We start from the raw sequence: 72,089 nt of genomic DNA on the forward strand, positions 1-72,089 counted from the left end.
AGCAGAGCTGGTAACTTGGGACAAGATATTTGAACTAGTGGCTATGTCATATGCAAATGTGTCGGTTGACATTTGGGAACCTTGTGCAACAACCAAGGTAATACGTAAATGAAGAAAAATTGGTGTGCACTAAGGTTGGAATAAAACGAGGTGCAGGTGTAGAGGACTGGGGTGTCCTAACACACTATGACTAGATATAATACACCGCACACTCTAAGTATGTCACTTGTGAAAATTAGCAATTTATTGAGGTGCTATAGACATATCATTCAACAATGCAAGGTGCGACCAGAAGTCAAACTGACAACGTTTCGACTCTTCCCGAGTCTTTATCAAATTGGTCGCTGGAAAGAACAAACCAGTGTAAGTAAACATACATCAAATATATACATATTTTACATGCAAAATAATAGCACATAACAACCCAAAAGAAAAAGAGGATAACAATATAAACAAATACACATATGAGACATAGCATAACACAGGTATTCGATCCTGTCTCAGGTGAAAAGATCCCTCTCCTAAAGGTGAAGGTGCCAATCCGCGTGGTTTGGAAGTGATTTCCTATAGTTCAGAGGACGGAGAGTTCGAGAAGAGACCGAAGTGACGTTTACCTTAGCAAGGTAAAAAAAAAAGGCCACAGGGGAGGATATCAACACGGAGACCAATCCGACGGGCGCGCAGAAAAAATGACAACACGCAGCCAGACCCGCTGACCGTTGTCGTTTGTCCATTCACTATTGATATTCTTTATACCACGAGGACACTATTTTTGCTATACTACTATTCACCTTGCTAAGGTAAACGTCACTTCGGTCTCTTCTCGAACTCTCCGTCCTCTGAACTATAGGAAATCACTTCCAAACCACGCGGATTGGCACCTTCACCTTTAGGAGAGGGATCTTTTCACCTGAGACAGGATCGAATACCTGTGTTATGCTATGTCTCATATGTGTATTTGTTTATATTGTTATCCTCTTTTTCTTTTGGGTTGTTATGTGCTATTATTTTGCATGTAAAATATGTATATATTTGATGTATGTTTACTTACACTGGTTTGTTCTTTCCAGCGACCAATTTGATAAAGACTCGGGAAGAGTCGAAACGTTGTCAGTTTGACTTCTGGTCGCACCTTGCATTGTTGAATGATATGTCTATAGCACCTCAATAGAGCTGTGAGAATCGAACCTTCTTTGTGTAGGGCGTCGACGCCAAGGTGTAAATGTGGCGGAATCGCTCCATCTATAGACACGGTTGGACAGGTAGTCGTCGTTATCTCTCTGGAATTTCTGCCTTTTACGTTCTTGCAGGTTCTTTTGGTGCTCAGTGATGATTCTGTCTGTTTTCTCCTTAAGGGTGGACCACTCAGCAGGTGGGAGGGCGGCCGCTAGTTGGTGTTCCGTAGCCTGGATGCTTTTCTTAAGTTCAGATATTTCCTTCTGGAGGCACTCCACAGTTAAAATGATAATGTCTAATGAGCACTTGTTGAGAATTTTTTGATATTTGTCACAATACTCCTGATTATCCGCGAACAGGGTGGGTCGTAGATGACTCCTCAAACCCCTGGGGATTTTGTTTTGGCGGTGGTACTCTGCTAAGGTTGTACAGTGTAGGTCATAGGAGACTAATTTACGTTTGGTCTTCTCGTAATCTCTAGTCCTCAAGTCAGTTGCTGGTATTTTTAGGAATTCAGCAGAGCTGGTAACTTGGGACAAGATATTTGAACTAGTGGCTATGTCATATGCAAATGTGTCGGTTGACATTTGGGAACCTTGTGCAACAACCAAGGTAATACGTAAATGAAGAAAAAATTGGTGTGCACTAAGGTTGGAATAAAACGAGGTGCAGGTGTAGAGGACTGGGGTGTCCTAACACACTATGACTAGATATAATACACCGCACACTCTAAGTATGTCACTTGTGAAAATTAGCAATTTATTGAGGTGCTATAGACATATCATTCAACAATGCAAGGTGCGACCAGAAGTCAAACTGACAACGTTTCGACTCTTCCCGAGTCTTTATCAAATTGGTCGCTGGAAAGAACAAACCAGTGTAAGTAAACATACATCAAATATATACATATTTTACATGCAAAATAATAGCACATAACAACCCAAAAGAAAAAGAGGATAACAATATAAACAAATACACATATGAGACATAGCATAACACAGGTATTCGATCATTGTTGAATGATATGTCTATAGCACCTCAATAAATTGCTAATTTTCACAAGTGACATACTTAGAGTGTGCGGTGTATTATATCTAGTCATAGTGTGTTAGGACACCCCAGTCCTCTACACCTGCACCTCGTTTTATTCCAACCTTAGTGCACACCAATTTTTTCTTCATTTACGTATTACCTTGGTTGTTGCACAAGGTTCCCAAATGTCAACCGACACATTTGCATATGACATAGCCACTAGTTCAAATATCTTGTCCCAAGTTACCAGCTCTGCTGAATTCCTAAAAATACCAGCAACTGACTTGAGGACTAGAGATTACGAGAAGACCAAACGTAAATTGGTCTCCTATGACCTACACTGTACAACCTTAGCAGAGTACCACCGCCAAAACAAAATCCCCAGGGGTTTGAGGAGTCATCTACGACCCACCCTGTTCGCGGATAATCAGGAGTATTGTGACAAATATCAAAAAATTCTCAACAAGTGCTCATTAGACATTATCATTTTAACTGTGGAGTGCCTCCAGAAGGAAATATCTGAACTTAAGAAAAGCATCCAGGCTACGGAACACCAACTAGCGGCCGCCCTCCCACCTGCTGAGTGGTCCACCCTTAAGGAGAAAACAGACAGAATCATCACTGAGCACCAAAAGAACCTGCAAGAACGTAAAAGGCAGAAATTCCAGAGAGATAACGACGACTACCTGTCCAACCGTGTCTATAGATGGAGCGATTCCGCCACATTTACACCTTGGCGTCGACGCCCTACACAAAGAAGGTTCGATTCTCACAGCTCTGGCAGCGATTCGTCTGCAAATTCAACCAGACCGCCTTTTTTAGGGAGAGGCCGCAGGGGAGGATATCAACACGGAGACCAATCCGACGGGCGCGCAGAAAAAATGACAACACGCAGCCAGACCCGCTGACCGTTGTCGTTTGTCCATTCACTATTGATATTCTTTATACCACGAGGACACTATTTTTGCTATACTACTATTCACCTTGCTAAGGTAAACGTCACTTCGGTCTCTTCTCGACCTCTCCGTCCTCTGAACTATAGGAAATCACTTCCAAACCACGCGGATTGGCACCTTCACCTTTAGGAGAGGGATCTTTTCACCTGAGACAGGATCGAATACCTGTGTTATGCTATGTCTCATATGTGTATTTGTTTATATTGTTATCCTCTTTTTCTTTTGGGTTGTTATGTGCTATTATTTTGCATGTAAAATATGTATATATTTGATGTATGTTTACTTACACTGGTTTGTTCTTTCCAGCGACCAATTTGATAAAGACTCGGGAAGAGTCGAAACGTTGTCAGTTTGACTTCTGGTCGCACCTTGCATTGTTGAATGATATGTCTATAGCACCTCAATAAATTGCTAATTTTCACAAGTGACATACTTAGAGTGTGAGGTGTATTATATCTAGTCATAGTGTGTTAGGACACCCCAGTCCTCTACACCTGCACCTCGTTTTATTCCAACCTTAGTGCACACCAATTTTTTCTTCAAGGAGTAGGGTTAAGCAAGGGATGATGTTGGTTAGCAGTGTGGAAAGTTTCAAGGTCAGGAAATACCTCCAGTTGAATATCCAGTGCTTTGCACACTTCTCTGATGTCTGATGAAGATCTGGCTTGATTTTTTTTTATCTCCAGGCATTATGAAGATCCCGAATGGGAACAGCCATCGGAAACGGAATCCTTTTTGGATTAAAGCCTCTGTGAAAGGTTTTAGGAGTCTGCGTTTCTTAAGTGTTGTAGCCGATAGGTCCTGAAAGAGACTGATTTGAGACTCTTCATATTTAATGTCTTGTGTTTCATGGGCTCTGCGGAGGATCAAGTCTTTTGTTCTGTAATAAAGAAAGTGGCATAGCATGTCCCGCGGGGGATCACCTTGTTTAGGTTTGGGGCATAGGGATCTGTGGACTCTGACAAGTTCTATTTAGTTAGGGTCACTGCCTAATAGCAGTTTTTTGAAGATCTCTGTCGAGGCTTTGGTCAAGGCTTCAAATGCCACCGTTTCTGGGAGGCCTTTACAGTAATGTGGATATTGTTTCTTCGTTCACTATTTTCGTGGTCTTCTAATGTAGACTGAATCATTTGGATTTGGTTTTCATGTTCACTGAGACAACCAAGTGGAACGTTGGATTTTTGTGTCAATGTAGTTTGGAAGTTTTCAACTGTTTCAATTCTGTGACCCTGTTGCGTTAGGTCTTGTTTTATCTATGCTAGCTCTTTTCCTATAGGTTCCATGACATTTGAGAGTATTTTTCTGATGAATGATCGGGTTACTAAATAATTCTTACTAGCATTCCCTCTGTCTGAGTCACTCTCTAAGTCTGAGTCTGTGTCTTCTTCCATTTGTGAGTCAATATGTTTTGGAGATTTAGTATGGTCTGGAAAGGCTATTTGATTTTTGAGAAATTTGTCTACGTCTGATTGAGTGATGGATTTTGTTGTTTTAGAAGATCCTCTTAGGGTACCGTCACACAGTACCATTTTAATCGCTACGACGGCACGATCCGTGACGTCGCAGCGATCGTATGATTATCGCTCCAGCGTCGTAGACTGCGGTCACACGTTGCAATCACGGCGCTGGAGCGATGCCGAAGTCCCCGGTAACCAGGGTAAACATCGGGTAACTAAGCGCAGGGCCGCGCTTAGTAACCCGATGTTTACCCTGGTTACCAGCGTAAACGTAAAAAAAACAAACAGTACATACTCACATTCCGGTGTCTGTCCCCGGCGTTCTGCTTCTCTCCACTGTGTAAGCGCCATAGCCGGAAAGCACAGCGGTGACGTCACCGCTGTGCTCGCTTTCCGGCCGGCAGGCGCTCACAGTGCAGAGAAGCTGAGACGCCGGAGGACAGACACCGGAATGTGAGTATGTACTGTTTGTTTATTTTACGTTTACGGTGGTAACCACGGTAAACATCGGGTTACTAAGCGCGGCCCTGCGCTTAGTTACCCGATGTTTACCCTGGTTACAAGCGAACGCATCGCTGGATCGCTGTCACACACAACGATCCAGCGATGTCAGCGGGTGATCAAGCGACGAAAGAAAGTTCCATACGATCTGCTACGACGTACGATTCTCAGCAGGATCCCTGATCGCTGCTGCGTGTCAGACACTTCGATATCGTAACGATATCGCTAGAACGTCACGAATCGTACCGTCGTAGCGATCAAAATGGCACTGTGTGACGGTACCCTTAGAGTTTTTACTCCTGACTTCCCCATAGTCTTTTTTTTTTTTTTTTTTTTTTTTGTGGAGAAAAGCTACAGTTAGGTGTTGTCTATCTCCCACTGCTGGCAATCTGATGAATTAGTAGGTCATTGTTTGCATATAATACAAAAATGTGGAAGAGAAGTTGCGCTTTATCTTGTTGTGGTATGCAGATTTGGTGTATTCCTTCGTGCTTGTAGTGATTGCGCGGGGCAGGCCACTTGATACCTTTTGGTTGATAGTGCTTTTAATATTTAGACGAGTGTGATCACCTCTATTTGTTGATCACAGCTTAGTGCAATGGCTCTTGGTTCACCCCAAATCCTCCCAGCTACAGATTAGTATTGAGATCTAGGGTTGAGCGAAACGGATCGTTCATTTTCATAAATCGGCGACTTTTAGGCAAAGTCGGGTTTCACGAAACCCGAACCGATCCTAGTGTGGGATCGGCCATGCGGTACAAGATCAGAGCGCCAAAGTCGCATTTCATATGACGCTGTCACCGCTGTTTTTCATCCAATGAAGGAGGACGCAGAGTGTGGGCAGCGTGATGACATAGGTCTCGGTCCCCACCATCTTAGACAAGGGTATGGCAGTGATTGGCTTGTTGTCTGCAGCGTCACAGGGGGTATAAAGGGGCATGCACGCTGACTGCCATCTTACTTCTGCCGATGTGAGCATAGGGAGAGGTTGCTGCAGTTAGTTAGAAGCAGGGACAGAGATAGGGAGGAAATATAAACCCCCAAACCGCTTGTGCTGGAGCGATTTTCACTGTCCCACACCACCTTTTGGTGCAGTGACAGTGGAGGTTGTATCTTAGTGCAGCAGCTGCATAGCTGAGTGCACGGTGCTGTGCAAACCAATTGCTTTTTTAAAAGCAAAATTCCTGTGGCTCCTTTCTGCACAGTTACCTGTCTTGTTTATTTGTCCACATTTCTGTGTTCAGCAGTCCTTTTTATTGCTGCCATACTTGTCATGAGCTCATTGTAGGGAGCTTGTTATTTATTTATTTATTTTTTTTAAATAATAATTCCAGCCACTTTCTGGCACGTTCATAGTGTTGTGTTATACCACTGGGCCAGAGTTGTGGTTCTGTGTCTCCCCCCAAAAAAAAGTGAGATTAAAATTCGCACACAGTGTATATTCTGCTGTACTGCTAGTGTGTTGTATATATCAGGCAACCACTTTCTGCCATGTTCATAGTTTACAGTTATACCACTGGGCCACAGTTGTGGTTCTGTGTCTCCCCCCAAAAAAGGGAGATTAAAATTCGCACACAGTGTATATTCTGCTGTACTGCTAGTGTGTCGTACATATCAGGCAGCCACTTTCTGCCACGTTCATAGTTTACTGTTATACCACTGGGCCAGAGTTGTGGTTCTGTGTCTCCCCCCCAAAAAGAAAGGGAGAATAAAATTTGCACACAGTGTGTATTCTGCTGTACTGCTAGTGTGTCGAATATATCAGGCAGCCACTTTCTGCCACGTTCATAGTTTACTGTTATAACACTGGGCCAGAGTTGTGGTTCTGTGTCTCCCCCCCAAAAAAGGGAGAATAAAATTCGCACACAGTGTATGTTCTGCTGTACTGCTAGTGTGTCGTATATATCAGGCAGCCACTTTCTGCCACGTTCATAGTTTACTGTTATACCACTGGGCCAGAGTTGTGGTTCTGTGTCTCCTGTCATGAATCCCCAATGGCTAGGGATAGCACAGGACAAGCAAAGTACAAATAGATAACGGACGAGCTCTAGGGTGATGGAACCTGGGCTGACCGCTGCCCTACGCCTGACAAACGCAACTAGAGATAGCCAGGGAGCGTGCCTACGTTGGTTCTAGACGCCACGCACCAGCCTAAGAGCTAACTAGTACTGCAGAGAAAATAAAGACCTCACTTGCCTCCAGAGGAATGAACCCCAAAAGATATAGTTGCCCCCCTCACATGTATTGACGGTGAAATGAGAGGAAGGCACACACATAGAGATGATATATATAGTTTTAGCAAATTGAGGCCCGCTGTAAACTAGAAAGCAGAACGATACAAAAGGGGACTGAGCGGTCAGCAAAAAACCCTAATAAAAAAAAAACATCCTGAGATTTACAAGAACCCATGTGCCAACTCATGGCACATGGGGAGAACCTCAGTCCACTAGAGCTACCAGCTAGCATAGAGACATAATAAGCAAGCTGGACAAAAAACCAAACAACTGAAAATCAGCACTTAGCTTATCCTGAAAGATCTGGGAGCAGGTAGGCAGGAACCAAACAGAGCACATCTGAATACATTGATAGCCGGCAAGGGAATGACAGAAAGGCCAGGTAAAATAGGAAACACCCAGCCTCTGATGGACAGGTGGAAACCAAAGGCCGCAACCCACCAAAGTCACCCAGTACCAGCAGTAACCACCAGAGGGAGCCCACAAACAGAATCCACAACAGTACCCCCCCCTTGAGGAGGGGTCACCGAACCCTCACGAGAACCCCCAGGGCGATCAGGGTGAGCTCTATGGAAGGCGCGGACCAAATCAGTCGCATGAACATCGGAGGCGACCACCCAGGAATTATCCTCCTGACCATAACCCTTCCACTTAACCAAATACTGGAGTTTGCGTCTGGAAACACGAGAATCCAAGATCTTCTCAACAACATACTCCAATTCTCCCTCCACCAGCACCGGAGCAGGAGGCTCAACCGAAGGAACAACGGGCACCTCATACCTCCGCAACAATGACCGATGGAACACATTATGAATAGCAAACGATGCTGGGAGATCCAAACGAAGAGATACAGGGTTAAGAATCTCCGAGATCCTATAAGGACCGATGAACCGAGGCTTGAACTTAGGAGAAGAGACCTTCATAGGGACAAAACGAGAAGACAACCACACCAAATCCCCAACAAGAAGTCGGGGACCCACGCGGCGACGGCGATTAGCAAACTGCTGAGTCTTCTCCTGAGATTACTTCAAATTGTCCACCACCTGATTCCAAATCTGATGTAGCCTGTCCACCACCACGTCCACTCCAGGACAATCCGAAGACTCCACTTGACCAGAGGAAAAACGAGGATGAAACCCCGAATTACAAAAAAAAGGAGAGACCAACGTGGCAGAACTAGCCCGATTATTAAGAGCAAATTCGGCCAGTGGCAAAAAAGCAACCCAGTCATCTTGATCAGCAGAAACAAAACACCTCAAATAAGTTTCCAAGGTCTGATTAGTTCGCTCCGTCTGGCCATTCGTCTGAGGATGGAATGCAGACGAGAAAGACAAATCAATGCCCATCTTGGCACAAAACGTCCGCCAAAATCTAGACACAAACTGGGATCCCCTGTCAGAAACGATATTCTCCGGAATCCCATGCAAACGGACCACGTTCTGAAAAAATAAAGGGACCAACTCAGAGGAGGAGGGCAACTTAGGCAAAGGCACCAAATGAACCATCTTAGAAAAGCGGTCACACACAACCCAGATAACGGACATTTTCTGTGAAACCGGAAGATCAGAAATAAAATCCATGGAAATGTGCGTCCAAGGCCTCTTCGGGATGGGCAAGGATAACAACAACCCACTGGCCCGAGAACAGCAAGGCTTAGCTCGAGCACACACTTCACAAGACTGCACAAAGGTACGCACATCCCTAGACACGGAAGGCCACCAAAAAGACCTGGCCACCAAGTCTCTAGTACCAAATATTCCAGGATGACCAGCCAACACAGAAGAATGGACCTCGGAGATGACTCTACTGGTCCAATCATCCGGAACAAACAGTCTTTCTGGTGGACAACGATCCGGTTTATCCACCTGAAACTCCTGCAATGCACGTCGCAAGTCTGGGGATACGGCGGACAATATTACCCCATCCCTAAGGATACCAGTAGGCCCAGAGTCTCCAGGAGAGTCAGGCACAAAACTCCTGGAAAGAGCATCTGCCTTCACATTCTTTGAACCTGGCAGGTATGAAACCACGAAATTGAAACGAGAAAAAAACAACGACCAACGAGCCTGTCTAGGATTCAAACGCCTGGCAGACTCAAGGTAAATGAGATTCTTGTGATCAGTCAAGACCACCACACGATGTTTAGCACCCTCAAGCCAATGACGCCACTCCTCAAATGCCCACTTCATGGCCAAAAGCTCCCGATTACCCACATCATAATTGCGCTCGGCGGGCGAGAATTTTCTAGAGAAGAATGCACATGGCTTCATCACCGAGCCATTAGAACTTCTCTGTGACAAAATCGCCCCCGCTCCAATCTCGGAAGCATCAACCTCAACCTGAAAAGGAAGTGAAACATCTGGTTGACACAACACAGGAGCAGAAGAAAACCGGCGCTTAAGTTCCTGAAAGGCCTCCACGGCCGCAGGAGACCAATCAGCAACATCAGCACCCTTTTTAGTCAAATCAGTCAAAGGTTTGACAATACTGGAAAAATTAGCAATGAACCGACGATAAAAATTAGCAAACCCCAAGAACTTCTGAAGGCTCTTAACAGATGTAGGTTGTGTCCAGTCACAAATAGCCTGAACCTTGACGGGATCCATCTCAATAGTAGAAGGAGAAAAAATGTACCCCAAAAAAGAAATCTTCTGGACTCCGAAGAGACACTTTGAACCCTTCACAAACAGAGAATTGGCCCGCAGAACCTGAAACACCTTCCTGACCTGTAGAACATGAGACTCCCAGTCATCAGAAAACACCAAAATATCATCCAAATACACAATCATAAACTTATCCAGATATTCACGGAAAATATTGTGCATAAAGGACTGAAAGACTGACGGAGCATTGGAGAGTCCAAAAGGCATTACCAAATACTCAAAATGGCCCTCAGGCGTATTAAATGCGGTTTTCCACTCATCACCCTGTTTTATCCGCACCAGATTATACGCACCGCGAAGATCTATCTTAGTGAACCACCTAGCCCCCTTAATGCGAGCAAACAAATCAGTTAATAATGGCAATGGATACTGGTATTTGACTGTAATCTTATTCAGAAGGCGATAATCTATACAAGGCCTCAGGGAACCATCTTTTTTTGCCACGAAAATGAAACCTGCTCCCAGAGGGGATGAAGATGGACGAATATGTCCCTTTTCCAAGGACTCCTTAATATAATTCCGCATAGCAGTATGCTCTGGCAGTGACAGATTAAATAAACGACCCTTAGGGAACTTACTGCCAGGAATCAATTCTATAGCACAGTCACACTCTCTATGAGGAGGGAGCGAATTGAGCTTAGGCTCCTCAAAAACATCCCTATAGTCAGACAAAAACGCAGGGATCTCAGAAGGAGTAGATGAAGCGATTGAAATCGGAGGTGCATCATCATGAACCCCCTGACATCCCCAGCTTAACACAGACATTGTTTTCCAGTCCAGGACAGGATTATGAGTTTGTAACCATGGCAGACCAAGCACTAGTATATCATGTAAATTATACAGTACAAGGAAGCGAATCACCTCCTGATGAACGGGAGTCATGCGCATGGTCACTTGTGTCCAATACTGCGGTTTATTTATAGCCAATGGTGTAGAGTCAATTCCCTTCAGAGGAATAGGAACTTCCAGAGGCTCCAGACTAAAACCGCAGCGTTTAGCAAATGACCAATCCATAAGACTCAGGGCAGCGCCCGAATCCACATAGGCATCGACGGAAATGGAAGACAGTGAAAAAATCAGAGTCACAGACAAAATGAACTTAGGCTGCAGAGTACCAATGGCAAAAGATTTATCAACCCTTTTTGTGCGTTTAGAGCATGCTGATATAACATGAGCTGAATCACCACAATAAAAACACAATCCATTTTTCCGCCTATAATTTTGCCGTTCACTTCTGGACTGAATTCTATCACATTGCATAGTCTCAGGTGCCTGTTCAGAAGACACCGCCAACTGGTGCACGGGTTTGCGCTCCCGTAAACGCCGATCAATCTGAATGGCCATAGCCATAGACTCATTCAGACCTGTAGGCGTAGGGAACCCCACCATAATATCCTTAATGGCCTCAGAAAGACCATTTCTGAAGTTTGCAGCCGGGGCGCACTCATTCCACTGAGTAAGCACCGACCATTTCCGAAATTTTTGACAATATATTTCCGCTTCATCATGCCCCTGAGAGAGGGCTAATAAAGCCTTTTCAGCCTGAATCTCTAGGTTAGGTTCCTCATAGAGCAATCCCAATGCCAGAAAAAACGCATCCACACTGAGCAATGCAGGATCCCCTGGTGCCAATGCAAATGCCCAATTCTGAGGGTCGCCCCGCAGGAAAGATATTACAATCTTGACCTGTTGAGCAGGGTCTCCAGAGGAGCGAGATTTTAAAGAAAGAAACAATTTACAATTGTTCCTGAAATTCAGGAAGGTAGATCTATCTCCAGAAAAGAACTCTGGAATAGGAATTCTAGGTTCAGACATGGGAGTGTGAACAACAAAATCCTGTATGTTTTGAACTTTTGCCGCGAGATTACTCAGGCTGGAAGCCAAACTCTGGACATCCATGTTAAACAGCTAAGATCAGAGCCATTCAAGGGTTAAGAGGAGGTAAGAAGCAGCTAGACAGCAATTAAGGGCTAGGCAGCAAAACTCTGAAGGGAAAAAAAAAAATTTCCCTTAAACACTTCCTTTTCTCCTGCTTCAGCCCAAACAATTAACACTTTGTGGGCCGGCTATACTGTCATGAATCCCCAATGGCTAGGGATAGCACAGGACAAGCAAAGTACAAATAGATAACGGACGAGCTCTAGGGTGATGGAACCTGGGCTGACCGCTGCCCTACGCCTGACAAACGCAACTAGAGATAGCCAGGGAGCGTGCCTACGTTGGTTCTAGACGCCACGCACCAGCCTAAGAGCTAACTAGTACTGCAGAGAAAATAAAGACCTCACTTGCCTCCAGAGGAATGAACCCCAAAAGATATAGTTGCCTGTCATGATCTCCATGGCCAGAGAACTACCATAAGCCTCTATAGGAACAAGCTCTTGGAAGATGTAACTGTACTGACCATGAACTAAACCTACCGCATCATCTAGAAGTAGCCAGGTAGCATGTCCTACTTTTTATCCCTATATGCCCAGCGCCGGCCGGAGAACTAAATAATGCTAGCAGAGGGAAATATAAGACCTGACTCACCTCTAGAGAAATGCCCAAAAGGAGACAGAAGCCCCCCACATATATTGGCGGTGATATGAGATGAAACAACAAACGCAGCAGGAAAATAGTTTTAGCAAATTTGAGGTCCGCTTTCTAGATAGCAGAAGACAGAAAGCATACTTTCATGGTCAGTAGAAAACCCTAACAAAACACATCCAGAAATTACTTTAGGACTCTGGCATTAACTCATAATACCAGAGTGGCAATTCCTGATCAACAAGAGCTTTCCAGACACAGTAACGAAACTGCAGCTGTGAACTGGAACCAAAATACAAAAACAAAACATGGACGAATGTCCAACTTATCTAGTAGATGTCTGGGAGCAGGAACAAGCACAGAGAGGCTTCTGATAACATTGTTGACCGGCAAGCATCTAACAGAGAAGCCAGGTTATATAGCGACACCCAGATCTAATCAGAACAGGTGAACAGGGAAGATGATGTCACAAGTTCAATTCCACCAGTAGCCACCGGGGGAGCCCAGAATCCAAATTCACAACAGTACCCCCCCCTCAAGGAGGGGGCACCGAACCCTCACCAGAACCACCAGGGCGATCAGGATGGGCCCTATGAAAGGCACGAACCAGATCAGAGGCATGAACATCAGATGCAGTGACCCAAGAATTATCCTCCTGGCCGTATCCCTTCCACTTGACCAGATACTGGAGTTTCCGTCTGGAAACACGGGAGTCTAGGATTTTTTCCACAACGTACTCCAACTCACCCTCAACCAACACCGGAGCAGGAGGCTCAACGGAAGGCACAACCGGTGCCTCATACCTGCGCAATAACGACCGATGAAAAACGTTATGAATAGAAAAGGATGCAGGGAGGTCCAAACGGAAGGAAACAGGGTTAAGAATCTCCAATATTTTATACGGACCGATGAACCGAGGCTTAAACTTAGGAGATGAGACCCTCATAGGGACAAAACGAGAAGACAACCACACCAAATCTCCAACACAAAGCCGAGGACCAACACGACGGTGACGGTTGGCAAAAAGCTGAGTCTTCTCCTGGGACAACTTTAAATTGTCCATCACCTGCCCCCAGATATGATGCAATCTCTCCACCACCGCATCCACTCCAGGACAATCCGAGGATTCCATCTGACCGGAGGAAAATCGAGGATGGAACCCCGAATTACAGAAAAACGGGGAAACCAAGGTGGCAGAGCTGGCCCGATTATTGAGGGCGAACTCCGCCAATGGCAAAAAAGCAACCCAATCATCCTGGTCAGCAGACACAAAACACCTCAGATATGTCTCCAGGGTCTGATTAGTCCGCTCGGTCTGGCCATTAGTCTGAGGGTGAAAAGCAGACGAAAAAGACAAATCTATGCCCATCCTAGCACAAAATGCCCGCCAAAATCTAGACACAAATTGGGTTCCTCTGTCAGAAACGATATTCTCAGGAATACCATGCAAACGAACAACATTTTGAAAAAACAGGGGCACCAACTCGGAAGAAGAAGGCAATTTGGGCAGGGGAACCAAATGAACCATCTTAGAAAAACGGTCACACACCACCCAGATGACAGACATCTTCTGAGAAACAGGCAGATCTGAAATAAAATCCATCGAGATGTGTGTCCAAGGCCTCTTAGGAATAGGCAAGGGCAACAATAATCCACTAGCCCGAGAACAACAAGGCTTGGCCCGAGCACAAACGTCACAAGACTGCACAAAGCCTCGCACATCTCGTGACAGGGAAGGCCACCAGAAGGATCTTGCCACCAAATCCCTGGTACCAAAAATTCCAGGATGACCTGCCAACGCAGAAGAATGCACCTCAGAGATGACTTTACTGGTCCAATCATCAGGAACAAACAGCCCATCAGGCGGACAACGATCCGGTCTATCCGCCTGAAACTCCTGCAAGGCCCGCCGCAGGTCTGGAGAAACGGCTGACAAGATAACTCCCTCCTTAAGAATACCTGTGGGGTCAGAGTTGCCAGGTGAATCAGGCTCAAAACTCCTAGAAAGGGCATCCGCCTTAACATTCTTAGAACCTGGTAGGTACGATACCACAAAATTAAACCGAGAAAAAAATAATGACCAGCGCGCCTGTCTAGGATTCAGGCGCCTGGCGGTCTCAAGATAAATCAAATTTTTGTGGTCAGTCAATACCACCACCTGATGTCTGGCCCCCTCGAGCCAATGGCGCCACTCCTCAAACGCCCACTTCATGGCCAAAAGCTCCCGATTCCCAACACCACAACTCCGCTCAGCGGGCGAAAATTTACGGGAAAAGAAGGCACAAGGCCTCATCACGGCGCAGTCAGAACTTCTCTGCGACAACACTGCCCCAGCTCCGACCTCAGAAGCGTCGACCTCAACCTGAAAAGGAAGAGTCACATCAGGCTGACGCAACACAGGGGCAGAAGAAAAACGGCGCTTAAGCTCCTGAAAGGCCTCCACAGCATCAGGGGACCAATTAGCAACATCAGCACCCTGTCTAGTCAAATCGGTCAATGGCTCAACGACATCCGAAAAACCAGAAATAAATCGACGATAAAAGTTGGCAAAGCCCAAAAATTTCTGAAGACTTTTAAGAGAAGAGGGCTGCGTCCAATCACAAATAGCTTGAACCTTAACAGGATCCATCTCAATGGAAGAGGGAGAAAAAATATATCCCAAAAAGGAAATTCTCTGAACCCCAAAAACGCACTTAGAACCCTTGACACACAGAGAATTAGACCGCAAAACCTGAAAAACCCTCTTAACTTGCCGGACATGAGAGTCCCAGTCATCCGAAAAAATCAGAATATCATCCAGATACACTATCATAAATTTATCCAAAAAATCGCGGAAAATATCATGCATAAAGGACTGGAAGACTGAAGGGGCATTAGAAAGACCAAAAGGCATCACCAAATACTCAAAGTGGCCCTCGGGCGTATTAAATGCGGTTTTCCACTCATCCCCCTGCCTGATCCGCACCAAATTATACGCCCCACGGAGATCAATCTTAGAGAACCACTTGGCCCCCTTTATGCGAGCAAACAAATCAGTCAGCAACGGCAATGGGTATTGATATTTAACCGTGATTTTATTCAAAAGCCGATAATCAATACATGGTCTCAAAGAGCCGTCTTTTTTTGACACAAAGAAAAAAACGGCTCCTAAGGGAGATGACGATGGACGAATATGTCCCTTTTCCAAGGACTCCTTTATATATTCTCGCATAGCAGTATGTTCAGGCACAGACAGATTAAATAAACGACCCTTTGGGTATTTACTACCCGGAATTAAATCTATAGCACAATCGCACTCACGGTGCGGAGGTAGTGAACCCAGCTTGGGTTCTTCAAAGACGTCACGATAATCAGACAGGAACTCAGGGATTTCAGAGGGAATAGATGATGAAATGGACACCAAAGGTACGTCCCCATGAGTCCCCTTACATCCCCAGCTCAACACAGACATAGCTCTCCAGTCAAGGACTGGGTTGTGAGACTGCAGCCATGGCAATCCCAGCACCAAATCCTCATGTAGATTATACAGCACTAGAAAACGAATAGTCTCCTGGTGATCCGGATTAATACACATAGTCACTTGTGTCCAGTATTGTGGTTTATTATTAGCCAATGGGGTGGAGTCAATCCCCTTCAGAGGAATAAGAGTTTCCAAAGGCTCTAAATCATACCCACAACGATTGGCAAAGGACCAATCCATAAGACTCAAAGCGGCGCCAGAGTCGATATAGGCGTCAGTAGTAATAGATGACAAAGAGCAAATCAGGGTCACAGACAAAATAAATTTAGACTGTAAAGTGCCAATGGAAACGGATTTATCAAGCTTTTTAGTACGCTTAGAGCATGCTGATATAACATGAGTAGAATCCCCACAATAGAAACACAACCCATTTTTCCGTCTAAAATTCTGCCGCTCGCTTCTGGACAGAATTCTATCACACTGCATGCTTTCTGGCGTCTTCTCAGTGGACACAGCCAGATAGTGCACAGGTTTGCGCTCCCGCAGACGCCTATCGATCTGAATGGCCATTGTCATGGACTCATTCAGACCCGCAGGCACAGGGAACCCCACCATAACATCCTTAATGGCATCAGAGAGACCCTCTCTGAAAGTAGCCGCCAAGGCACACTCATTCCACTGAGTAAGCACAGACCATTTACGGAATCTTTGGCAGTAAATTTCAGCTTCATCTTGCCCCTGCGATAGGGACATCAAAGTTTTTTCTGCCTGAAGTTCCAAATGAGGTTCCTCATACAGCAAGCCCAAGGCCAAAAAAAACGCATCCACATTGCGCAACGCAGGATCCCCTGGTGCCAATGCAAAAGCCCAGTCTTGAGGGTCGCCGCGGAGCAAGGAAATCACAATCCCAACCTGCTGTGCAGGGTCTCCAGCAGAACGAGATTTCAGGGACAAAAATAGCTTACAATTATTTCTAAAATTCTGAAAGCTAGATCTATTCCCTGAGAAGAATTCCGGCAAAGGAATTCTCGGCTCAGATACCGGAGCATGAATAATAAAATCTTGCAAATTTTGTACTTTCGTGGTGAGATTATTCAAACCTGCAGTTACACTCTGAAGATCCATTATTAACAGGTGAACACAAAGCCATTCAAAGATTATAGGGAGAGAGAAAAAAAAGAAAGACTGCAGCAAAGACAGACTGGCAAGTGATCCAATTAAGAGCACAGAGAAAAAAAAAAAAAAAAAAAAAAAAAACTCTCAGCAGACTTCTTATTTCTCTCCTTTCTCAGCCAAGGATTTTAACCCTTTAGTGGGCCGGTCAAACTGTCATGATCTCCATGGCCAGAGAACTAGCATAAGCCTCTATAGGAACAAGCTCTTGGAAGATGTAACTGTACTGACCATGAACTAAACCTACCGCATCATCTAGAAGTAGCCAGGTAGCATGTCCTACTTTTTATCCCTATATGCCCAGCGCCGGCCGGAGAACTAAATAATGCTAGCAGAGGGAAATATAAGACCTGACTCACCTCTAGAGAAATGCCCAAAAGGAGACAGAAGCCCCCCACATATATTGGCGGTGATATGAGATGAAACAACAAACGCAGCAGGAAAATAGTTTTAGCAAATTTGAGGTCCGCTTTCTAGATAGCAGAAGACAGAAAGCATACTTTCATGGTCAGTAGAAAACCCTAACAAAACACATCCAGAAATTACTTTAGGACTCTGGCATTAACTCATAATACCAGAGTGGCAATTCCTGATCAACAAGAGCTTTCCAGACACAGTAACGAAACTGCAGCTGTGAACTGGAACCAAAATACAAAAACAAAACATGGACGAATGTCCAACTTATCTAGTAGATGTCTGGGAGCAGGAACAAGCACAGAGAGGCTTCTGATAACATTGTTGACCGGCAAGCATCTAACAGAGAAGCCAGGTTATATAGCGACACCCAGATCTAATCAGAACAGGTGAACAGGGAAGATGATGTCACAAGTTCAATTCCACCAGTAGCCACCGGGGGAGCCCAGAATCCAAATTCACAACAGTTGCCCCTGTTGTGAAATTGGATTCTGGGCTCCCCCGGTGGCCACTTGTGGAATTTAACTTGTGTGCATCATCCCCTCTGTTCACCTGCTCCTATCAGGATGTGGGAGTCGCTATATAACCTTGCTCCTCTGTCAGTTTCATGCCGGTCAACAATGTAATCAGTAGCCTTTCTGTGCATGTTCCTGCTACTAGACAACTCCCAGCTAAGTTGGACTTTTGTCCTTGTGTGTTTTTGCATTTTGTTCCTGTTCACAGCTGCTGTTTCGTTACTGTGTCTGGAAAGCTCTTGTGAGCGGAAATTGCCACTCTGGTGTTATGAGTTAATGCTAGAGTCTTAAAGTAATTTCTGGATGGTGTTTTGATAGGGTTTTCTGCTGACCATGAAAGTGCCCTTTCTGTCTTCATGCTATCTAGTAAGCGGACCTCGATTTTGCTAAACCTATTTTCATACTACGTTTGTCATTTCATCTAAAATCACCGCCAATATATGTGGGGGCCTCTGTCTGCCTTTTGGGAAAATTTCTCTAGAGGTGAGCCAGGACTGTCTTTTCCTCTGCTAGGATTAGGTAGTTCTCCGGCTGGCGCTGGGCATCTAGGGATAAAAAAACGTAGGCATGCTACCCGGCCACTTCTAGTTGTGCGGCAGGTTTAGTTCATGGTCAGTATAGTTTCCATCTTCCAAGAGCTAGTTCTCATATATGCTGGGCTATGTTCTCTCGCCATTGAGAATCATGACAGTTTGACCGGCCCAAAAAAGGGTTAAATTACTGGCTGAGAAAGGAGAGAAAAAAGAAGTCTGCTACAATTTTTTTTTTTTTTTTTCCCTCTAGTTCTGAGTGTGCTCTTAATTGAATCACTTGCTAGTCTGCCTATACTGCAGCCTTCCTCTCTTCCTCTCCTTCTAGTCCTTGAATGGCTCTGTGTTCACCTGTTTCAAATGGATCTTGAGAGTGTAGCTACAGGTTTGAATAATCTCGCCACAAAGGTACAAAATTTGCAAGATTTTGTTGTTCATGCACCTATGTCTGAGCCTAGAATTCCTTTGCCTGAATTCTTCTCGGAGAATAGATCTCACTTTCAAAATTTTAAAAATAATTGCAAATTGTTTTTGTCCCTGAAGTCTCGCTCTGCCGGAGACCCTGCACAGCAGGTCAGGATTGTAATTTCCTTGCTCCGGGGCGACCCTCAAGACTGGGCTTTTGCATTGGCACCAGGGGATCCTGCGTTGCTCAATGTGGATGCGTTTTTTCTGGCCTTGGGGTTGCTTTATGAGGAACCTCATTTAGAGCTTCAGGCGGAAAAGGCCTTGATGTCCTTGTCTCAGGGGCAAGATGAAGCTGAAATATACTGCCAAAAATTCCGCAAATGGTCTGTGCTTACTCAGTGGAATGAGTGCGCCCTGGCGGCGATTTTCAGAGAAGGTCTCTCTGATGCCATTAAGGATGTTATGGTGGGGTTCCCTGTGCCTGCGAGTCTGAATGAGTCCATGACGATGGCTATTCAGATCGATAGGCGTCTGCGGGAGCGCAAACCTGTGCACCATTTGGCGGTGTCTACTGAGAAAACGCCAGAAAATATGCAATGTGATAGAATTCTGTCCAGAAGCGAGCGGCAGAATTTTAGACGAAAAAATGGGTTGTGCTTCTATTGTGGTGATTCAACTCATGTTATATCAGCATGCTTTAAGCGTACTAAGAAGCCTAACAAGTCTGTTTCAATTAGCACTTTACAGTCTAAGTTTATTCTATCTGTGACCCTGATTTGTTCTTTGTCATCTATTACCGCGGACGCCTATGTCGACTCTGGCGCTGCTTTGAGTCTTATGGATTGGTCCTTTGCCAAACGCTGTGGGTATGATTTGGAGCCATTGGAGGCTCCGATACCTCTGAAAGGGATTGACTCCACCCCATTGGCTAGTAATAAACCACAATACTGGACACAAGTGACTATGCGTGTTAATCCGGATCACCAGGAGGTTATTCGCTTTCTGGTGCTGTATAATCTACATGATGTTTTGGTGCTGGGATTGCCATGGCTGCAATCTCATAACCCAGTCCTCGACTGGAGAGCTATGTCTGTGTTAAGCTGGGGATGTAAAGGAACTCATGGGGACGTACCTTTGGTTTCCATTTCATCATCTATTCCCTCTGAGATTCCTGAATTCTTGTCTGACTTTCGTGACGTTTTTGAAGAACCCAAGGTTGGTTCACTACCTCCGCACCGGGAGTGCGATTGTGCCATAGACTTGATCCCGGGTAGTAAATACCCTAAGGGTCGTTTATTTAATCTGTCTGTGCCTGAACACGCTGCTATGCGAGAATATATAAAGGAGTCCTTGGAAAAGGGACATATTCGTCCTTCGTCATCTCCCTTAGGAGCCGGTTTTTTCTTTGTGTCTAAGAAAGACGGCTCTTTGAGGCCGTGTATTGATTATCGACTTTTGAATAAAATCACGGTTAAATATCAATATCCGTTACCACTGCTTACTGATTTGTTTGCTCGTATAAAGGGGGCCAAGTGGTTCTCTAAGATTGATCTCCGTGGGGCGTATAATTTGGTGCGAATCAAGCAGGGGGATGAGTGGAAAACCGCATTTAATAGGCCCGAGGGCCATTTTGAGTATTTGGTGATGCCTTTTGGTCTTTCAAATGCCCCTTCAGTCTTCCAGTCCTTTATGCATGACATTTTCCGCGATTATTTGGATAAATTTATGATTGTGTATCTGGATGATATTCTGATTTTTTCGGATGACTGGGACTCTCATGTCCAGCAGGTCAGGAGGGTTTTTCAGGTTTTGCGGTCTAATTCCTTGTGTGTGAAGGGTTCTAAGTGTGTTTTTGGGGTTCAGAAGATTTCCTTCTTGGGATACATTTTTTCCCCCTCTTCCATCGAGATGGATCCTGTCAAGGTTCAGGCTATTGGTGATTGGACGCAACCCTCTTCTCTTAAGAGTCTTCAGAAATTTTTGGGCTTTGCTAACCTTTATCGTCGATTTATTGCTGGTTTTTCTGATGTTGTAAAACCATTGACTGATTTGACTAAGAAGGGTGCTGATGTTGCTGATTGGTCCCCTGATGCTGTGGAGGCCTTTCGGGAGCTCAAGCGCCGCTTTTCTTCCGCCCCAGTGTTGCGTCAGCCTGATGTTGCTCTTCCTTTTCAGGTTGAGGTCGACGCTTCTGAAATCGGAGCTGGGGCGGTGTTGTCGCAGAGAAGTTCCGACTGCTCCGTGATGAGACCTTGTGCTTTTTTTTCCCGTAAATTTTCGCCCGCCGAGCGGAATTATGATATTGGGAATCGGGAGCTTTTGGCCATGAAGTGGGCTTTTGAGGAGTGGCGTCACTGGCTTGAGGGGGCCAGACATCAGGTGGTGGTATTGACTGACCACAAAAATTTAATTTACCTTGAGTCTGCCAGGCGCCTGAATCCTAGACAAGCGCGCTGGTCGTTGTTTTTCTCTCGGTTTAATTTTGTGGTGTCTTACCTACCGGGTTCTAAGAATGTTAAGGCGGATGCCCTTTCTAGGAGTTTTGAGCCTGACTCCCCTGGTAATTCTGAGCCCACAGGTATCCTTAAAGATGGAGTGATATTGTCTGCCGTTTCTCCAGACCTGCGGCGGGCCTTGCAGGAGTTTCAGGCGGATAGACCTGATCGTTGCCCACCTGGTAGACTGTTTGTTCCTGATGATTGGACCAGTAGAGTCATCTCTGAGGTTCATTCTTCTGCGTTGGCAGGTCATCCTGGAATCTTTGGTACCAGGGATTTGGTGGCAAGGTCCTTCTGGTGGCCTTCCCTGTCACGAGATGTGCGAGGCTTTGTGCAGTCTTGTGACGTTTGTGCTCGGGCCAAGCCTTGTTGTTCTTGGGTTAGTGGATTGTTGTTACCCTTGCCTATCCCGAAGAGGCCTTGGATGCACATCTCGATGGATTTTATTTCGGATCTGCCTGTTTCTCAGAAGATGTCTGTCATCTGGGTGGTGTGTGACCGTTTCTCTAAGATGGTCCATCTGGTTCCCTTGCCTAAGTTGCCTTCTTCTTCCGAGTTGGTTCCTCTGTTTTTTCAAAATGTTGTTCATTTGCATGGTATTCCGGAGAATATCGTTTCTGACAGAGGGACCCAATTCGTGTCTAGATTTTGGCGGGCATTCTGTGCTAGGATGGGCATAGATTTGTCTTTTTCGTCTGCTTTCCATCCTCAGACTAATGGCCAGACCGAGCGGACTAATCAGACCTTGGAGACATATTTGAGGTGTTTTGTGTCTGCGGATCAGGATGATTGGGTTGCTTTTTTGCCTTTGGCGGAGTTCGCCCTCAATAATCGGGCCAGCTCTGCCACCTTGGTGTCCCCGTTTTTCTGTAATTCGGGGTTTCATCCTCAATTTTCCTCCGGTCAAGTGGAATCTTCGGATTGTCCTGGAGTGGATGCTGTGGTGGAGAGGTTGCATCGGATTTGGGGGCAGGTGGTGGACAATTTGAAGTTGTCCCAGGAGAAGACTCAGCTTTTTGCCAACCGCCGTCGTCGTGTTGGTCCTCGGCTTTGTGTTGGGGACTTGGTGTGGTTGTCTTCTCGTTTTGTCCCTATGAGGGTTTCTTCTCCTAAGTTTAAGCCTCGGTTCATCGGCCCGTACAAGATATTGGAGATTCTTAACCCTGTGTCCTTCCGTTTGGACCTCCCTGCATCCTTTTCGATTCATAATGTTTTTCATCGGTCATTGTTGCGCAGGTATGAGGTACCAGCTGTGCCTTCCGTTGAGCCTCCTGCTCCGGTGTTGGTTGAGGGTGAGTTGGAGTACGTTGTGGAAAAGATCTTGGACTCTCGTGTTTCCAGACGGAAACTCCAGTATCTGGTCAAATGGAAGGGATACGGTCAGGAGGATAATTCTTGGGTCACTGCCTCTGATGTTCATGCCTCCGATCTTGTCCGTGCCTTTCAAAGGGCTCATCCTGATCGCCCTGGTGGTTCTGGTGAGGGTTCGGTGCCCCCTCCTTGAGGGGGGGGTACTGTTGTGAAATTGGATTCTGGGCTCCCCCAGTGGCCACTTGTGGAATTTAACTTGTGTGCATCATCCCCTCTGTTCACCTGCTCCTATCAGGATGTGGGAGTCGCTATATAACCTTGCTCCTCTGTCAGTTTCATGCCGGTCAACAATGTAATCAGTAGCCTTTCTGTGCATGTTCCTGCTACTAGACAACTCCCAGCTAAGTTGGACTTTTGTCCTTGTGTGTTTTTGCATTTTGTTCCTGTTCACAGCTGCTGTTTCGTTACTGTGTCTGGAAAGCTCTTGTGAGCGGAAATTGCCACTCTGGTGTTATGAGTTAATGCTAGAGTCTTAAAGTAATTTCTGGATGGTGTTTTGATAGGGTTTTCTGCTGACCATGAAAGTGCCCTTTCTGTCTTCATGCTATCTAGTAAGCGGACCTCGATTTTGCTAAACCTATTTTCATACTACGTTTGTCATTTCATCTAAAATCACCGCCAATATATGTGGGGGCTAGTGTTGAGCGATACCGTCCGATACTTGAAAGTATCGGTATCGGAAAGTATCGGCCGATACCGGCAAAATATCGGATCCAATCCGATACCGATACCCGATACCAATACAAGTCAATGGGACTCAGGTATCGGACGGTATTCCTGATGGTTCCCAGGGTCTGAAGGAGAGGAAACTCTCCTTCAGGCCCTGGGAACCATATAAATGTGTAAAATAAAGAATTAAAATAAAAAATATCGCTATACTCACCTGTCCGACGCAGCCGGGACCTCGGCGATTGTAAGCGGCAGCGTTGTTTCTTTAAAATTCGCGCTTTTACTTGCTTACGTGAATTCCCGGCTTCTGATTGGTCAGGGCGGCCATGTTGCCGGGACTCGGACCAATCACAGCAAGCCGTGACGAAATTACGTCACGGCTTGCTGTGATTGGTCCGCGTCCCGGCAATATGGCGCCGTGACCAATCACAAGCCGTGACGTCACGGGAGGCTGGACACGCGCGCTTTTCAAAATAAGCGCGTGTCCAGCCTCCCGTGACGTCACGGCTTGTGATTGGTTAATGGCGGCCATGTTCCTGGGACGCGGACCAATCACAGCAAGCCGTGACGTAATTTCGTCACGGCTTGCTGTGATTGGTCCGCATCCCGGCAATATGGCGCCGTGACCAATCACAAGCCGTGACGTCACGGGAGGCTGGACACGCGCGCTTTTCAAAATAAGCGCGTGTCCAGCCTCCCGTGACGTCACGGCTTGTGATTGGTTAATGGCGGCCATGTTCCTGGGACGCGGACCAATCACAGCAAGCCGTGACGTAATTTCGTCACGGCTTGCTGTGATTGGTCCGCATCCCGGCAATATGGCGCCGTGACCAATCACAAGCCGTGACGTCACGGGAGGCTGGACACGCGCGCTTTTCAAAATAAGCGCGTGTCCAGCCTCCCGTGACGTCACGGCTTGTGATTGGTTAATGGCGGCCATGTTCCTGGGACGCGGACCAATCACAGCAAGCCGTGACGTAATTTCGTCACGGCTTGCTGTGATTGGTCCGCATCCCGGCAATATGGCGCCGTGACCAATCACAAGCCGTGACGTCACGGGAGGCTGGACACGCGCGCTTTTCAAAATAAGCGCGTGTCCAGCCTCCCGTGACGTCACGGCTTGTGATTGGTTAATGGCGGCCATGTTGCCGGGACGCGGACCAATCACAGCAAGCCGTGACGTAATTTCGTCACGGCTTGCTGTGATTGGTCCGAGTCCCGGCAACATGGCCGCCCTGACCAATCAGAAGCCGGGAATTCACGTAAGCAAGTAAAAGCGCGAATTTTAAAGAAACAACGCTGCCGCTTACAATCGCCGAGGTCCCGGCTGCGTCGGACAGGTGAGTATAGCGATTTTTTTTATTTTAATTCTTTCTTTTACACCTTTTTACATTAATGTTGTTTCGATACCGATATCCGATATTACAAAAATATCGGATCTCGGTATCGGAAATTCCGATACAGCAAGTATCGGCCGATACCCGATACTTGCAGCATCGGAATGCTCAACACTAGTGGGGGCCTCTGTCTGCCTTTTGGGAAAATTTCTCTAGAGGTGAGCCAGGACTGTCTTTTCCTCTGCTAGGATTAGGTAGTTCTCCGGCTGGCGCTGGGCATCTAGGGATAAAAAAACGTAGGCATGCTACCCGGCCACTTCTAGTTGTGCGGCAGGTTTAGTTCATGGTCAGTATAGTTTTCATCTTCCAAGAGCTAGTTCTCATATATGCTGGGCTATGTTCTCTCGCCATTGAGAATCATGACATGCCCCCTCACATGTATTGACGGTGAAATGAGAGGAAGGCACACACATAGAGATGATATATATAGTTTTAGCAAATTGAGGTCCGCTGTAAACTAGAAAGCAGAACGATACAAAAGGGGACTGAGTGGTCAGCAAAAAACCCTAATAAAAAAAAAACATCCTGAGATTTACAAGAACCCATGTGCCAACTCATGGCACATGGGGAGAACCTCAGTCCACTAGAGCTACCAGCTAGCATAGAGACATAATAAGCAAGCTGGACAAAAAACCAAACAACTGAAAATCAGCACTTAGCTTATCCTGAAAGATCTGGGAGCAGGTAGGCAGGAACCAAACAGAGCACATCTGAATACATTGATAGCCGGCAAGGGAATGACAGAAAGGCCAGGTAAAATAGGAAACACCCAGCCTCTGATGGACAGGTGGAAACCAAAGGCCGCAACCCACCAAAGTCACCCAGTACCAGCAGTAACCACCAGAGGGAGCCCACAAACAGAATCCACAACAGTCTCCCCCCCAAAAAGAAAGGGAGAATAAAATTCGCACACAGTGTGTATTCTGCTGTACTGCTAGTGTGTTGTATATATCAGGCAGCCACTTTCTGCCACGTTCATAGTTTACTGTTATACCACTGGGCCAGAGTTGTGGTTCTGTGTCCCCCCCCCAAACCTTACCTGGGAGTAGGAAAACAGCTTTTAAAGCCGGAGCAGCAGGAAAAAGTTTTGGCTTTCCTTGCTGACTCAGCCTCTAGCACTTTGGCCTCCTCTTCCCAAAGTTCAAAATGTCACAGCAGCCAGTCGTCAGTGGATGCTCCTGGTCAGGAACAAGATGTTTCCTTGTGTCCTTCTCCCAAACCAAAAGTGAAGGATGCGTCAGGCGACACAACAGGTTACTCCATGGAGCTCTTTACACATACCGTGCCTGGGTTAGAAAGGGAAATTGTACCCTGCCCATTACAAGAGGAATCGGACATGGAGTGCACAGATGCACAGCCACAGCTAGATTATGATGCTGTTCCATTAAGTCAGATCACTACATTGCCCTCGCAGTTTGCTGAGCCAGAATCTGACCCTGATGAGACTATGGTGCCCTGTCCCGAACGCTATAGCACCTTACACGGTGACACTGAGGAAGGTGTACATGACATTGAGGAGGAGGAGGTGATACATGACCCAGTTGTTGACCCAGATTGGCAGCCATTGGGGGAAGAGGGTGGCGCTGCCTGTTATGATCCTTATTGGTTGAGGATCACAAATTACTCCAGCTAAGTAACTAAACATAGGACAAGCTCTAGGGAGGTGGAAAACTGGACTGACCGCAAATCTGAACCTATCCAAACACACTAGAGGTAGCCCGTGAACGTGCCTAAAATCCTAGACATCTCGAGCCAGCCTGAGGAACTAACTACCCCTAGAGAGAAAGAAAGACCTCACTTGCCTCCAGAGAAATAATCCCCAAAGATATAGAAGCCCCCAACAAATAATAACGGTGAGGTAAGAGGAAGGCACATACACAGGGGTGAAAGCAGATTCAGCAAATGAGGCCCACTAATACTAGATAGCAGAAAATAGAAAAGGGATCTATGTGGTCAGTAAAAAACCCTTACAAAATATCCACACTGAGATTTCAAGAACCCCCGCACCAACTAACGGTGTGGGGGGAGAAACTCAGTCTCCTAGAGCAACCAGCAAGCAAAGAAATCACATTTTAGCAAGCTGGACAAAAAAAACATGATGAACGCTGATAATCAGAAAATGAACAAACAAGAACTTAGCTTGTCTTGGAGAGACTGGGAGCAATGTAGTCACAAGGAATCTGAAGAGCACTGAATACATTGATAGCAGGCAAGGAACTGAGTATCCAGGTGAGCTAAATAGGAAACCAACCAAGGATAACGAACCAGCTGATGCAGCCAACCTGCAGAAAGACAACACTACACAGTACCGCTTGTGACCACTAGAGGGAGCCCAAAAATAGAGTTCACAACAGTACCCCCCCTTGAGGAGGGGTCACCGAACCCTCATCAAGACCCCCAGGGTGATCAGGATGAGCCGCGTGGAAGGCACGAACCAAATCGGCCGCATGAACATCAGAGGCGACAACCCAGGAATTATCCTCCTGACCATAGCCCTTCCACTTAATCAAATACTGAAGCCTCCGTCTAGAGATACGAGAATCCAAAATCTTCTCCACCACGTACTCCAATTCGCCCTCGACCAGCACCGGAGCAGGAGGCTCAACAGAAGGAACCACAGGTACCACATACCTCCGCAACAAAGACCTATGGAACACATTATGAATGGCAAACGATGCTGGGAGATCCAAACGAAAAGACACCGGGTTAAGGATTTCCAAGATCTTATAAGGACCGATGAAACGAGGCTTGAATTTAGGAGAGGAGACCTTCATAGGAACATACCGAGAAGACAGCCACACCAAATCCCCAACACGAAGTCGGGAACCCACACCGCGGCGGCGGTTGGCAAAGCGCTGAGCCTTCTCCTGTGACAACTTCAGATTGTCCACCACATGGTTCCAAATCTGCTGCAACCTATCCATCACAGAATCCACCCCAGGACAGTCAGAAGACTCAACCTGACCCGAGGAAAAACGAGGATGGAAACCAGAATTGCAGAAAAAAGGCGAAACCAAGGTAGCAGAACTAGCCCGATTATTAAGGGCAAACTCGGCCAATGGCAAAAAAGTCACCCAATCATCCTGATCAGCAGAAACAAAACATCTCAAATAAGTTTCCAACGTCTGATTAGTTCGCTCGGTTTGGCCATTAGTCGGAGGATGGAAGGCCGACGAAAAAGACAAATCAATGCCCATCTTAGCACAAAAAGTTCGCCAAAACCTGGACACAAACTGGGATCCTCTATCAGACACAATATTTTCAGGAATGCCGTGCAAGCGAACCACATTCTGAAAAAATAGAGGAACCAAATCGGAGGAGGAAGGTAACTTAGGCAAGGGCACCAAATGGACCATCTTGGAAAAACGATCACACACCACCCAGATGACAGACATTTTCTGAGATACTGGAAGATCCAAAATAAAATCCATGGAAATGTGCGTCCAAAGCCTTTTCGCGACAGGCAAAGGCAAAAGCAAACCGCTGGCACGAGAAGAGCAAGGCTTAGCCCGAGCACAAATCCCACAAGACTGCACAAAGGAACGCACATCCCGCGACAAGGAAGGCCACCAGAAGGACCTAGCCACCAAATCTCTGGTACCAAAAATCCCAGGATGACCCGCCAACACCGAAGAATGAACCTCGGAAATAACTCTGCTGGTCCATCTATCCGGGACAAACAATCTGTCTGGTGGACAACGGTCAGGTCTATCCGCCTGAAATTTCTGCAGCACTCGTCGCAAATCTGGGGAAATGGCAGACAAAATCACTCCCTCTCTGAGAATACCAGCCGGCTCAGAAACTCCCGAAGAGTCAGGCACAAAACTCCTAGAAAGTGCATCAGCTTTCACGTTCTTCGAACCAGGCAGGTATGAGACCACGAAGTTGAAACAGGAGAAAAACAACGACCAACGAGCCTGTCTAGGATTCAGGCGCTTGGCAGATTCGAGGTAAATCAGATTTTTGTGATCAGTCAAGACCACCACACGATGTTTAGCTCCTTCAAGCCAATGTCGCCACTCCTCAAATGCCCACTTCATTGCCAACAACTCCCGATTACCAACATCATAATTCCGCTCGGCAGTAGTGTTGAGCGATACCGTCCGATACTTGAAAATATCGGTATCGTAAAGTATCGGCCGATACCGGCAAAGTATCGAATCTAATCCGATACCGATACCCGATACCAATACAAGTCAATGGGACTCAAGTATTGGAAGGTATTCCTGATGGTTCCCAGGGTCTGAAGGAGAGGAAACTCTCCTTCAGGCCCTGGGAACCATATTAATGTGTAAAATAAAGAATTAAAATAAAAAATATTGCTATACTCACCTCTCCGACGCAGCCTGGACCTCACCGAGGCACTCCCAATCATCAGAAAAGACCAAAATGTCATCCAGATAAACAATCATAAATTTATCCAGATATTCTCGGAAGATGTTATGCATGAAGGACTGAAACACAGAAGGAGCAATAGAGAGTCCAAAAGGCATCACCAAGTACTCAAAATGGCCTTCGGGAGTATTAAATGCTGTTTTCCATTCATCTCCCTGCTTAATGCGCACAAGGTTATACGCACCACAGAGATCTATCTTGGTGAACCAACTGGCACCCTTAATCCGAGCAAACAAATCAGACAATAGTGGCAAAGGATACTGAAATTTGACTGTGATTTTATTCAGAAGATGATAATCTATACAAGGTCTCAAAGAACCGTCCTTCTTGGCCACAAAAAAAAATCCTGAACCAAGAGGGGAAGAGGATGGGCGAATATGTCCCTTCTCCAAAGACTATTTTATATAACTCCGCATCGCGGCATGCTCTGGTATAGACAAATTAAAAAGTCGTCCCTTAGGGAATTTACTACCTGGAATTAAATTTATAGCACAGTCACAATCCTATGAGGGGGCAGGGCACTGGACCTGGGCTCATCAAATACATCCTGGTAGTCAGACAAAAACTCAGGGACCTCAGAAGGAGTGGAAGAAGCAATAGACACCAACGGAGTATCGCCATTAATTCCCTGACAACCCCAACTTGACACAGACATAGCTTTCCAATCTAAAACTGGATTATGAGCCTGCAGCCATGGCAGACCCAAAACGACAACATCATGCAAATTATGCAGAACAAGAAAGCGAATCACCTCCTGATGAACGGGAGTCATGCACATGGTCATTTGCATCCAATACTGAGGCTTATTCTCAGCATCAATTCCCCTCAGAGGAATAGGAAATTCCAAAGGCTCCAGGACAAAACCACAGCGCCTGGCAAACGACAAATCCATCAGATTCAGGGCAGCACCCGAATCCACAAAAGCCATAACCGAGTAGGACGACAAAGAACAAATCAAAGTAACAGACAAAATAAATTTAGGCTGTATATTACCAATGGTGACAGGTTTAGCGATTTTTTTTAGCGTTTAGAGCATGCTGAGATAACATGAGTAGAATCACCACAGTAAAAGCACAACCCATTTTGACGTCTATGACTTTGTCGCTCAATTCTGGTCAGAGTTCGGTCACATTGCATAGACTCAGGTCTCTGTTCAGATAATACCGCCAAAGGATGAGCAGATTTGCGCTCCCGCAAATGCCGATCAACCTGAATGGCTAAAGCCATAGAAACACTCGGACAAGGTCATCCTGACCTTGAGAGATAGCCAGCAACACTTTTTCTGCCTGATTCTCAAGAATAGGCTCCTCATAAAGCAGTCCAAGAGCCAGAAAAAATGCATCTACATTAAGCAATGCAGGATCTCCTGGCGCCAGAGAGAAAGCCCAATCCTGAGGGTCGCCACGCAACAAGGAGATAACAATTTTAACTTGCTGAGCGGAATCACCAGAGGAACGAGGTCTCAGAGATAGAAATAACTTACAATTATTCTTAAAATTCAGAAACCTAGATCTATCTCCAGAAAACAACTCAGGAATGGGTATCTTTGGTTCTGACATAGGGCTATGAATAACAAAATCCTGAATACTTTGCACCCGTGCAGTAAGATGATCCACACTAGAAGTCAGAGTCTGAATATTCATGTCTGCAGCTGATCTCAAAACCACCCAGAGTTCAAGGGGATGAAAGAAGCTAGACAGACTGCAGCAAAGGAAAAGCAGGAGGAAAAAAAAATGTACTCAGGTCTTCTTTTTATCCCACTTCTGCGATGCATTAAACACTTTTTGGCCTGCTATACTGTTATGATCCTTAGTGGTTGAGGATCACAAATTACTCCAGCTAAGTAACTAAACATAGGACAAGCTCTAGGGAGGTGGAAAACTGGACTGACCGCAAATCTGAACCTATCCAAACACACTAGAGGTAGCCGGTGAACGTGCCTAAAATCCTAGACGTCTCGAGCCAGCCTGAGGAACTAACTACCCCTAGAGAGAAAGAAAGACCTCACTTGCCTCCAGAGAAATAATCCCTAAAGATATAGAAGCCCCCAACAAATAATAACGGTGAGGTAAGAGGAAGGCACATACACAGGGGTGAAAGCAGATTCAGCAAATGAGGCCCACTAATACTAGATAGCAGAAAATAGAAAAGGGATCTATGCGGTCAGTAAAAAAACCTTACAAAATATCCACACTGAGATTTCAAGAACCCCAGCACCAACTAACGGTGTGGGGGGAGAAACTCAGTCCCCTAGAGCAACCAGCAAGCAAAGAAATCACATTTTAGCAAGCTGGACAAAAAAAACATGATGAACGCTGATAATCAGAAAATGAACAAACAAGAACTTAGCTTGTCTTGGAGAGACTAGGAGCAAGGTAGTCACAAGGAATCTGAAGAGCACTGAATACATTGATAGCAGGCAAGGAACTGAGTATCCAGGTGAGCTAAATAGGAAACCAACCAAGGATAACGAACCAGCTGATGCAGCCAACCTGCAGAAAGACAACACTACACAGTACCAGAACAAATAGAGGAGAAAATCCAGCTTCCAAAAATATCAAAATTTATTAAAGATAAAATCCAAAGTCCAAAAACATGGTTCACAGGAGAAGAAATAGCAGCTTGCTGCTATTTCTTCTCCTGTGAACCATGTTTTTGGACTTTGGATTTTATCTTTAATAAATTTTGATATTTTTGGAAGCTGGATTTTCTCCTCTATTTGTTCTATTGCCTCACGTGAAGACTGCACGTCATCCGGGCTTCCCCACAACAAATGCCTAGTAGGTGAGCTGGTTTTGTCTCATTTTTTTTTTCTTCTGTTATACTACACAGTACCGCTTGTGACCACTAGAGGGAGCCCAAAAATAGAGTTCACAACAGCTGCCACTAGCTCAGAAGCGGAGGAGGGATATCCGCAGCAGGAACAATCTACATCGCAACAGCTGTCATCTGGCAGGCCTGTATCAGGCAAAAAACATTTGACAAAAACAGTTTTAGGACAGCGTGGCCATCCTGTGAAACTTGCACAGCGTGCAATGCCTGAAAAGGAATTCCATAGTAGGAAGAGTGCAGTGTGGCATTTTTTTGACCAAGATCCCAATGATCGGTCAAAAGTGATCTGTAAAAAATGCTCAAGGACCTTTAGCAGAGGGAAGATTCTTAACAATTTAAATACAACGTGCATGCGTAGACATTTAAACTGCATGCACTTGCAAGCCTGGACTAACTACCTAACGTCCCGTACTGTTGGTGCACCAGGTCTGAATGAAGGTAGTCAGCACTGCAACATTGCTTCCCTCACTGTAAGCCCACCAGTTAGGGCACCAGCAGCAGCAAATGTGGAGGGATCGTCGCTAGGCCAAAGCAGTCAGGGAGTCAGAAGGTCATTGGTAGTAAGCATTGTATGTAGGCCAACATCACCAACTCACTCTCAATCTGCCATGTCCACAACCACCACCACCACTAGTTCCACCATAGGCAGCTCTCCAGTCCAGCTCACCCTAGAAGAGACTCTTGTTAGGAAACAAAAGTACTCATCCTGTCATCCGCATACACAGGGTTTGAACACCCACATTGCCAGACTTATCTCGTTAGAGATGATGCCTGTTATGATCCTTAGTGGCTGAGGATCACAAATAGACCAGCAAGTGATTAAACTTAGGACAAGCTCTAGGGAGATGGTAACTGGACTGATCGCAAATCTGAACCTATCCAACACAACTAGAGGTAGCCGGTGAACGTGCCTAAAAAATTCCTAGACGTCTCGAGCCAGCCTGAGAAACTAGCTACCCCTAAAGAGAAAGAAAGACCTCGCTTGCCTCCAGAGAAATAATCCCCAAAGATATAGAAGCCCCCAACAAATATTAACGGTGAAGTAAGAGGAAGGCACATACATAGGGATGAAATCAGATTCAGCAAAAGAGGCCCACTAGTACTAGAAAGCAGAAAATAGAGCAGGGGTCTATGCGATCAATAAAAAACCCTTACAAAATATCCATCCTGAGATTTCAAGAACCCACGCACCAACTAACGGTGTGTGGGGAGAAACTCAGTCCACTAGAGCAACCAGCAAGCGAGGGAATCACATTTTAGCAAGCTGGACAAGAAAACATGATAAAAACTGATGATCAAAAAATGAGCAAACAAAATTATCTTGTCTTGGAGGGACTGGGAGGAAGGTAGTCAGAAGGAATCTGAGTAGCACTGATTACATCGACAGCCGGCAACAAGTGGAAGTGAAACAGAGCTATATAGGAACCTCCCAGAGGATGACGAGACAGCTGACCAGCAGGATAACAAATAAAGCCACCAGGGGGAGCCCGAAGCAAAAGTCACACCATACCACCTGTGACCACAAGAGGGAGCCTGAAAACAGAGTTCACAACAGATGCCCTACCGGTTGGTTGAAAGCGAAGCTTTCAAAGCTCTGATGGTCTACGCAGTACCACGCTATGACCTACCCAGTCGCCACTTCTTTGCAAGAAAAGCCATCCCAGCCCTCCACCAGCATGTCAAAGACCGCAATGTCCATGCACTGAGGCAGTCTGTCAGTGGGAAGGTGCACCTCACCACAGATGCATAGACCAGTAGGCATGGCCAGGGACATTACGTGTCCATCACGGCGCACTGGGTTAATGTCGTGGATGCAGGGTCCACAGGGGACAGCAATAGTGGGACAGTTCTACCATCAGTGATCGCTCAATCTTCCACAGCACTGCCTAATTATCGACGTTGCAACAAGGTGGAACTCCACACTGCACATGGTTCAGAGGCTGTGTGAAGAGAGGCGTGCTGTAATGTATTTGTGGGAGGATACGCATACACGGGCAGGCAGTTGGATGGCTGACATGGAGTTGTCTGGTGTGCAGTGGTCCAAGCTACAAGACCTCTGTCAAGTCCTTCAGTGTTTTGAGGAATGCACACAGCTAGCAATTGCAGACGATGCCATCATAAGCATGAGCATCCCACTTATGCGTCTGCTGATGCAAAGTTTGACGCACATCAAGGAGCTGGCGTCTGCAGCCGAGGAGGAGGGAATCCTTGATGACAGCCAGCCATTGTCTTGTCAGGGAACTGTCCAGGACGAGGTGGCGGTCGAAGAGGATGAGGAGGAGGATGATGATGGGGATGACTATGTATGGGAGGAGGATGCTTCTCAGGGGCCACTTGAAACTGGTTGGCGTTGCAAGGTCAGGTACAGGTTTCTTGCGGGACACTTGTGATGTGGATTTCCAAGACAGTGCTCCTCAACCCAGCAGGACCAGTGAATTGACACCAGGAACATTGGCCCACATGCCTGAGTATGCCTTGCATATTCTAAAAAGGGACCCCCGCATTGTCAAAATGATGACCGATGACGATTACTGGTTGGCCTGCCTCCTGGATCCACGCTATAAAGGGAAAATGCAAAACATCATGCCACATGAGAACCTTGAGCAAATATTGGCTACCAAACAAGCAACTCTTGTAGACCATTTGGTTCAGGCATTCCCAGCACACAGAGGTGGTGATGGTCCTCACACTTGCCATAGGGGGCAACATGACAGAGGTGCTAGAGGTGCCGAAATCCGAAGTGGCGTTGGACAGAGGGGTTTTCTGACAAGGTTGTGGAGTGATTTTTCAATGACCGCTGACACAACAGGTGCAAATCAGTAAGAAGAAATATGAATGGCACTGAGAAAAACCGCTCTTAGTACTCACTGATAAAGGATGAATGAGTTCTGAATCACGGACACATTCCAGAAACCTTTACCTTGCTGGAGGTGCTTGCTATGAAGAAGGTGCATACAGAGTCCAATAAAACAAGAAAAAAGCAGCAGCACTCCAATTGTTGGTGAAAAAAACAACCTTAGTCCTTTATTGCATAAAAAAGTTTATGGACAAGGTATTGCGGGTAAAACAAGTGTAGATTATGCAGGCAAAAGGATGACGGCCGTTTCATGCAATAAGCGCTTCCACGGTGTTAGGGTTTGCGGAACGCACCAAATATATTTATTGAGGTGATTGGTGCGTTCGCAACCCGGGATCCACCGTGCAGGAATATCCTGCTGCTAAGTGGATGGCGGCGCTATATGGAGGTAATAACCAGCTCTGTTAGCTTCACAGAGTGGCCGAGAAGACAAAGCTCTGTGCCCTGTTAACTCTCACAGAGACACAGGCTAACTACCCAGACGAGAGCAGTCAGTGGTCATTCATGCATACTACACTCCTCGCCGGAGGTGCCAGCATTCTAAGGGCTAATTTCAGCCGGGTCCCTAAATACTCTCACACACAAACTCCTCGCTGGAGGTGCCAGAATTCTAGGGGCTATTTCAGCTGGGTCCCTGAACACATTCACACAAATGACCACAATGGCGCAAAGCATGTAACATATGAAGATACTAGCGCATGGCCGTGTGGCCATGCGAGCCTTAAATAGCTGCAGCACATACAGGACCTTAAAGAAGAGGACCAATGAGAGATTGCCATACCTGAGCATGTGACCCTTGATCTCCACTGAGAGATCTTGCCCTGGGCATGCTCAGTGTGTGCAGAGCAGGACTTAGTCCTAGCACCTATAGGACCTTCCTGAAAGGACCAATGAACTTGGCTGCAGAAGCTGAACATGTGACCCCTGATCTCCAGTGAGAGATCTTGCCCTGGGCATGCTCAGTATGTGCAAAGCAGGACTTAGTCCCAGGAAAGCCTGTTTGCCGTAGATCAGTGCAGGGTACAATAGCAGAGCCTGGAGAGGCAGCAATAACCCTTTGCACCGAATCAGACTCAGTGAGACGCTGGGACCGAAGTCTCCGCTGAGCAGGCTCCACTGCGGCCGATGGAGAATGGGAGAGCGCAGCAGAGACGGATCGAGATTCTCCCTGTGCAGCAGAGGAAACTCGACTCCTAACACACGGGTCCAGATCATGGACTGCTGCATCTATTTAAAGTGACAGGAGACAGCATTTGTCTAGTATATTTACAAACTATTTTTCATCCCTTATCGATGTTCTCCCTCACAGGTCATTCCCCTTTGATTACTGGGTATCTAAACTAGACACCTGGCCTGAATTGGCAGAATATGAATTACAGGAGCTCGCTTGCCCTGCTGCCAGTGTGCTTTCAGAAATGCCCCACCTTCCCCTACTGACACGTAGCTTGGGTGATAAATGACTCGCTTTTGCCCTCCTCTTACTGACTTTGCCAATTCCTCCATTTGCAGCTGCTGAATGTCCACCATAGGCCATTTTTATACCTCCCTAAATGGGCTGACTCTCCCCACAGGACCGTGGTCACCACTTGGCGCAAGCACCCGTGCAAGTGCCGTTTGCCTGGACAGGTGGGTGCACCCACTCTACCTTTACTAAACAAAGCTGAGTTTGAATCTACAGGCTTTTGGCCTCTATCAACAATATGAAACTGCATTTGGCCTGGTTCTTGGTTTTGGCCTAGTGACGACTGCTGCTGCCTCTTGGTTTCCTCAAAGAAACAAAGCTGATTTTCCATCTACAGGCTTTCGCCCTCTATCAACAATATGAAACTGCATTTGGCCTGGTTCTTGGTTTGGGCCTAGTTATGTCTGCTGCTGCCTCTTGGTTTCCTCAAAGAAACAAAGCTAAGTTTGAATCTACAGGCTTTCGGCCTCTATCAACAATATGAAACTGCATTTGGCCTGGTTCTTGGTTTGGGCCTAGTGACATCTGCTGCTGCCTCTTGGTTTTCTCAAAGAAACAAAGCTGAGTTTCCATCTACAGGGCTTTCGGCCTCTATCAACAATATGAAACTGCATTTTGCCTGGTTCTTGGTTTGGGCCTAGTGACGTCTGCTGCTGCCTCTTGGTTTCCTCAAAGAAACAAAGCTGAGTTTCCATCTACAGGCTTTCGGCCTGTATTTGAAATTTGAAAGTGTAATTGGCCTACTAGTTTGGTTGGGCCCTACTAACAGTGTCTGCTGCTGCTTGTTGTTGTCCTCCACTGAACAAAGCAATGCTGCCTGTTTACTCCTGTTACCAATTTTTTTCTGCTTTTAGCCTCCTTTTTTATTTTGGGCCTATATCTGTGTTTTCTCCTCATCCTGCCTATTACCCAGCCACTGCTTGATGGGTCTGCTGGTACATTGACCCAGACCACTACATTCCCCTTGCACTCTACATAGCCAGAATCTGACCTGTTATGATCCTTAGTGGCATAGGATCGCTGAACTGACCAGCTAAGTAAAATATAGGACCAGCTCTGGGATGTGGGAACTGGACTGACCGCAAACCTGATCCTAACCGCACACACTATAAGTAGCCGTGGAACGTTACCTAAATGCCTAGACGTCTCTTCACGGCCTGAGAAACTGACTACCCCTAAAGAGAGAGCAAAGCCTCACTTGCCTCAGAGAAGTAACCCCCAAAGATATAGAAGCCCCCCACAAATAATAACGGTGAGTTCAGGAGAAAATACAAAACGCAGAGATGAAATTAGATTCAGCAAAGGAGGCCCGCTAATCACTAGATACACAGAGGATAGCAAGAGTCTGTGCACTCAGTAGAAAACCCTAAAAATATCCACGCAGAGATTGCAAGAACCCCTGCACCAACTAACGATGCGGGGGGAGCAACACTGCAATCCCAGAGCTACCAGCAAACAGAGAATCACATATTGCAAGCTGGACAAAAACTCATCATATACAGAGGAACATCTAAAATCTAAGATGAGCAAAAAACTAGCAGGAAAACTTAGCTTCTCTAGACGAGGCAGGAACAAGTGAAGCCAGGAGAGTTCAGAAAAGCACTGAATACATCGACAGCAGGCAAGGAATTATGGTTCAGGTGAGCTTAAATAGCAAACCTGACAAACAAGTGACGAGACAGCTGATTCCAGCCACAAGCTGCAGTATAACAAAAAGGCCACTAGAGGGAGACAAAAAAAACGGAGAACTCACACAGTGTTCAAAACAGTAAACGGAGAACTCACACAGTGTTTACAACAGTACCCCCCCTTGAGGAGGGGTCACCGAACCCTCATCAGAGCCCCCGGGGCGATCAGGACGAGCCAAATGGAAGGCACGAACCAAATCGGCCGCATGAACATCAGAGGCGACAACCCAGGAATTATCCTCCTGACCATAGCCCTTCCACTTAACCAAGTACTGCAGCCTCCGTCTCGAAATACGAGAATCCAAGATTTTCTCCACCACATATTCCAATTCTCCTTCAACCAGCACCGGAGCAGGAGGATCAACAGAAGGAGCCACAGGCACCACATACCTCCGCAACAAAGACCTATGGAACACATTATGAATGGCAAACGATGCTGGGAGGTCTAAACGAAATGACACAGGGTTGAGGATTTCCAAAATCTTATAAGAACCAATAAAACGAGGCTTGAACTTCGGAGAGGAAACCTTCATAGGAACATAACGAGAAGATAACCACACCAAATCTCCCACACGAAGTCGGGGACCCACACAGCGACGACGGTTAGCAAAGCGCTGAGCCTTCTCTTGTGACAACGTCAAATTGTCCACAACATGGTTCCAAATCTGTTGCAACCTATCTACCACAGAATCCACCCCAGGACAGTCAGAAGGCTCCACCTGACCTGAGGAAAAACGAGGATGAAACCCAGAGTTACAGAAAAAAGGTGAAACCAAAGTAGCGGAACTAGCCCGATTGTTAAGGGCAAACTCGGCCAATGGCAAAAAAGTCACCCAATCATCCTGATCAGCAGAAACAAAACATCTCAAATAAGTCTCCAAGGTCTGATTAGTTTGCTCGGTTTGGCCATTCGTCTGAGGATGGAAGGCCGACGAAAAAGACAAATCAATGCCCATCTTAGCAAAAAAGGACCGCCAAAATCTGGACACAAACTGGGAACCTCAGTCAGACACAATATCCTCAGGAATGCCGTGCAAGCGAACCACATTCTGAAAAAATAGCGGAACCAAATCGGAGGAGGAAGGCAACTTAGGCAAGGGCACCAAATGGACCATCTTAGAGAAACGATCACAATCCACCCAAATGACAGACATTCTTTGAGAGACTGGGAGATCTGAAATAAAATCCATGGAAATATGCGTCCAGGGTCTCTTTGGAACAGGCAAAGGCAAAAGCAATCCACTGGCACGAGAACAACAGGGCTTAGCCCGAGCACAAATCCCACAGGACTGCACAAAGGAACGCACATCCCGCGACAAGGAAGGCCACCAAAAGGACCTAGCCACCAAATCCCTTGTACCAAAAATTCTTGGATGACCTGCCAACACTGAAGAACGAACCTCGGAAATAACTCTGTTGGTCCATCTCTCTGGGACGAACAGTCTCTCTGGTGGACAACGATCAGGTCTATTAGCTTGAAACTTCTGTAACACCCGTCGCAAATCTGGGGAGATGGCAGACAAAATCACCCCCTCTTGAAGGACGCCAACCGGCTCTGAAACTCCAGGAGAGTCAGGCACAAAACTCCTAGAAAGAGCATCAGCCTTCACGTTCTTCGACCCAGGAAGGTACGAAACCACGAAATCAAAACGGGAGAAAAACAATGACCAACAAGCCTGTCTAGGATTTAACCGCTTGGCAGACTCGAGGTAAGTCAGATTTTTGTGATCAGTCAAGACCACCACACGATGCTTAGCTCCCTCAAGCCAATGACGCCACTCCTCAAATGCCCACTTCATTGCCAACAACTCCCGATTACCAACATCATAATTTCGCTCGGCAGGCGAAAACTTTCTTGAAAAGAAAGCACATGGCTTCATCACAGCACCATCAGAGCTTCTCTGCGATAAAACAGCCCCTGCACCAATCTCAGAAGCATCAACCTCGACCTGGAAGGGAAGAGAGACATCTGGCTGACACAAAACCGGTGCCGAAGAAAACCGACGCTTCAGCTCCTGAAAGGCCTCCATGGCCGCAGAAGACCAATTAGTGACATCAGAACCTTTCTTGGTTAAATCCGTCAAAGGCTTAACCACACTAGAAAAATTAGAGATAAAGCGACGGTAAAAATTAGTAAAACCCAAGAACTTCTGAAGACTCTTCACGGAAGCAGGTTGAGTCCAGTCCTGAATAGCCTGGACCTTGACTGGATCCATCTCAATAGTAGAAGGAGAAAAAATATAACCCAAAAAGGAAACCTTCTGGACTCCAAATAGACATTTAGAGCCCTTTACAAACAAAGCATTGGCACGCAGGACCTGAAACACCATCCTGACCTGCTTCACATGGGACTCCCAATCATCAGAAAAGACCAAAATATCATCAAGATACACAATCATAAATCTATCCAGATATTCTCGGAAGATGTCATGCATGAAGGACTGAAACACAGAAGGGGCATTAGAGAGTCCAAAAGGCATCACCAAGTACTCAAAATGGCCCTCGGGCGTATTAAATGCTGTTTTCCATTCATCGCCCTGCTTAATACGCAAAAGATTATACGCACCACGAAGATCTATCTTGGTGAACCAACTAGCCCCCCTAATCCGAGCAAACAGATCAGACAACAATGGCAAAGGATACTGAAATTTGACCGTGATCTTATTCAGAAGGCGATAATCTATACAGGGTCTCAGAGAACCATCCTTCTTAGCCACAAAAAAGAATCCCGCACCCAAAGGGGACGAGGACGGGCGAATATGCCCTTTCTCCAAAGATTCCTTTATATAACTCTGCATAGCGGCATGTTCTGGTACAGACAAATTAAAAAGTCGTCCCTTAGGGAATTTGCTACCCGGAATTAAATTTATAGCACAATCACATTCCCTATGAGGGGGTAGGGCACTGGACTTGGGCTCATCAAATACATCCTGGTAGTCTGACAAAAATTCAGGGACTTCAGAAGGAGTAGAGGAAGCAATTGACACCAAAGGAGCATCGCCATGAATTCCCTGACAACCCCAACTCAACACAGACATTGCATTCCAGTCCAGGACTGGGTTATGAGCCTGTAGCCATGGCAGACCCAACACAACAACGTCATGCAAATTATATAACACCAGGAAGCGAATCACCTCCTGATGTGCAGGAGTCATACACATAGTCACTTGAGTCCACTACTGAGGTTTATTCTTGGCCAATGGTGTAGCATCAATTCCCTTCAGTGGAATAGGGAACTGTAAAGGCTCTAAGATAAAACCACAGCGCTTGGCAAATGACAAATCCATCAGATTCAGGGCAGCACCTGAATCTACAAAAGCCATAACAGAGTAGGATGACAGAGAGCAAATCAAAGTAACAGACAAAATGAATTTAGGCTGTACAGTACCAATGGTGACAGATTTAGTGAACTTTTTTGTCCGCTTAGAGCATGCTGAGATAACATGAGCAGAATCACCACAGTAAAAGCACAACCCATTCTGACGTCTATGATCTTGTCGTTCAATTCTGGTCAGAATCCTGTCACATTGCATAGACTCAGGCTTCTGTTCAGAGAATACCGCCAAATGGCGCATAGTTTTGCGCTCCCGCAAACGCCGATCAATCTGAATGGCCAAGGTCATCGACTCATTCAGACTCGCAGGCGTGGGGAATCCCACCATAACATTCTTAAGAGCTTCAGAAAGACCCTTTCTGAAAATTGCGGCCAGGGCACACTCATTCCATTGAGTAAGCACAGACCACTTCCTAAACTTCTGGCAGTAAACCTCTGCTTCATCCAGACCCTGGGAGAGAGCCAGCAAGGCCTTTTCTGCCTGGTCCTCAAGATTAGGTTCTTCATAGAGCAATCCAAGTGCCAGAAAAAACGCATCCACATTAAGCAGTGCAGGATCTCCTGGCGCCAATGAGAAGGCCCAATCTTGAGGGTCACCACATAACAATGAAATAATTATTTTAACTTGCTGAACAGGATCACCAGAGGAACGAGGTCTCAAAGAAAGGAATAATTTGCAATTATTCTTAAAATTCAGGAACCTAGACCTATCCCCAGAAAACAGCTCAGGAATAGGAATCTTAGGTTCTGACATAGGACTGTGTATGACATAATCCTGAATGCTTTGTACCCGTGCAGTAAGGTGATCCACACTAGTAGCCAAATTCTGAATATCCATGTCAAAAGCTGAGTTCAGAGCCACCCAGATTTTAAGGGGAGGAGAGAAGCTGGACAAACTACAGAGAATAAAAAAAAAAACACACAAGGCTTCTCTTATCCCGCATCGGCGATGCATTAACACTTTTGTGGCCTGCTGTACTGTTATGATCCTTAGTGGCATAGGATCGCTGAACTGACCAGCTAAGTAAAATATAGGACCAGCTCTGGGATGTGGGAATTGGACTGACCGCAAACCTGATCCTAACCGCACACACTATAAGTAGCCGTGGAACGTTACCTAAATGCCTAGACGTCTCTTCACGGCCTGAAAAACTGACTACCCCTAAAGAGAGAGCAAAGCCTCACTTGCCTCAGAGAAGTAACCCCCAAAGATATAGAAGCCCCCCACAAATAATAACGGTGAGTTCAGGAGAAAATACAAAATGCAGAGATGAAATTAGATTCAGCAAAGGAGGCCCGCTAATCACTAGATACACAGAGGATAGCAAGAGTCTGTGCAGTCAGTAGAAAACCCTAAAAATATCCACGCAGAGATTGCAAGAACCCCCGCACCAACTAACGATGCGGGGGGAGCAACACTGCAATCCCAGAGCTACCAGCAAACAGAGAATCACATATTGCAAGCTGGACAAAAACTCAACATATACAGAGGAACATCTAAAATCTAAGATGAGCAAAAAACTAGCAGGAAAACTTAGCTTCTCTAGACGAGGCAGGAACAAGTGAAGCCAGGAGAGTTCAGAAAAGCACTGAATACACCAACAGCAGGCAAGGAATAATGGTTCAGGTGAGCTTAAATAGCAAACCTGACAAACAAGTGACGAGACAGCTGATTCCAGCCACAAGCTGCAGTATAACAAAAAGGCCACTAGAGGGAGACAAAAAAAAATGGAGAACTCACACAGTGTTCAAAACAGTAAACGGAGAACTCACACAGTGTTTACAACACTGACCCTGCTGAAAGTCAGGTCCCCCTTCCCGCATACTATACCACCTTACACGGGGACAAAGAGGAAGGTGCATATGAAAGTGCAGGTTCCTTCATCAGGTGGGGGGGCATACTCGTTGGCGACATCACTGTCACAGGGCCCGTCATAGTACGCAAAAGTGTCACTGCCGGTGGGAGGCGCCCCCGCCGTCAAACACAATGCCGTACTTTGAGGGGCCCTGCCAGTGCCAATGCGAACGAGTGGGCCCCCCTGCTTGCTCAGGATCGCAGCACTTGCAAAGTTGAAATACTTACCTCTCACTGCTCTACCGCCGTGATGTATTCCACATGTCCTGGGCCCAAGAAAAAATTGAGCCAGCCCTCCCCCCCCACAACTTTAACCAAATGACCCCCAATTTTCAATACCTAACTATTATTATAAGGTTAATTAAGATTGACAAGCTTAAGTAACAATAATTGATGTTTTTGACATTTAAATGGGCTCTGTAGGTGTTTTCCTGTCCTCCACTCACTGCCGACTTTTATTCCCCATTGACTTGCATTGGGTTTCGTGTTTCAGTCGGCCGCCGACTTTTCGCAATGATCGGACGATTTCACCCGACCCGACTTTTGACAAAGTCGGGTTTCGCGAAACCCGACTCGATCCTGAATAAGTAAAAGTCGCTCAACCCTACTGTCCACCACTGTCCTCTACACGCTGCTTTTTTCCAGGCTGTCTCCCTGAAGCTGCTCATTCACTATACTGTCTTCCACATAATGCCCACTCTCCAAATGTTTCCCCACACACTCCGTCTCCATTCTGTATCAGACACACTCTCATGCTGACCCTCACATAAACACCCCCCCATATTTTGTCTACACTAAGAGCCTCCATTCTTCAGCACGGCAGTGCAAGAAGCTGAGGAGTGTTCCTCCTGTGCTTTTGCAGTTCCTGCATTGCTGGTGTGTTCCATTGCATTCACGTTTTTAATACGCAAACACAATTGAATGCAAACTCACAGGAACCGGTGTTCTCCCTGTTCTCCAAGTCATCTGTCAGTATATCAGGCATCTCAGAGAACCTTCAGCGTAATTCTCTTGGGAGAGAGCTGAGATTACCGCAAAATAAGTTTTTCACCCCATGGCAGAAGCAGCCTTGGTTATCATGGTCTATGTCACTTTAAGGGAGATGAAACATAAAATAACACAATACAAAATGACAACTGTATTTAAACAAATGTGTAAATTTAAAGTTTACAGTTAATGAAACGTGCGTAAATCTAAGGCTATATAGGTCTAGGTCTATGTATAGGTCTTTACACTTCTCCCATTTATTTAAAGCTTGAGTATAAAATTAGTTTTGTAATAATTTTTTATTTTGTTCACATTTATTATTACACTCATTCTCCTTGGAGATTTCCAAATAGCTCTGGAGAAAGTGAATATCTTTAAGGTTTATTATAATAGGTTATAAAAGGCAGAGTATCTGCCAGTGGGTCTCATCTCACACAATTGTGTCTTTGAAAAAGTCCATGATTGGGTTTCATTTCCAAGTATTGTCAAGATCTTAGCTTGTTTTTGACAAATAGAAATATTTTTGTTAACATTTATGTTAATTTCCTTTGATGAGTTTTAGGTGAGTTTTCGATATTGTGTATTTTCACTGTCCCAAAAATGAAGCTTCTTAGTCTTCCAGTAAAGTGTATGGGCTTTATGGACGTCTCCTTCCAACTGAGTTTTTTAATCAAATGATCTGACCCATGGAATGTGTTTGATATCAGCAACGTGTCAATTTCTCTTTCACGTACAGTTAGTTTTATGTGCAGATTTTATTTTAAAAAATTGCATTAGGTGAAAAAAAGGTAAATAACACATATATGTTTTTGGAGCCGTGGAAACAAACTAAAAACTAAAGAAATTCACACAAGACTATCTGTAAAGTTTTAGTCAGAGCAAAATGCAAAGAAGTATAGAAAACAGAGCATACCAAAACGTGACAAAAACACAATAAAAATGCACTAAAAAAATGAATGCCATGAAAAACAAGCCTAATGTATCTAATAGCTACAGGCCTCATCATGGATGTGAACTGAGCCTTAGATCGTCTTTAGGACACTTGACTTTTCTATATTTTGAGATATTTTCTGACTCGCTGTTATTTGTTCTGTATTTTAAGGTAATTCACACAAAGGATATGGACGCCCTTGGGTAATTTATTGATTTGCTTAGATCAATGTAATTTAACTAGAAATGATTTTTATTTCTGGAAAAGGGTTTCATTAAACATGGTAGACTGACTTCTGCAGCTTCTATTCATCACTGTGCTCGGCAGATTGTAGGATGAGTTAGTGGTGACTCGATCAGTGAGCTTGTTGTGATCAGATCCCTTATCTATCTTTCTTTAATGCAAAAAATAGAAAAAATTGACACCTCCGTTCTCCTGTGAGACCTTGCTATTTTTAAATGCCACAATAAAGGACTGAATTAAGCTTTTTTGCATAACGAACTGGACTGTGGTTTTCATAGAGCACCCGTATCCTTAGCTCTGGCTGAATTAACGCACAGTTAGTACCTTAACCCATAGTCTCTGATTAAAACCGGCTGTAGAGTGCGGATTGTTCTTGTTTTTCTTTTTGGTCAACTATCTTTATTTAAACTTTCTTTAAAACTTTTCTATGAAAACATCAAAGTTGAAATTTAAAATGTTAATTAATCAGCTAAGAAGAAACAAATTAGTTTTGGCCACAAATTACATGAATTTTAGCAGAAATAAATCCTACAAATGTGCAAATATCATTTGAATAATACAGAATATCAGGTCATGTATTAAATGTAAAAATACACGTGCAAATTCTGACTTACATAACAGCAGCCGATGAAGAGAATCAGAAGGTGAGATATAAGACCAATTTATTAATTACATTAAAATACCATGTAAAAGAAACAGAGAGCCCAGAAGGGGAAAGTGTATACTATCCAGTCTAGTACAGAACAGATGGAGGTATAAGTGTTCTCTTATAATATACTAGGTTGGGATTGTAGGTACAAAACACAGTAATAGGATGCCTGCCTATGAGATATCATCTATCAATCACATTTTTATACTGCTATACTGTCTAGAAAGGTCAGATCCTACATATATAATAGATAATACTTATAGAGTATGGGATGGATGGTAGACCTTTAATATATACAAGGCAGAAACACTGATGCCCAGAAAAGATTACAGGAAGGTATACAATAGTAAATGCATAGGTAAGTATAGAGATAATCAGGTATAATACCTAAATCTGGAACAGGAGCCCAAAAGGTGAATAGATGGCGCTTCCCCCTCACCCCAACCTATGTTACGTCATCACTTCTTCTGGGGGAGTGTAGCCATCTATCCACCTTTTATGCTCCTGTTCCAGATTTAGGTATTATACCTGATTGTCTCTATAGTTACCAATTAGTGATGAGTGAACATGCTCGCCACTACTCGTTACTCACCCGAGTATCGCTATGCTCGGTGTACTCGGCGAGCAGCGAGCATTTCCAGATTATTCGGTGGTAAATGCAATCTCCACCCTGTGTTTTTGGTTGACTTTAGAGACCCAATCACGGTGCAGGGATTGTCTGCCAGGCCATGAAATGCCGCAGCCATCTTTGTTGTGGTCGTGCAGTGATTGGTTAGGCCGTATAGCATCATCGCCGCATTCTATTCCTGTTTCAGCGAGAGTAGGGAGAGCTGGTGCCGAGATAAGGTCAGAATCGTGGTTTTTAGAGGTAGTGTAGGTCTGCAACTCTTACATCCACAACTCCTCAGAAACCAAAAGTCCTTTTTAGGGCTAATTCTTGGGTCCTGATATTGCAGCGCTAGGTAGGCAGGGCACAGCATATCCACATCAGTGCAAGGCCTGCAGGCACTGTATGTGTGTCCATTGGTCCCCATATATCTGAATGCTCCAAGTTTGGTCATTGGAGGCCAGTGTACTTATTTTGTGGCTGTGTGATACTCAAATTCTATACAGCACTATTTAACATTAAAAAAATTCCAAGGCCACAGATTTGCCAATGTGGTATTTCCGTTACAGCCGTCATATATCTCTGTGCTCCAAATTTGGGCAATGGAGGCCGGTTTACTTACAGTGGCATAGAAAAGTTTGGGCACCCCTATTAATGTTAACCTTTTTTCTTTAAAACAATTTGTGTTTTTGCAACAGCTATTTCAGTTTCATATATCTAATAACTGTTGGACACAGTAATGTTTCTGCCTTGAAATGAGGTTTATTGTACTAACAGAAAATGTGCAATCTGCATTTAAACAAAATTTGACAGGTGCAGTATGGGCACCTCACCAGAAAGGTGACATTAATATTTTGTAGATCCTCCTTTTGCAAAAATAACAGCCTCTAGTCGCTTCCTGTAGCTTTAAATGAGTTCCTGGATCCTGGATGAAGGTATTTTTGACCATTCCTGTTTACAAAACAATTCCAGTTCAGTTAAGTTTGATGGTCGCCGAGCATGGACAACCCTCTTCAAATGATCCCACAGATGTTCAATGATATTCAGGTCTGGGGACTGGGATGGCCATTCCAGAACAGTGTAATTGTTCCTCTGCATGAATGCCTAAGTAGATTTGGAGCGGTGTTTTGGATCATTGTCTTGTTGAAATATCCATCCCCTGCGTAACTTCAACTTGGTCACTGATTCTTGCACATTATTGTCAAGAATCTGCTGATACTGAGTTGAATCCATGCGACCCTCAACTTTAACAAGATTCACGGTGCCGGCATTGGCCACACAGCCCCAAAGCATGATGGAACCTCCACCAAATTTTACTGTGGGTAGCAAGTGTCTTTCTTGGAATACTGTGTTTTTTGACCACCATGCATAACGCCTTTTTGCATGACTGTTGTGAATTCCGTTCTTGGGCTCCCTCTGGTGGTTTCTGGTGGAACTTAGCAGCTGCATTCACTAATCGGTTCCCTGGTCTTGTTATTTAACTGGGCTCTTGTCTGTAGTCAATGCTAGCTGTCAATGTTCCTCCTGTGGACTCAGTCCTTTCCTGGAAGTGCTCTGTTGGCCAGTTCATTTCAGCTTAAGATACGTCTGCTAGTTTTTGTGGTATTTCCCTGCTTATGACCTTCAGTTCAAGTTAATGTTATGTCTTTTGTCCAGCTTGCCAGTATGAATTATTGCGGCTAGTTGGAAGCTCTGGGGTAGCAGATTTGCCCCTCCACACCGTGAGTCGGTGTGGAGGTTATTTTTTGTAAACTCTGCGTGGATATTTAGTTTTTTAATACTGACCGCACAGTAGCCTTTTCTATCTTTGCCTATTCAGATAGTTTTGGCCTCCTTTGCTAAAATCTAGTTTCATTTCTGAGTTCGTCATTTCCCTCTCCACTCACCGTCAATATTTGTGGGGGGCTATCTTTCCTTTGGGGGTTTCTCTGAGGTGAGATAGTTTTCCGTTTCCATCTTCAGGGGTAGTTAGCTCTTAGGCTGTGAAGAGGCGTCTAGGCAGAGATAGGAACGCTCCACGGCTATTTCTAGTGTTGGTGTTAGGTGTAGGGCTTGCGGTCAGTAAAGTTACCACCTCCTCAGAGCTTGTATATGATTGGTTTTACCCACCAGGTCATATCAGCACTGCTTCGTACCCATCAGGTCATAACACATGACCAAACAACTCAATCTTGGTTTCATCAGTCCACAGGACCTTCTTCCAAAATGTAACTGGCTTCTCCAAATGTGCTTTTGCATACCTCAGGCGACTCTGTTTGTGGTGTGCTTGCAGAAATGGCTTCTTTCACATCACTCTCCCATACAGCTTCTCCTTGTGCAAAGTGCGTTGTATAGTTGACCAATGCACAGTGACACCATCTGCAGCAAATTAATGCTGCAGCTCTCTGGAGGTGGTCTGAGGATTGTCCTTGACTGATCTCACCATTCTTCTTCTCTGCCTTTCTGATGTTTTTCTTGGCCTGCCACTTCTGGCCTTAACAAGAACTGTACCTGTGTTCTTCCATTTCCTTACTATGTTCCTCACAGTGGAAACTGACAGGTTAAATCTCTGAGACAACTTTTTGTATCTTTCCCCTAAACAACTATGCTGAATAATCTTTGTTTTTAGATTATTTGAGAGTTGTTTTGAGGAGCCCATGATGCCACTCTTCATAGGAGATTCAAATAGGAGAACAACTTGGAAGTTGACACCTTAAATACCTTTCTCATGATTGGATACACCTGGCTATGAACTTCAAAGCTCAATGAGGTAATTTAGTGCTTCAGGAAGTCAGTAAAAATTAGTTAGGAGTGTTCAAATCAAGAAAATGACAAGGGTGCCCATAGTTTTGCACCAGTCCAATTTTATTTAAATGCAGATTGCACATTTTTTGTTAGTACAATAAACCTCATTTCAATCCAGAAATATTACTGAGTCCATCAGTTATTAGATATATGAAACTGAAATAGCTGTTGCAAAAACCCAAATTGTTATAAAGAAAAAAGGTTAACATTAATAAGGGTGCCCAAACTTTTTCATGCCACTGTATTTTTTGGCTGTGTGATACTCTAATTCTATTCAGCCCTATTTTGCATAAATTAAATAAAAAAAAAAAATGAATACAGTCTGTTAGTTCAGGCTGAGGCCTGCCTGGTGTTTGGGTTTAAAAAATCGTAGATTTGCAGGCATATTGATCACATATTATTTCACTACTAATAAAGACATTTGTGTTGAACATTTGAAATAGTGCAGTAGTCCATTTAAAATGGTTAAGGCAAGGGGCAAGGGACAAGGAAGAGGACGTGATGGTGCATCCAGAGGACGAGGCCATGGGCAAGGTGAAAGTGGGCAACAACAAAGACCCACATCTTCTCGCTCGACCTTCTGTTGTGATTTTGCTTTTTGCTCCCTCTAGTGGTCATTAGTGATTTGACTCTGGAGCGTCTGTCTTTTCCTATATCCTCACCTGGGCCGTTAGTTCAGGGGCGTTGCTATATAAGCTCCCTGGACCTTCAGTTCAATGCCTGGCATCGTTGAAATCAGAGCTAATCTGTTGTGCTCTTGTCCTCTGATCCTGTTTCCTGTTTTTCAAGCTAAGTCTGCTTCTTTGCTTTTTGCTTTTGTTTTGTTTGGTATTTTTGTCCAGCTTGTTCCTATCTGTATCCTGACCTTTGCTGGAAGCTCTAGGGGGCTGGTGTTCTCCCCCCGGACCGTTAGACGGTTCGGGGGTTCTTGAATCTCCAGCGTGGATTTTTATAGGGTTTTTGTTGACCAGATAAGTTATCTTGCTTTATTCTGCTATTAGTAAGCTGGCCTCTCTTTGCTGAACCTGGTTCATTTCTGTGTTTGTCATTTCCTCTTACCTCACCGTTATTATTTGTGGGGGGCTTGTATCTTGCTTTGGGGTCCCTTTCTCTGGAGGCAAGAGAGGTCTTTGTTTTCTTCTCCTAGGGGTAGTTAGATTCTCCGGCTGGCGCGAGTCATCTAGCGATCACCGTAGGCATGATCCCCGGCTACTTCTAGTGTTGGCGTTAGGAGTAGCTATTTGGTCAACCCAGTTACCACAGCCCTATGAGCTGGATTTTTGTATCTTGCAGACTTACACGTTCCTCTGAGACCCTGTCCACTGGGGTCATAACACCTTCGTGTCCCAGTTTCTAGGGGACCGCAGCACACTACTATTGAAGACAGAGCAGTGTGAAACGGCTGTTGGTTGGATAGTGGATAATGCTTCCAGTCACGTAGCCACCACCACCACCTTGTCTTCCACACGGTCAAGTCTGAGTAGCCGTGAGTGTGGCTAGGATATTCCTCACCCTGATCCTCCTTCCACCCACCATGCTGAGTGCCCTGAGACAACTGATCCCACACTTGGACACTCTGAAGAGCTGTTCAGTTTTCCATTTCAAGATTCAGAAATATCTGCCGTCAACTTGACGTTTGGAAAGATGAGATCGCATGTAGAGCTGCCCAAAGCTTTGACCAGCCCCGGTCACAAGAAGGCGATGGGGATAAAGTGTCACAGAAGGTGGACGATGATGAGAAACAACAGGCCATTTGCAGCACTTGCCATGCCCACATCGCAGGGGTGGCAAAACAACTAGCTTGACCACCACCAGCATGATCAGGCAGATGCAAGCAAAGCACCTGTCTTTCTGGGCTGAACCCCAGGCTCCAGGACCACTGCCTGCTGGTTACACCACTGCTTCTTCCACTGTTTTGCATAGAAGCCAATCCCCAGTACACGGTGCATGTGAAGATGCCTCTAGCCCTACCCCTGTTGTGGCCCACAGTCAAGCAGCACCATCAGCAAGCCTGTCCACGTCCTTGTCCCAGCACAGCGTTCAGTTATTTATAACCCAGTCTTTGAGACGCAAGCAGAAATACCCAGCCAACACCCCACAGGCCACAGTCCTCAATTCTAATATTTCTTTTCTGCTTGCACTAGAAATGATGCCTTTTAGGCTTGTTGAGATGGAAGCTTTCTGCTACCTGATGGCGGCGGCCATCCCAAGGTACTCGGTCCCCAGTCGCCACTATTTCTCCCTGTGTGCCATACCTGCATTACACCAGCGTGTGTCCCACAACATTAGCTGTGCCTTAAACAATGCTGTTACCGGGAAAGTCCACCTAACCGTGGACACGTGGACAAGTGCTTGTGAGCGGAGGTGGTACATCTCAATGAAGGCACACTGGGTTAACATAGTGGAAGCCGGGACCCAGTAGGACCTTGGGATGGAACACATCCTCCCCACGCCGAGGATTGCTGGCCCTACGTCAATCAGGGTTGCCCTTACAGTCTACAGCTCCTGCACCTACTCCTCTTCATCCTCCATGTCTGAAATCAACACATCCGTCAGAAGCTGGAAGCACTGCAGCACTACCTCAGCCATACCGCAACAGGCTGTGCTGAAGCTAATCTGCATACGTGACAAACCGCACAATGCAGAAGAGTTATGGACAGCGCTGAAAGAGCAGTCAGATGTTTGGATGACACCGCTGAACCTACAGCCAGGCATGGTCGTGTGTGAAAAAGGCCGTAACCTGGTGGCGGCTCTGAGGCAATGTGAGCTCACACATATAACTTGCTTGGCCCATGTGCTTAACCTCGTGGTTCAATGTTTTCTGAAATGCTACCCGGAGCTGCCGGATCTGCTAGTGAAAGTATGCCCTCTGTCTGACCATTTTAGAAAGTCAGCTACAGCTTCAGCCACCCTTGCCGTGCTTCAGCAGCGTTTTCAGCTTTCAGCTCACCGACTGTTGTGTGATGTCCCCACACGCTGGAACTCTATGCTGCATATGTTGGAAAAGATTTGTGAGCAGAAGAGGGCCGTTGTTTATTACAAAGATCAACAAGGCCATCAAATTTCAGGTCAGACTCCACACATAAGACCTCAGGAGTGGACATGTATGTCAGACATATGTAACATCCTCCAAAACTTTGAGGACTGCACCAAGAGGGTGAGCGGCGATCATGCCGTAATTAGCATCACCATCACGCTTCTCAGCATTATGAAAAACTCTCTGCTCACAATCAAAGAGGATGCATTGCAGGTGGAGCACGAGGACATGGAGCAAGGAAACATACAGGTTGATTACACTCAGCCCAGCCTCATGTCTTCTTAACGTGGGTTGGTAGGCAATGAGGCGCTATAGACAGTACTACAAACACATCTGTATTAGCTTCTGTTCAGTGGGGATGGCCCGAGGATAGGGAGGAGGAGAATAAGGATGAGGAGTAGGAAGACAGCATGGTCAGTAGTTCTGTTGGTGAGGACACAGAAGTCTTGCCTGTTAGCAGTCTGGCACGCATGGTTGACTTTATGTTGTGCTGCATTTCACGTGACCCTCGGATTATCAAAATTTTGGGTGACACTCATCACTGGTTGGTGACACTTCTAGACCCATGCTACAAGGAGAACTTTCAATCTCTTCTGCCTGAGGCAGAGAGGTGTACTAAAATGTTGCAGTACCACAGGGCCCTTGTAGCAGAATTACCATGTGAGAATGCTGGAAGCAAACGTCAGAGTTTGTTGTACAACCAAGGACTCCAAGCGAGAGAGACAGAAGTACAATCCAGCTCAGGCAGGGGAACAATGGCCAAGTTCTAGGAAAGTTTTCTCAGACCCTCCCATCGTGGCGGCACAGAGGCAAGGGGTGCTGTCATAAGACGTGCAATGTTTGGGAAGATGGTGAGGGAGTACCTTGCAGATCGTACAAACATCCTCCGTGATTCCTCTGTGCCTTTTAATTATTGGGTATCGAAGCTGGACACATGGCATGAACTGGCTCTCTACACCTTGGAGGTCCTGGCCTGCCCTGCTGCTAGTGTTCTGTCAGAGAGGGTTTTTGTGCCGCTGGTGGAATTATAACAGATAAGCGCATCCGCCTGTCAACTGAAAATGCTGACTCTTATCAAAATGAACAAGGCCTGGATTGGGAAATACTTCCGTACACCACCAAGTGAAAACAGCGAAACATAACCTCAATTACATTCTCTCTTTTGGGGGAAATGTATTCTCATGCACCTCTTCACAACCAAACATGGGTATACGCTTCCAGATTTTGTCTGTTTATTCTTATCCTCCTCCTTATCCTCATCCTCCACATCCAGAACCACTATACCTGCCAGTAGATCTCCAGGGTGAACGTGGTCTGTATGGTGCATGCTGGCCAATGGGGCTGTGATGGCACTCTTTTCTTTTTAAAAATGGACCCCAGATTGGGGAATTGGGCATGACATTCCATTGGGCCTACTTCTTAACTTTGTCTCCTGCAATGTGTTCTTTAACTGTCACTAGATCACCAGGGTTGACGTGCTCTGTACTCTTATAGGCAACTGAATTTTGGGCTAGGGGGCTGTGATGGCACTATATTAATAAGCCCAAAAAGGCCAAAAAGGACAACACATTGGGGAATTGGGCATGGCATTCCATTGGGTCTACTTCTTAACTCTGTCTCCTGCAATGTGTCCTTTAACTGCCACTAGATCACCAGGGTGAACGTGCTCTGTACTGTTATAGGCTGATGAAGTTTGGGCAAGGGGCCTGCAATGGCACTAGTGTATTTTTAAAAAAGGTACCCCACGTTGGTGAAAACACATCCTTGTTGGCAAAGACTTCATAACATTTGTGTACCTTAAAGAGCTCCCTTAAAAAGCTCATTTTTGTGTTGCCTGGTTGCTAACGTTGAACACAAAACACTTCATATAAATTTGATAAAGCAATGTTGTTAGTTTGGTTCAGTAGTTCATTTAAAATACTTTGTTGACTACATTAGTTTCTTTTCTTGAGAGCCATAACTTTGGCTGCCTCAAATATACAAATGGCAAATAAACAAATGGCGATTTGTAACCAAGATTTAAAGACTGTATACCAAATGCATTCAGATAATCACATAGCTGCATTTCTTGTAAAACATTTACTGATGTGACAGACAATGCTCATAGTGACACAATCTTGATAAATGTTTGTTTATTCACTTCACAAACAGTTATAAGCCTCTATATGTTTGCTGTTTGTCATTAAAAAACATTAAGGTTTAGGCCATGTGCACACGTTCAGTATTTTTCGCGGGTTTTCTTTGCGTTTTTTCGCTATAAAAACGTGATAAAAACGCGAAAAAACGCTAACATATGCCTCCTATTATTTACAGTGTATTCCGCATTATTTGTGCAAATGTTGAATTTTTTTCGCATCGCGGAAAAAAAAGCAACATGTTCATTAAAAATGCGGAATTGCGGGGATTCCGCACACCTAGGAGTGCATTGATCTGCTTACTTCCCGCACGGGGCTGTGCACACCATGCGGGAAGTAAGCAGATTATGTGCGGTTGGTACAATATAATTGGTAAAAAAAAAAGAATTAAAATAAAAAATAGTCATATAATCACCTTCGATGGCCTCCAAAGTCATCCCGCCCCTCCGGTGCATGCTGCCGCTTCGGTTCCTATAGCTGGTGTGCGGTGAAGGACCTGCGATGACGTCGCAGTCTTGTGATTGGTTGGGAGACCGGTCATGTGACCGCTCACGTGACCGCGATGTCATGGAAGGTCCTGCACACACAGCATCTATAGGAATGGACGAAGCTGAGATCTGCTGTCTGCAGGTGAGTATACCCATTTTTTTATTTTTTTTTATTATTTTTAAACATTCTGTCTTTTACTATAGGTGCTGCATAGGCTGCATCTATAGTAAAAAGTTGGTCACACTTGTCAAACAGTATGTTTGACAAGTGTGACCAACCTGTCAGTTTTCCAAGCGATGCTACAGATCGCTTGGAAAACTTTAGCATTCTGCAAGCTAATTTCGCTTGCAAAATGCTAAAAAAAATGGGGAAAAAACGGGAAAAAAAACGCAAAAAAAAAAAAGCGGATTTCTTGCAGAAAATTTCCGGTTTTCTTCAGGAAATTTCTGCAAGAAATCCTGACGTGTGCACATACCCTTAGTGAAAATATGCCGGTGGTGGTTTGATCTAAATCCTTGTGGCTTTTATTTTTTAAGGGTTTATGGCCCCTCGTCTGATGACTCTATGATATCTCAGTTTCATCCAACTTTGAAAAGTGGCCACTTGAAGGTCTGGGTGAAAATAGAGTTACTACACAGTGTAAATCACTATATAAGACCACAGAAACATGACTAAGACATATGCCAAAACTGGGGTACCTGCACATGTACAGTGTGCTGATACCTGCATAATTGGGGATGCCCAAGCAGTGTAGGTAATCTCCCAGGGGTTCTCTGTCTTGGTGTTGCTTCTTTGATATTCCAGACGGATGATGTTTAAAAGCCTCTTGGTGATGATCTAACTATACTGTATGTAGTTAATCTTCATATATACGTAATCACTATATTTATTTAACCCCTTTCTGACATCTGACGTACTATCCCGTCGAGGTGGGGTGGGCTCGTATGACCACCGACGGGATAGTACGTCATACGCGATCGGCCGCGCTCACGGGCGGAGCGCGGCCGATCGCGGCCGGGTGTCAGCTGCATATCGCAGCTGACATCCGGCACTATGTGCCAGGAGCGGTCACGGACCGCCCCCGGCACATTAACCCCCGGCACACCGCGATCAAACATGATCGCGGTGTACCGGCGGTATAGGGAAGCATCGCGCAGGGAGGGGGCTCCCTGCAGGCTTCCCTGAGACCCCCGGAGCAACGCGATGTGATTGCGTTGCTCCGAGGGTCTCCTACCTCCCTCCTCGCCGCAGGTCCCGGATCCAAGATGGCCGCGGCATCCGGGTCCTGCAGGGAGGGAGGTGGCTTACCGAGTGTCTGCTCAGAGCAGACACTTGGTAAGCCTGCAGCCCTGCACAGCAGATCGTAATGTCCCCCCCTGGGACAAAGTAAAAAAGTTTAAAAAAAATTCCCCACATGTGTGTAAAAAAAAAATATAAAAAATATCCTAAATAAAGAAAAAAAAAATATATTATTCCCATAAATACATTTCTTTAGCTAAATAAAATTAAAAAAAAAACAATAAAAGTACACATATTTAGTATCGCCGCGTCCGTAACGACCCAACCTATAAAACTGCCCCACTAGTTAACCCCTTCAGTAAACACCGTAGGAAAAAAAAAAAAAAACGAGGCAAAAAACAACGCTTTATTATCATACCGCCGAACAAAAAGTGGAATAACACGCGATCAAGAAGACTGATATAAATAACCATGGTACCGCTGAAAACGTCATCTTGTCCTGCAAAAAACGAGCCACCATACAGCATCATCAGCAAAAAAATAAAAAGTTATAGTCCTGAGAATAAAGCGATACCAAAATAATTATTTTTTCTATAAAATAGTTTTTATCGTATAAAAGCGCCAAAACATAAAAAAAAATGATATAAATGAGATATCGCTGTAATCGTACAGACCCGACGAATAAAACTGCTTTATCAATTTTACCAAACACGGAACGGTATAAATGCCTCCCCCAAAAGAAATTCATGAATAGCTGGTTTTTGACCACTCTGCCTCACAAAAATCGGAATAAAAAGCGATCAAAAAATGTCACATGTCCGAAAATGTTACCAATAAAAACGTCAACTTGTCCCGCAAAAAACAATGTGGTAACGCCAAAAATATTTTTTGCAATGAAAAGCGTCTTTCAGTGTGTGACGGCTGCCAATCATAAAAATCCGCTAAAAAACCCGCTATAAAAGTAAATCAAACCATCAATCCCCCCTTCATCACCCCCTTAGTTAGGGAAAAATAAAAAAATTAAAAAATGTATTTATTTCCATTTTCCCATTAGGGTTAGGGTTAGGGTTAGGGCTAGAGTTAGGACTAGAGTCAGGGCTAGGGTTAGGGTTAGGGCAAGGGTTAGGGCTAGGGTTAGGGTTAGGGTTAGGGCTAGGGTTAGGGCTAGGGTTGGGGCTAGGGTTAGGGCTAGGGTTAGGGTTAGGGCTAGGGTTGGGGCTAGGTTTAGGGTAGGGCTAGGGTTGGGGCTAGGTTTAGGGTAGGGCTAGGGTTGGGGCTAGGGTTAGGGCTAGTGTTACGGCTAGTGTTACGGGTTAGGGTTAGGGTTAGGGTTAGGGCTAGAGTTAGGACTAGAGTTAGGGCTAGGGTTAGGGTTAGGGTTAGGGCAAGGGTTAGGGCTAGGGTTAGGGTTGGGGCTAGGGTTAGGGCTAGGGTTGGGGCTAGGGTTAGGGCTAGGGTTGGGGCTAGGGTTAGGGCTAGGGTTAGGGCTAGTGTTACGGCTAGTGTTAGGGCTAGTGATAGGGCAAGGGTTATTGCTAGGGTTAGGGCTAGGGTTAGGGCTAGGGTTGGGGCTAGGGTTGGGGCTACAGTTAGGGTTGGGGCTAAAGATAGGGTTAGGGTTTGGATTACATTTACGGTTGGGAATAGGGTTGGGTGTGTCTGGGTTAGAGGAGTGGTTAGGGTTACTGTTGGGATTAGGGTAAGGGGTGTGTTTGGATTAGGGTTTCAGTTATAATTGGGGGGTTTCCACTGTTTAGGCACATCAGGGGCTCTCCAAACGGGACATGGCATCCGATCTGAATTCCAGCCAATTCTGCGTTGAAAAAGGAAAACCGTGCTCCTTCCCTTCAGAGCTCTCCCGTGTGCCCAAACAGGGGTTTACCCCAACATAGCAACAACTTTTGGGGTCCAATTTATCCTGATACCCTTGTGAAAATACAAAACTGGGGGCTAAAAAATCATTTTTGTGAAAAAAAAAGAATTTTTATTTTCACGGCTCTGCGTTATAAACTGTAGTGAAACACTTGGGGGTTCAAAGTTCTCACAACACATCTAGATAAGTTCCTTGGGGGGTCTAGTTTCCAATATGGGGTCACTTGTGGGGGGTTTATACTGTTTGGGTACATCAGGGGCTCTGCAAATGCAACGTGACGCCTGCAGACCAATCCATTTAAGTCTGCATTCCAAATGGCACTCCTTCCCTTCCGAGCTCTGTCATGCGCCCAAACAGTGGTTCCCCCCCACATATGGGGTATCAGCGTACTCAGGACAAATTGGACAACAACTTTTGGGGTCCAATTTATCCTGATACCCTTGTGAAAATACAAAACTGGGGGCTAAAAAATCATTTTTGTGAAAAAAAAAAGAATTTTTATTTTCACGGCTCTGCGTTATAAACTGTAGTGAAACACTTGGGGGTTCAAAGTTCTCACAATACATCTAGATAAGTTCCTTGGGGGGTCTAGTTTCCAATATGGGGTCACTTGTGGGGGGTTTGTACTGTTTGGGTACATCAGGGGCTCTGAAAATGCAACGTGACGCCTGCAGACCAATCCATTTAAGTCTGCATTCCAAATGGCGCTCCTTCCCTTCTGAGCTCTGTCATGCGCCCAAACAGTGGTTCCCCCCCACATATGGGGTATCAGTATACTCAGGACAAATTGGACAACAAAGTTTGGGGTCCAATTTATACTGATACCCTTGTGAAAATACAAAACTGGGGGCTAAAAATCATTTTTGTGAAAAAAAAAGAATTTTTATTTTCACGGCTCTGCGTTATAAACTGTAGTGAAACACTTGGGGGTTCAAAGCTCTCAAAACACATCTAGATAAGTTCCTTAGGGGGTCTACTTTCCAAAATGGTGTCACTTGTGGGGGTTTTAATGTTTAGGCACATCAGGGGCTCTCCAAACGCAACATGGCATCCCATCTTAATCCCAGTCAATTTTGCATTGAAAAGTAAAATAGCGCTCCTTCCCTTCCAAGCTCTGCTATGCGCCCAAACAGTGGTTTACCCCCACATATGGGGTATCGTCGTACTCAAGACAAATTGCACAACAACTTTTGTGGTCTAATTTCTTCTCTTACCCTTGGGAAAATAAAAAATTGGGGGCGAAAAGATCATTTTTGTGAAAAAATATGATTTTTTATTTTTACGGCTCTGCATTATAAACTTCTGTGAAGCACTTGTTGGGTCAAAGTGCTCACCACACATCTAGATAAGATCCTTAGGGGGTCTACTTTCCAAAATGGTGTCACTTGTGGGGGGTTTCAATGTTTAGGCACATCAGGGGCTCTCCAAATGCAACATGGCGTCCCATCTCAATTCCAGTCAATTTTGCATTGAAAAGTCAAATGGCGCTCCTTTCCTTCCGAGCTCTGCCATGCGCCCAAACAGTGGTTTACCCCCACATATGGGGTATCAGCGTACTCAGGACAAATTGTACAACAACTTTTGGGGTCTATTTTCTCCTGATACCCTTGGTAAAATAAAACAAATTGGAGCTGAAATAAATTTTGTGTGAAAAAATGTTAAATGTTTATTTTTATTTAAACATTCCAAAAATTCTTGTGAAACACCTGAAGGGTTAATAAACTTCTTGAAAGTGGTTTTGAGTACCTTGAGGGGTGCAGTTTTTAGAATGGTGTCACACTTGGGTATTTTCTATCATATAGACCCCTCAAAATGACTTCAAATGAGATGTGGTCCCTAAAAAAAATGTTGTTGTAAAAATGAGAAATTGGTTCCAAAATTGTGCTGATGTAAAGTAGACATGTGGGAAATGTTACTTATTAAGTATTTTGCGTGATATATGTCTGTGATTTAAGGGCATAAAAATTCAAAGTTGGAAAATTGCGAAATTTTCAAAATTTTCGCCAAATATTCGTTTTTTTCACAAATAAACGCAAGTTATATCGAAGAAATTTTACCACTATCATGAAGTACAATATGTCACGAGAAAACTGAGTTAGAATCGCCAAGATCCGTTGAAGCGTTCCAGAGTTATAACCTCATAAAGGGACAGTGGTCAGAATTGTAAAAATTGGCCCGGTCATTAACGTGCAAACCACCCTTGGGGGTGAAGGGGTTAATCCTTATATGTACTTATTAACCTGTCTATGTTAATACATACAAAAGTGCACGCACTCACACTATTCAATCATACTATTCCTTGAATTTTGTAGTTTGCAATAAATTTGTGTTGTTTTGCAAGTATTAGCCTTTTTTAAAGCTGTATCTGAACCTTAGTGTTAACAACATGGCAAATAAAATTGCCAAATTCTAATGTAAATAATTGTGCAAAGAGGGAACCATCATACCATTAAAAAATACAAGTGGATTATCATGGGCCCATCCAGTATGTGGGTTCCAAGGTGTAATGGGGTGCATATAACTGACTATGCAGCAGGGCTGGCCTTGCTGGCAATGTGTAAAACCAAGGAGTACGGAAGTACACAATGCATATTGTGAAGTGTATTTTCCTGGACCCATCCAGTATATGGGTTCAAAGGCTTATTGGGGTGCATATGAATTGGTAGCAGGGCAGGCCTTGAATGCAATGCAACACTTTTTCAGGAGTCCCCCCTGGACATCTTATGACAGGGGTATTGTGATGCGTTGTAATTCTTGGCAGCCCATCCACTCACAGCATAGGCTACAACAGCTTAGGAGACCCACTGTTTCATAATGGCCCTTTAAGAAGATTAATGCACTAATGCACCAGTAAAAATAGGTTCTGTGACTTTAAGAGTCCCTCCTTCATAAATGAAACAAGATGTCACACACCACATGGCCAGCTAGGGGTGTTAAATGTTACAATGACATTTCCCAGTGAATGCATTTGTAGTGGTTGAAAGCAATGTTAAAGTTGAAAAACGTTTCAAAAACGCTGCGTCTGAACTAAGCCTAAGTGAGGGAGGAAATTTTCGGTCTGGGGTTAAATATTGCAGGCAAGTGATTAACCTGCAAAGGATGGACCTTGACATATTTCCAAGCAAAACCCGTTTTGGTTTCGTTTTAATGTGTTTTTTGTGGCACCGGGAAAAATGATTAAAGCTGAGAACTAGGAGTCAGGAATGCTTCCAGGGGCGATCCCCATGAGGTCCCTGTGTCATTTGAGCAGTGTCTCCATCACTTTCAGATGTTTTTAGACCTTAAAAGGACCCCCGGGGGGATCACGGTAAAAATACTCGGGTCTCCCATAGACTTACATTGGGTTAGTTGTTCTGGCCGAGTACCTGAGTATTCCAATCTGCTCGACCCGAGCAACGAGCAACCGAGCATTTTAGTGCTCGCCCATCACTATTACCTATGCATTTACTACTGTATACCATCCTCTGATCTTTTCTGGGCATCAGTGTTTCTGCCTTGTATATATTAAAGCTCTACCTAGTGTCTACATCATCCATCCTATATGCTATATGCATTATACATTATATATGTAGGATCTGACCTTTATAGACTTTCTAGCACTATAAAAATGTGATTGATAGATAATTTCTCAGAGGCAGGCATCCTATTAGTGAGTTTTGTACCTACAATCCCAACCTAGTTTATTATAAGAGCGCACTTATACCTCCATCTGTTATGTACTAGATTGGATAGTATACACTTCCCCCTTCTGGGCTCTCTGTTTCTTTTACATGGTATTTTAATGTGATTAATAAAAATTGATTTTACATCTCACCTTCTGGTTCTCTTCATCAGCTACTGTTATGTAAGTCTGAATTTGCATGTGTATTATGGAATGAAGTGCCAGCCATTCTATCTATGGACATGAATAAAATACTATCAGTACAACAAATGGAAATGTCAACAGCTTGAAGGTATTTTTAGTAGCTTGAATTTAAATATATTTATTTTTGTAGGAAATGGAAGCCAAAAACATAACCACAATTCTACTACTTGGATTTCCAGATTTGAATATTTTCAGAAATTTATTTTTCCTTTTTCTTTTTGTGATTTACCTTGCTACAATCTGCGGGAACCTCTTGGTCATCTCACTGGTGTCCTACAGCAAGAACCTCCACCGGCCCATGTACTTCTTCTTGACCCAGCTCACCACATCGGACATCATCCTGACCTCAGATATTGGCCCCACCATGCTTCATGTGGTTGCGTACAATGGCTTGTCTCTGCCTTTATCAGCTTGTTTCACACAATATTTTGTCTTTGCTCATTGTGAGTCTCTAGAATGTTTCCTTCTGACCGTGATGTCCTATGACAGATATCTGGCCATATGTAAACCTCTGCATTACCACACCATGATGACCTCTTCACTCTGTACGAAATATATTTTCCTCTCTTGGTTTCTCGGTTTTATTGTTGCATTAGCTTTAACCCTAAACATCTCCCAGCTTCATTTCTGTAGGTCAAACATCATCGACCACTTCTTCTGTGACATTAATCCCTTAATAGAATTGTCTTGTACTAATGTATTGAGAATGCGGCTCCTGGTAACATCCGTGTGCATCCTTGTAATTGTTTTTCCTTTCCTGATAGTCCTGGTCTCTTATGGCTATATTGTCGGCACAGTTTACAGGTTAAAGACAGTGATCCAAGGCCACAAAGCCTTCTCCACCTGTGGCTCCCACCTGGCAGTGGTCTCCATATTTTATGGGACTTTAGTTTCTATTTATTTGACCCCAGAGAGAGGAAGGTTTACGGTTTTGCGTAAAATAATTTCTATTGTATATACCATGGTGACCCCATTAAGTAACCCTGTGATTTACTGCCTACGAAATGAAGACATCAAGAAAGCCTTCAAGAAGACGACACAGTGGTGCTTTGAGAATGTAATTGTTAGTTTAATATTGCATCATTAACAGACCATGCTACTAATTTTCTCAAACATCATGATGTTTTGGACACCGAAAAAAATAATACAGGGGGTACCGAAAGTATTCAGACGGCTTTAAATTTTTCACTCTTTGTTTCATTGCAGCCATTTGGTAAATTAAAAACATTTTTTTTTCTCATTAATGTACACTCTGCACCCCATCTTGACTGAAAAATACAGAAATGTAGACATTTTTGCAAATTTCACAAAAAAGAAAATCTGAAATCTCACATGCTCATAAGTATTCAGACCCTTTGCTCAGACACTCAAATTTAAGTCACATGCTGTCCATTTCCTTTTGATCCTCCTTGAGATTGTTCAGCTCCTTCACTGGAGTCCAGCTGTGTGTAATTAAACTGATAGGACTTGATTTGGAAAGGCGCACACCTGTCTATATAAGACCTCACAGCTCACAGTGCATAGAAACACTATAGGAGAGAAAAGAACCAATATGGTCTTATCCAATGGTAATTTCAAATTAATATTTAGTTTGCACTCACCTGATATCCCTCAACATTAAGGCATACAGGACTCAGAGTCCACAACCGAAGCAGATCCACAGGTCAAACCACTGACCGATTCATAGTATCAAATTGGAAGAAACATTGATATTACCCGCACTGCTGTAACAACAACAATCCAGGCTTGTAGATGATAAAAGATGATGTTTTAGTCTCAATGCGTTTCGAAGTCAATTTTGTACACGGAATTAATAACCCCCCTTTATATTAAAAGGATGGCAATCATAAAAAGGAAGAGAAATCCATATTCTTATTCAGTCCAGCCATACTGAGAGTACCCAGGCGATAGATCCAGATTGAGGCGTGCGTGTCATTGATCGTCTCTAGAGGCACATCTAAGAAGGCGGGGGGACTCGCTATGCGCCGCATCAGCTGACCGGCACCTGTAATTGCTGATAGGCTGACCCTCATATACCGTAAATACATGGCCAGCCCTCACCCTGACACGCCTCCGGAAGAAGCTGGCTGCGAAACGCGCGTCGGGGTGAGGGGACGCCTGGATTATCATCTGAACATCTGGTAACTATTAATTTCTAATACTATCTAAATTTAGTTGCTGTGTATTTTGTTGGAGACAATGTAATTCATTTATAGTGACATGTCCCCTGCATCTCTTGATGTTACCTAACACAGGATTGTTATTATAATCTTTTTGGATACATTAGCCTGGTTGTACCTTACGGGTGTATAGAATAGGATTATGGATCTGTCAGTATAACAGCCGGCTCAGAGAACCTTCTGCGTTACACTCTAGGGAGAGAGCTGAGATTGTCGCAAGTTGAGTTTCTTTCCCCATGTCAGAAGCAGCCTTGGTTATCATGGTCTATGTCACTTTAAGGGGGGATGCAACATAAGACAACACAATACAAAATGACAAATTTATTTAAACAAGTATATAAACTTAAATTTTACAGTTGATGAAATGTAAATGTAAATCTAAGGCTATATTGGTCTAGGTTTACACTTCTACCCTTTATTTAAAGTTTGAGTATAAAAAGTATAATAAAGTTAGTTTTGCAATAATTATTTTTTTTTTTTCTACATTTATTATTACACTCATTATCCTTGGAGATTTCCAAAAAGCTCTGGAGAAAGTGAATATCTTTAAGGTTTATTCTATTAGGATATAAAAGGCAGAGTATTGGCCAGTGGGTCTCATCACACAATTGTGCCTTATAAAAAGTCCATGATTGTGTTTCTTTTCCAAGTATAGTCAAGTTCTCAGCTTGCTTTTGACAAATAGAAATATTTTTGTTAACATTCAAGTTAATTTCCATGAAGAGTTTTAGGTGAGTTTTCAATACTGTGTGTTTTCACTCTCCCAAAAATGAAGCTTCTAACTCTTTCAGGAAAGTGGATGGGCTTTATGGAAGTCTCCTTCCCACTGTGTTTTTTTTTAAACAAATAAACTAAACCATGGAATGTGTTTGACATCAGCAACGTGTCAATTTCTCTTTCAAGTATGGTGAGTTTTATGTGCGGATTTTATCCAATGAATTGCATTAGGTGCAAAAAAGTTAGATAACACATACAACTCTGGCAAAAATGAAGAGACCACTGCAAAATGTTCAGTTTGTCTGATGTTTCTCTTTATAGGAATATTTTTGAGCAAAATGTAAATTGTTCTTTTATTCTATAAACTTCTGACAACATGTCTCCAAAGTTCCAAGCAATAAATTTTGTATTTATTTAATGACAAAGAAAAATGGTCAAAATGTAAAAAAAAAAACAATGCGTTCAGACCTCAAATAATGCAAAGAAAACAAGATCATAATCATCTAGAAACAAAAATACTAAAGTTTTTACTTAGGAAGAGTTCAGAAATCAATATATTGTGGAATAACCATGATTTTTAATCTCAGCTTTCATGCGTCTTGGCATGCTTTCCACCAGTCTTTCACACTGCTTTTGGTTGACCTTACGCCACTCCTGGTACAATAATGTCAGCATTTCTTCTTTGTTTGATGGCTTGTGACTAACCATCATCCTCTTGATTACATTCCAGAGGTTTTCAATGGGGTTCAGGTCTGGAGATTGGGCGGTCATGACAGGGTTTTGAAGTGGTGGGCTCTTAATTTTTGCCAGAGCTGTATATGTTTTTGGAGCAGTGGAAACATACTAAAAACTAAGGAAACTCACACCTGACTAAATCTGTAAAGTTTTTGTTGAAGCAAAATACAAAAAGTATACAAACAAAGCAAAAATATTTAAAACAGAGCTTACCAGAAAGAGACAAAAACACAATAAAAATGCACTTAGAAAAAGGAACACAATGAAAAACAAACCTAATGTATCTAATAGCTCCTGGCCTCATCATGGATGTGAACTGAGCCTTAGATCGTCTTTTCTACACTTTTGTATACTTTGATACATTATTTTCTGACTCGCTGTTAATTGTTCTGTATTTTAATTTAATTCATATAAAGGATACGGACACCCTAGGGTAATTTTTTTACTTGCTTAGATCAATATATTTTGACTAGAAATGATTTTTATTTCTGGAAAGGGGTTTCATTAAACATGGTAGACTGACTTCTGCAGCCTCTCGGCAGATTGTAGGATGAGTTAGTAGAGACTAAATTAATTTTGGCCACAAATTACCTGCATTTAAGCAGAAGAAAATTCTACGAATGTGCAATTATCATTTGAATAATATGGAATATATCAGGTTATATATTAAATATAAAAATACACATGCAAATTCAGATTTACATAACAGTAGTAGTAGGTATAATACCTAAATGTGGAGCAGGAGCACAAAAGGTGGATAGATGGTGCTTCCCCCTCACCCCAACGTATGTTTCATCATCACTTCTTCCGTGGGAGTGTCGCCATCTATCCACGTTTTGTGCTCCTGTTCCAGATTTAGGTATTATACCTGATTATCTCTATAGTTACCTATGCATTTACCATTGTATACCATCCTCTAATCTTTTCTGGGCATCGATGTTTCTGCCTTGTATATATTAAATCTCTACCTAGTGTCTACATCATCCATCCTATACGCTATATGTATTATACATTATATATGTAGGATCTGACCTTTATAGACTTTCTAGCACTTTAAAAATGTGATTGATAGATAATTTCTCATAGGCAGGCACCCTGTTGTGAATTTGCTTTTTGCTCCCTCTAGTGGTTACTAGTTTTTTGACTCTGGTTTTTCTGTCATTCCTTTTATCCGCACCTGGGTCGTTAGTTAGGGGTGTTGCTATATAAGCTCTCTGGACCTTCAGTTCAATGCCTGGCAACGTAGTTATCAGAGCTAGTCTGCTGTGCTCTTGTCTACTGATCCTGGTTCCAGTTATATCAGCTAAGTCTGCCTTTTGCTTTTTGCTATTTGTTTTGGTTTTGTATTTTTGTCCAGCTTGTTCCTAATCTATATCCTGTCCTTTGCTGGAAGCTCTAGGGGGCTGGTGTTCTCCCCCCGGACCGTTAGACGGTTCGGGGGTTCTTGAATTTCCAGTGTGGATTTTGATAGGGTTTTTGTTGACCATATAAGTTACCTTTCTTTATTCTGCTATCAGTAAGCGGGCCTCTCTGTGCTAAACCTGGTTCATTTCTGTGTTTGTCATTTCCTCTTACCTCACCGTCATTATTTGTGGGGGGCTTCTATCCAGCTTTGGGGTCCCCTTCTCTGGAGGCAAGAAAGGTCTTTGTTTTCCTCTACTAGGGGTAGCTAGATTCTCCGGCTGGCGCGTGTCATCTAGAATCAACGTAGGAATGATCCCCGGCTACTTCTAGTGTTGGCGTTAGGAGTAGATATATGGTCAACCCAGTTACCACTGCCCTATGAGCTGGATTTTTGTATTCTGCAGACTTCCACGTTCCTCTGAGACCCTCGCCATTGGGGTCATAACTAGTGTTGAGCATTCCGATGCTGCAAGTATCGGGTATCGGCCGATACTTGCTGTATCGGAATTCCGATACCGGGATTCCGATACTCTTGTGGTATCGGGTATCGGGTATCGCAACAACATTAATGTTAAAATGTGTAAAAGAGAGAATTAAAATAAAAAATATCGCTATACTCACCTCTCCGACGCAGCCGGGACTTCAGCGAGGGAACCGGCAGCGTTGTTTGTTTAAAATTCGCGCTATTACTTGGTTACGTGAATTCCCGGCTTGTGATTGGTCAGGTCGGCCACGTTGCCGGGACGCGGACCAATCACAGCAAGCCGTGACGAAATTACGTCACGGCTTGCTGTGATTGGTCCGCGTCCCGGCAATATGGCCGCCCTGACCAATCACAAGCCGTGACGCCACGGGAGGCTGGACACGCGCCCATTTTAAAATGAGCGCGTCCAGCCTCCCGGCTTGTGATTGGTTGACCGCGGCGCAACCAATCACAAGCCGTGACGTCACGGGAGGCTGGACACGCGCCCATTTTAAAATGAGCGCGTCCAGCCTCCCGGCTTGTGATTGGTTGACCGCGGCGCAACCAATCACAAGCCGTGACGTCACGGGAGGCTGGACACGCGCCCATTTTAAAATGAGCGCGTCCAGCCTCCCGGCTTGTGATTGGTTGACCGCGGCGCAACCAATCACAAGCCGTGACGTCACGGGAGGCTGGACACGCGCCCATTTTAAAATGAGCGCGTGTCCAGCCTCCCGTGACGTCACGGCTTGTGATTGGTCAGGGCGGCCATATTGCCGGGACGCGGACCAATCACAGCAAGCCGTGACGTAATTTCGTCACGGCTTGCTGTGATTGGTCCGCGTCCCGGCAACATGGCCGACCTGACCAATCACAAGCCGGGAATTCACGTAACCAAGTAATAGCGCGAATTTTAAACAAACAACGCTGCCGGTTCCCTCGCTAAGGTCCCGGCTGCGTCGGACAGGTGAGTATAGCGATATTTTTTATTTTAATTCTTTCTTTTACACATTTATATGGTTCCCAGGGCCTGAAGGAGAGTTTCCTCTCCTTCAGACCCTGGGAACCATCAGGAATACCGTCCGATACCTGAGTCCCATTGACTTGTATTGGTATCGGGTATCGGTATCGGATTGGATCCGATACTTTGCCGGTATCGGCCGATACTTTCCGATACCGATACTTTCAAGTATCGGACGGTATCGCTCAACACTAGTCATAACAGTTTGCCAGGACTGTATTAAATGTTTAATGCATTGCAGAAGAGGGATTATAAGAAAGAAGATTCTGAGTTTTTTTTTTTCTCCTTCCCCTTTACCTCAGAGTGGCTATGCTTGCTGCAGACATGAATGTCCAGACCTTGATTACAAGTGTGGACCAGCTGGCTACTCGTGTGCAGGGCATACAAGACTATGTTATCAGAAATCCTAGGTCAGAACCTAAAATACAGATTCCTGAACTGTTTTCCGGAGACAGGTTTAAGTTTAGGAATTTCGTGAATAATTGTAAATTGTTTTTGTCCCTGAGACCCTGTTCATCAGGAGATTCTGCTCAGCAAGTAAAAATTGTTATTTCGTTCTTACGGGGCGACCCTCAGGATTGGGTTTTTTCGCTGGCGCCAGGAGATCCGGCATTGGCTGATCTTGATGCGTTTTTTCTGGCGCTCGGTTTACTTTATGAGGAACCCAATCTTGAGATTCAGGCAGAAAAGGCCTTGCTGTCTATGTCTCAGGGGCAGGACGAGGCTGAAGTGTATTGCCAAAAATTTCGGAAATGGTCCGTGCTGACACATTGGAACGAGTGTGCACTGGCCGCTAATTTTAGAAATGGCCTTTCTGAAGCCATTAAGAATGTTATGGTGGGTTTTCCCATTCCCACAGGTCTGAATGATACTATGGCACTGGCTATTCAAATTGACCGGCGGTTGCGGGAGCGCAAAACCGCAAATTCCCTCATGGTGTTGTCTGAACAGACACCTAATTCGGTGCAATGTGATAGAAAAACCGCAAATTCCCTCATGGTGTTGTCTGAACAGACACCTGATTTAATGCAATGTGATAGAATCCTGACTAGAAATGAGCGGAAAATTCATAGACGCCGGAATGGCTTGTGCTACTACTGTGGTGATTCTACACATGTTATCTCAGCATGCTCTAAACGTATAGCTAAGGTTGTTAGTCCTGTCACCGTTGGTAATTTGCAACCTAAATTTATTCTGTCTGTAACTTTGATTTGCTCACTGTCATCTTATCCTGTCATGGCGTTTGTAGATTCAGGTGCTGCCCTGAGTCTCATGGATCTCTCATTTGCTAAGCGCTGTGGATTTACTCTTGAACCATTAGAAAATCCTATTCCTCTTAGGGGTATTGATGCTACACCATTGGCAGCAAATAAACCGCAGTATTGGACTCAGGTTACCATGTGCATGACTCCTGAACACCGCGAGGTGATACGTTTCCTGGTTTTACATAAAATGCATGATTTGGTTGTTTTAGGGCTGCCATGGTTACAGACCCATAATCCAGTCCTGGACTGGAAGGCTATGTCAGTCTCAAGTTGGGGCTGTCGTGGTATTCATGAGGATTCCCTGCCTGTGTCTATTGCTTCTTCTACGCCTTCGGAAGTTCCGGAGTATTTGTCTGATTATCAGGATGTCTTCAGTGAGTCTGAGTCCAGTGCACTGCCTCCTCATAGGGACTGTGACTGTGCTATAGATTTGATCCCAGGCAGTAAATTTCCTAAGGGAAGACTGTTTAATCTGTCGGTACCTGAACATACCGCTATGCGTTCATATATCAAGGAGTCTCTGGAAAAAGGACATATTCGTCCGTCTTCTTCCCCTCTTGGTGCGGGATTCTTTTTTGTGGCAAAAAAGGACGGATCTTTGAGACCTTGTATTGATTATCGGCTTTTAAATAAGATCACTGTCAAATTTCAGTATCCTTTACCGCTGTTGTCTGACTTGTTTGCCCGGATTAAGGGTGCCAAGTGGTTCACCAAGATAGACCTTCGTGGTGCGTACAACCTTGTGCGCATTAAGCAAGGTGATGAATGGAAAACCGCATTCAATACGCCCGAAGGTCATTTTGAGTACTTGGTGATGCCTTTTGGGCTCTCCAATGCGCCTTCAGTTTTTCAGTCCTTTATGCATGACATTTTCCGGAAGTATCTGGATAGATTTTTGATTGTTTATCTGGATGATATTTTGGTTTTTTCTGATAATTGGGATTCGCATGTGGAGCAGGTCAGGTTGGTCTTTAAAATTTTGCGTGAAAATTCTTTGTTTGTCAAGGGCTCAAAGTGTCTCTTTGGTGTACAGAAGGTTCCCTTTTTGGGGTTCATTTTTTCCCCTTCTGCTGTGGAGATGGACCCACTCAAGGTCCGAGCTATTCTTGATTGGACTCAGCCCTCGTCAGTTAAGAGTCTTCAGAAGTTCTTGGGCTTCGCTAACTTCTACCGTCGTTTTATCGCTAATTTTTCTAGCATTGTGAAACCTTTGACGGATATGACCAAGAAGGGCTCCGATGTAGCTAACTGGGCTCCTGCTGCCGTGGAGGCTTTCCAGGAGTTGAAACTCCGGTTTACTTCGGCGCCTGTTTTGTGCCAGCCTGACGTCTCACTTCCCTTTCAGGTTGAGGTGGATGCTTCGGAGATTGGGGCAGGGGCCGTTTTGTCGCAGAGAGGCCCTGGTTGCTCTGTTATGAAACCTTGTGCCTTTTTCTCTAGGAAGTTTTCGCCTGCCGAGCGAAATTATGATGTGGGCAATCGGGAGTTGTTGGCCATGAAATGGGCATTTGAGGAGTGGCGTCATTGGCTCGAGGGTGCTAAGCATCGTGTGGTGGTCTTGACTGATCACAAAAATCTGATGTATCTCGAGTCTGCTAAACGCCTTAATCCGAGACAGGCCCGCTGGTCATTGTTTTTCTCCCGCTTTGATTTTGTTGTCTCGTATTTACCAGGTTCAAAGAATGTGAAGGCCGATGCTCTTTCTAGGAGCTTTGTGCCTGATGCTCCTGGAGTCGCTGATCCTGTTGGTATTCTTAAAGATGGAGTTATCTTGTCAGCTATTTCTCCGGATCTGCGACGTGTGTTGCAGAGATTTCAGGCTGATAGGCCTGAGTCTTGTCCACCTGACAGACTGTTTGTCCCGGATAAGTGGACCAGCAGAGTCATTTCCGAGGTTCATTCCTCGGTGTTGGCAGGTCACCCGGGAATTTTTGGCACCAGAGATCTGGTGGCCAGGTCCTTTTGGTGGCCTTCCTTGTCAAGGGATGTGCGGTCATTTGTGCAGTCCTGTGGGACTTGTGCTCGAGCTAAGCCTTGCTGTTCTCGTGCCAGCGGTTTGCTC

This window comes from Ranitomeya variabilis, chromosome 5, assembly GCF_051348905.1.
Source record: "Ranitomeya variabilis isolate aRanVar5 chromosome 5, aRanVar5.hap1, whole genome shotgun sequence".
Classification (NCBI taxonomy): Eukaryota; Metazoa; Chordata; class Amphibia; order Anura; family Dendrobatidae; genus Ranitomeya; species Ranitomeya variabilis.